The sequence below is a fragment of the Gracilinanus agilis genome, chromosome 4 (genome assembly GCF_016433145.1).
Source record: "Gracilinanus agilis isolate LMUSP501 chromosome 4, AgileGrace, whole genome shotgun sequence".
Classification (NCBI taxonomy): Eukaryota; Metazoa; Chordata; class Mammalia; order Didelphimorphia; family Didelphidae; genus Gracilinanus; species Gracilinanus agilis.
In genome coordinates, this window is record NC_058133.1 from 19,730,886 (window position 1) to 19,802,537 (window position 71,652).

General features: G+C 45.3%; 1 protein-coding gene across 1 annotated transcript; it reads left to right on the plus strand.

Annotated features, from left to right (window-relative positions):
• Positions 1-20,019: 20,019 nt before the first annotated feature.
• MYSM1 (Myb like, SWIRM and MPN domains 1) lies at positions 20,020-52,305 on the plus strand. Its single transcript, XM_044672163.1, has 20 exons — positions 20,020-20,099; positions 22,223-22,301; positions 22,582-22,652; positions 24,384-24,461; positions 24,561-24,584; positions 27,782-27,860; positions 29,482-29,580; positions 31,869-32,629; positions 33,936-34,066; positions 35,912-36,012; positions 36,465-36,542; positions 37,939-38,027; positions 39,543-39,597; positions 40,455-40,505; positions 41,074-41,148; positions 41,358-41,546; positions 42,523-42,655; positions 46,644-46,749; positions 46,903-46,960; positions 49,686-52,305. The coding sequence occupies exons 1-20, from the start codon at positions 20,020-20,022 to the stop codon at positions 49,851-49,853; spliced, it is 2,505 nt and encodes an 834-aa protein (XP_044528098.1). The 3' UTR covers positions 49,854-52,305.
• The last annotated feature ends 19,347 nt before the right edge of the window (positions 52,306-71,652 follow it).

Below are 71,652 nucleotides of genomic sequence, written 5' to 3' on the forward strand. Positions count from 1 at the left end.
CTTGGGGTAAGTGATGTCAGCAAGACAGTGTATGATAAACCCAAAGATCCCAACTTTTGGGACAAAAATCCACTGACAAAAACTGTTGGGAAAATTGGAAAACAATACGGGAGAGATTCGGTTTACATCAACATCCCACACCCTACACCAAGATAAATTCAGAATAGATCAATGACTTGAATATAAAGAAGGAAACTATAAGAAAATTAAGTGAACATAGAATAGTATACCTCTCAGATCTATGGGAAAGGGAAGATTTTAAAACCAAGCAAGAATTAGAAAAAATTACAAAATGTAAAATAAGTAATTTTGATTATATTAAATTAAAAAGGTTTTGTACAAACAAAAACAATGCAACCAAATTCAGAAGGGAAACAACAAACTGGGAAAAAAAATCTTTATAACAAAAAACTCTGACAGGGGTCTAATTACTCAAATATAAAAGGAGCTAAAACAATTGCATGAAAAAATCAAGCCATTTCCCAATTGATAAATGGGCAAGGGACATGAATAGACAATTTTCAGATAAAGAAATCAAAACTATCAATAAGCACATGAGAAAGTGTTCTAAATCTCTAATAATTAGAGAAATGCAAATCAAAACAACTCTGAGGTATCACCTCACACCTAGAAGATTGGCTAAAATGATATCAGGGGAGAGTAATGAATGTTGGAGGAGATGTGGCAAAATTGGGACATTAATGCATTGCTGGTGGAGTTGTGAACTGATCCAACCATTCTGGATGGCAATTTGGAACTATGCCCAAAGAGCAATAAAAGACTGCCTGCCCTTCGATCTAGCTATATAGCATTGCTGGGTTCATACCTCCAAAAAATCATAGATAAACATACTTGTATGAAAATATTTATAGCTGCACTTTTTGCGGTAGCAAAAAACTGGAAAATGAAGGGATGCCCTTCAGTTGGGGAATGGCTAAACAAATTGTGGTATATGCTTGTGATGGAATACTATTGCACTCAAAGGAATAATAAACTGGAGGAATTCCATGTGAACTGGAACAACCTCCAGGAACTGATGCAGAGTGAAAGGAGCAGAACAGAAGAACATTGTACACAGAGACGGATACATTGTGATAAAATTGAATGTAATGGACTTCTGTACTAGCAGCAATGCAATGACTCAGGACAATTCTGAGGGATTTATGGTAAAGATGCTACCCACATTCAGAGGAAGAACTGTAGGAGCGGAAACACAGAAGAAAAACAACTACTTGAACACATGGGTTGATGCAGGCATGGTTGGGGATGTAGACACTAAACGACCACACCAATGCAACTATCAATAATATGTAAATAAGTCTTGATTGATCACACATGTTAAAACCCATGGAAATGTGCGTTGGATATTGGGGGTGGTGAAGGGGGGTGAAGGGGAAAGTAAAAACAAAAATCATGTAACCATGGAAAATGTTTCTAAAAAATAAAATATAAAAAAAGAAAAAAGAAAAGGCGATATAAAGTCTTTACGTATAATATTGCTTAGCAAAGTGTCTAGTATACAGTAGGTGCTTATGATTGATAACTGCTCAGATCTGTTTCCAGTTTTGCTATCATATCACATAGATATATAATTTTTTAAACCCTTATCTTTCATCTTAGAACCAATAATATGTATTGGTTCCAAGGCAGAAGAGCAATAAGGACTAGGAAGTAGGGGTTAAGTGACTTGCCCAGGGTCACACAGCTAGGAAGTGTGAGGCCAGATCTGAGGCCAAATTTGAACCCAGGGCCTCCTGACTCTATCCCTGGCACTCTATCCATGGTGAAGGCACTCTAGCCTTCATGTTCTCACAATTTAGCAGCTTTAAATGATAAGCACCATCTTCAATGAAACATTTCCAGCAGGTGGGGCCTTGGTACTTCTGATTTATCCTGCTGTATCTCACTTTCTTTTGGTACCAGAAGAAGAAAGAGAATTAACTTGGTTCATGGTGGTCTTATTAAGATGATCATCACAGGAGAACAATTTATACAGTAAAAGCATTGTAAAATTGAAGAGTTTTGAAAGATATAAGAACTTGGATCAATCTAATGATCCATCACAGTCCAGAAGACTGATGAAGGACGGTCCCCACCTCCTGACAGAGAAATGATGAACTAACCCCCAAAATGAGAGCCTGGTTTCGGGAGCTGGCCAATGTGGGAATTTGTTTTGCATGACCCGGCTTCCTTTTTATATGGGGTTTGTTTTTCTTTCCCTCAAGGGCTCGAAAAGGATAAAATAAATGCCCTAGTAATGGGGAAAAATAAATTTTAATTTGAAAAACAAAAGAGATTCCTGTGATTTGGCAACTCTCATTGATGCACTAGGCACTCACGGCTACCATCCTTGGCCCCTTGTGGGTACACAGAGACTCATATATGTCCCAGCACCTTGGTTGGCATTCCTTTACTTTGCTGTTGCCCCCTACTCGTTAAATAATGAATGAGGGGGGCAGCTGGGTAGCTCAGTGGAGTGAGAGTCAGGTCTAGAGACAGGAGGTCCTAGGTTCAAACCCGGCCTCAGCCACTTCCCAGCTGTGTGACCCTGGGCAAGTCACTTGACCCCCATTGCCCACCCTTACCAATCTTCCACCTATGAGACAATACACCGAAGTACAAGGGTTTAAAAAAAAATAATGAATGAGGGACTGGGACTTGAAGGAGATAATAAAAATAATAACAGTAATAATGATAATAAATGGCTTTCTTTAGCACTTTAAATTTTGTAGAGCTCTTTATTTAAATTATTTCATTTGTTCCTCACATCTGCTCTGAAGTAGGTGCTATTATTCTCCCCATTTGCTAGCTGTGTGACCTAGAACAAATCAGTTAACCTTTCTGGGCCTCAGCTCCCTCAGATGAAGGAGTCAGGCTTTTTATTAAACTGTCTTCTAGCTCTTGGCTCATCCCAGAGAACATTTCACCACTCTGAGTCATGGATAAAAGGCCAAAGGGATGCCTTTACCTAAAGAGGAAAAGGAGGTTTGGAAGGTTTAGAAAGCTGTCATTCCCCATTGTGGTTAAAGCTTAAAAGTATGGGGGCTTAACTAGCGGATTGGAAAATTCTACATCAAACCCCTTATTGTCCAGTGATTTGTGATAAAAAAAAAGGGGTTCTAAGGAGGCTTCATGATGTCATAGAACAAGGGCAGGGCTAGAAGTTAGGATGGAGCTGCATTCAAATCCTGCTTTTAACAGTAAATACCTGTGCAACCAGAGGCAAGTCAATTCACCTCATTTTCATGTTTCATTTTTTTTTCTAATCTGGGAAATGGGGCTAATAATAATACTGAGTGGCCTGCTGTGAGGTTCAAAAGAGAGAATGGGGGTAAAATGTTTTGTAAACCAGAAATGCTGGCTATTATCGTCATTAAGATAAGATTGTTGGCAGAATTTCCTTTAACATAATGTAGGCAACTTTCTAGAAGGGGGAGTCTTGTGGTTTCGGGGAAGAGAAATACAAACCCCACACACACCACACCCCACATCCTATCTTGCCTCTTCTGGAAAAATCCAAGCCATTTCAATCACCCTGCCAGGCTACGGCTTTCTCTCTTACTTCTCCTCTATACATCCCATCCCTGTCCTCTCCTCTTCTCAAAAATGAACTATTTTATTCTTCAAATGTAAAATAGTGGGGGCAACTGGATAGCTCAGTGGATTGAGAGCCAGGCCTAGACGGGAGGTCCTGGGTTCAAATCTGGCCTCAGACACTTCCCAGCCGTGTGACCCTGGGCAAGTCACTTGACCCCCATTGCCCACCCTTACCACTCTTCTGCCTTGGAGCCAATACACAGTATTGACTCTAAGACAGAAGGAAAGGGTTAAAAAAAATGTAAAATAGTTAGCATCCAAAACAATAATTTTACTGACAGTTAGGAGCCATAATGTAATAAAAACAAGCCTGAAGATGCAGAGTTCCAACTTCTGGGCTCCAAAGTACTTCCAAATACCACCCAATTAGCATGGACATTAACGTGCCAACTTTCGCAGCACTGATACTCTAATTATGTTTTCCTGCTCTCACCAAAAAAGCCTAGAGATCTGGTTGGCATGAAGCAGGAAAGAAGATGGGGGTGAAGAAAGGACCCCCGGAATGAATTGAAGTCTAACACTAAAGACAGACTTAGCATCTTTCCAACTTTCCTCCAGCCAGGTTAGTACAGGCAGAGCACTCCAGAGAGAAGGACGGCTAAAGAACTCATGACTTCCAGTCAATAAGAACTCACAGTTATGGAATGCTCTAAAGTTGACAAAGTGAATGACAGACTTTATCCTATTTGAGCCCCAGACAGCCCTGTGAGATAGGTCCTCTGATCATCCCCATTTCACGGATAAGAAAGAGTATCATGGAGAGCAGCCAGGTGGCTCAAAGGATAAAGCACGGGGCTGGGAATCAGGAAGATTCATCTTCCTGAATTCAAATCTGGCCTCAGATACCAACTCTGTGACCCCACTTTCCTCATCTGTAAAATGAGCTAGAGATGGTCATGGTAAATCACTCCAGTGTCTCAGCTGTGCAACTCTAGGCAAATCACTGTACCCTTTTGGCCTCAGTTTCCTCATCTGTAAAATGAGCTAGAGACGGTAATGGGAAATCATTCCAGTATCTTAGCTGGGCAAGTTACTTAACATTGTTTGCCTCAGTTTCCTCATCTGTTAAATGAGCAAGGGAAGGAAAGGGCAAACCACCCCAGGATCTCTGCCAAGAAAACCCCAAATGGGGTCAGAGAGAATCAGACCCAACTGAACAACAAAAAAAAAAAACATGGAGTCGTTTAGAAAACTCATTGGACTACAAGTTGGTGAGGAAAATGCTGACCTCGATTAGTTGGGGTAGTTTCCTAACTTGAGAAGTACCCATAGGAATAAGAAGAGATGCAGTCCCTGTCCACAGAGGACCGAGATACAGAGAGGGCCCATAGCTGGTAAATGTGCAAAGTGGAATTCTTCATGGCACAGTGAGAAAGACTTTCCTGTAAAGTCAGAAGACACAGGTGTGAATCCCCTCCTTATTGTTTATTGCCTGTGTGACCTTGGACAAGTCATCTCATCTGGGTGGACTCCAGTTTTTATATCTGTGAAATGGGAATATTAATAGTCTTAACCTCATGGAGCAGTTTTGAGGTTTAAATAAGATAATATCTTTAAAGCACTTCATAAACCTTAAAGAACTGTATAAAGGTGAACGACCCTTAAACCAAGGTCATCAATTCTTTTTTCTATTATTCTATAGAGTGTCTTTAGTGAATCAAAATTAGTAATAGATTCTAACCTGCAAATCCCTCTACGTGGTACCAGGAGAATGCTAAGTCAATAAAGCTCCCGCCTCATTTTTGATGTTTGAAATGAGAAATTGGTATTAGATGGCCTCTAAGGCCCCTCCTACCTCTAAATCTATGTAACCTCAAATTCAGTGTTCTGGCTACTTTGGTACTGAGAGGGGGTGAGGGGAACTACAGTTCTAATCTGTACCAATCAGTCAATAATTATTAAGCACTTTCTACGTCCCAGGCACTGTGCTAAGTACTGGGGATGCAAAAAGAGGTAAAAAACAGTCCCTGTCTTCTTTTGTCCTTTTTACGTGTGTGTGTGTGTGTGTGTGTGTATAAATTTATTTTTAACCTTTTAAATTTTTGAGTTCCAGATTCTCTCCCTCCCTCCCTCCTCTCTCTACCCACCCCACCGAGAAGGCAAGCAATATGATACCAATTATACATGTAAAATGATGCATAACATATTTCCAAATTAGCCATATTGCAAAAAAAAAAAAAGGCGAAACAAAAACAAAGTGAGAAAATGATACTCTAGTTTGCACTCAGAATTGATGAGTTTTTCTCTGGAGGTGAACAGCATCTTTGGTCATGAGACATTTAGGATTATCTTGGATCACTGTATTGATCGGAATAGCTAAATCTTTCACAGCTGGACACCATTAGAGTATTGCTGTTATTGTGCACAATGATCTTTGGGTGTTTCTCGCCTCATTTTACATCAGTTCATAAAGGTCTTACCATGTTTTTTTCTGAAATTGCACCCCCTCAACATTTCTTATAGCATAATAGTGTTCTGTCACAATCAACCACCATAACTTGTTCGGCCATTCCCCAATTGATGGACATCCCCTCAATTTCTAGTTCTTAAATATTGTTCTACACATAGGTCCCTTTCCTTTTACTTTGGTCTCTTTAGGGTCTAGACCTAGTAATGGTATCTCAAACAGTTTACAATGAAATATAATACATATAGAGAGAAGATACAGAAAGGATCATATCCCAACCTTCCTATTTCTGTAGAGGACACTACCAGCCTCCCAGGTGCCCAGGGAAAAACCCTCAACTCTTTCCTCTCTCTAAAATGCCAGGTCTTTTGTACAAAAATATTTATAGCTGAGCTCTTTGTGGTGGCAAAAAATTGGAAAATGAGGGTATGCCCTTCGCTTGGGAAATGGCTAAACAAATTGTGGTATATGTTGGTGATGGAATACTATTGTGCTGAAAGGAATAAAGAACTGGAGGAATTCCATGTGAACTGGAAAGACCTCCAGGAATTGATGCAGAGTGAAAGGAGCAGAACCAGGAGAACATTGTACACAGAGACTGAAACATTGTGACAAAATCGAATGTTATGGACTTCTGTACTAGCAGCAATGCAATGACCCAGGACAATCCAGAGAAATTTAGGAGAAAGAAAACTATCCACATTCAGAGAAAGAACTGTGGGAGCAGAAACACAGAAGAAAAACAACTGCTTGAACACATGGGTTGAGGCGGACATGATTGGGGATGTAGACTCCAAACGACCACACCAATGCAACTATCAACAATTTGGAAATAGGATCTTGATCAATGACACATGTAAAACCCAGTGGAATTGTGTGTCAGCTATGGGCGAGGCAGGGGAAGGAGAGGGAAAGAACACAAATCATATTCTAAATTAATTACTTAATCATATTCTAAATTAATTAATTTAATTAAATTTCCCAAAAAATAAAAAAATAAAAATAAAACCCAAAAAATAAATAAAATAAAATAAAATAAAATGCCAAGTCTTAGAGACAGCTGGGTGGCTTAGTGGATTGTGAGCCAGACCTAGAGATGGGAGGTCCTCAGTTCAAATCCGTCCTCAGACACTTCCTCACTGTGTGACCCTGGGCAAGTCACTTGACCCCCATTGCCTAGCTCTTACCACTCTTCTGCCTTGGAATCAATTCACAGTATTAATTCTAAAGCAGAAGGTAAGGGTTTAAAAAAATAGAATGCCAAGTCTTGTTGATTCAACCTCCACAACGCCTTCAGCATCTTTTCTCCTTTCACTGCTAATGTAATCCTGTAACTCAATCCCTCATTGCCCAAGACTCTCCACCAGCCATTCAACAACAAACAAAACTCAACCAATATCTATCTAGTAAGTACCTGTGTTATTCTGGGCACTGGGACAACAAGCCACAAAGTCACAAAAGAAAGAACTCCCTCATAATTATAGCCCTTCCCAAAGAGGAAAAAGCAGGAGCTTTGAATCAGGGAAGATCCCAATTCACCCTCCTGTTCTTATTAGCTGGGTGACTACAGGCAATCCTTTTGACCTCTTGAGTCTTTATCTTCCTCTTCTGTAAAATGAGAGCTGTAATCTATATTCCACCTGCCTTTTGAGGCTTGGTGAGGCAAGTGCTTTGGAAACCTCAGAGTGCCATAAAAATAGGAGTTATTATTTCGTAATCTGTTGCCTTCTCAGTAAGTTTTCTATTTTTCAGTCATCTCTGACTCTTCATGACCCCATTTAGGGTTTTCTTGGCAGAGATACTAGAGTGGTTTGCCATTTCCTTCTCTGCATTTGACAGATGAGGAAATTGAGGTAAAAAGGGTAAAGTGACTTGCCCACTGCCACCCAGCTAGTACATTATCTGAGGCCAGATTTGAACTCAGGCCTTCCTGACTCCAAGCCCAGAGATCCATCTAGCTGCCTTGACCTAACACTGCAGGGTTTTAAGAAGGGGCTAGAAGCCTTGTTAGAGATCCTTGATGCTTTGGGAAAGGCTTGGTTTAGCTGGCCTCTGAGTTCCTTTTTTTTTTTTTTAATTTTTTTCTTAAACCCTTAATTTCTGTGTATTGGCTCCTAGGTGGAAGAGTGGTAAGGGTGGGCAAAGGGGGTCAAGTGACTTGCCCAGGGTCACCCAGCTGGGAAGTGTCTGAGGCCGGATTTGAACCTAAGACCTCCCGTCTCTAGCCTGCCTCTCAATCCACTGAGCTACCCAGCTGCCCCACCTCTAAGTTCCTTTTAAACTTCATGAATCCACAATTCCACAATTCTGTTTTTGCAGGAAATGGGTGAGGTGTATGTTTTCTTTAAAATAACAACAACGACAATAATAACAAACCCATTTTTCTACACCAAGGATTGGGCTTGTTTTTTTAAAGGGTACCTGGGAAGTCGGGCAAATTGCATCTCTATTAGCCCTTGGACTGAACTGATGTAACAAGGCCTAGGAGGAAGAAAAGTTCATTTCTGTGGAGAAAGTCTAAACAGGCTGTTGTTAGCAGTTTACGTAGTTGGGAAAATTCACAAGTCTCAAGCTCAAGGTCATTTCTTTTGCACAAGGTAGTTTCTATTTCACGAATGCCAAAGCTGGGCTGGCAAATGTGTGTTTGGCCTTCTTTATATTCATTTCATTGTAATTGTACCTTTTGAAAATAAAAAAAAAAACCAAGAATGCAAAAAAAAAAGGTTTTACAAGGCTGGAAAGAGCTAATATTTTTGTAGGTGTGTTTGCACATGGAGCGTGATTATAGAAGCCAGAGTTCTCCCTCCCCACCACCTTCATTTTTCCTCTCTCTTGGACTGGGGAACTTGACTGACATCATAATGAAAAACCCCCTCGGTGAAACTGATGAATTTCCAAAAAACTCACAGCTTGTTAGTACTAAGTTTTTGTAAAAGAAATTTTCAGCTGACCCACTTTTGTGGGTTTAGGAACACTCCCCCCATCTTCTGGCAGTCAAGACTAGGCTTTGGGAATCCCACACTCCTTTTGCCTGGGGCCCGCTGCTTTCAGGCTGTTATGATGGGAGGGAAGGCAAGGGGGCACAGTGGACAGAGTGCTAAACTTAGAGTTGGGAGGAACTGGGTTCAAATCTGACCTCAGACACTTTCTGGTTGTGTGTGACCCTAAGCAAGTCTCATAACCCCAACTGCCTAATCCTTACTGTTCTTCTGCCTTGGAACTGATAGTAAGACAGAAGGTAAGGGTTTAAAAACAAAAATCTGTTATCATGGGGGTTTTTCAATTCTACGAGCTCTTAAAAGGGAAAAAAAAATTTTAAACCCTTAACTTCTGTGTATTGACTCCTAGGTGGAAGAATGGTAAGGGTGGGCAATGGGGTTCAAGTGACTTGCCCAGGGTCACACAGCTGGGAAGTGGCTGAGGCCAGGTTTGATTAAAAGGGAATTTTAGAAGAGGGACGATTAAAAAATGTTCCAATTACTCCCAAGTGACTCTGATCATCCGAGACCTCTTTACATTCCCCAGAAATTGTTTAGGAGACCAAGGGTCAAGGTCCTTTCCTGCCATCTCCTAATTGTGTGATTCTGAGAAAGTTATATTATAGCAGTGAGTCTCAATTTCCTCATCTGTCAAACTGGGAAAAACTATATAGTAAAATTACATTTAAATTACACAAATTAGATTCATAGAATATTTATAGTTGTCATTTATAGGATGCTTTAAGCAGTTTGCAGGTTGTCTGGTTTGATCCTCACAGTAATCCCATGAAGTGTGTACTAGTATTTTCCTCATTTTACAGATGAGGAAACTGAGGCAGCAACAAATGGTCAGATGATTTGCCAAGGGTCACATCAATAAGTAAGGATGGGAGGCAAGAGAGAGGATGACACTATTTATCTGCTGTAGCAGTTAGCTATGTGCAGTGGGCATTGACTTTGAGCGGTGAAAAACCAAACCAAACCTGGTAGTTGGGAATTTTGACCTCAGGGAAAAATTCAGCTGGAGGTGGGGGGGGGGTCTAAGGTTGGACCACTTCTGTGGGGGGTCGAAGATCAAAGGAATCGAAGAGACTGAGGAACTAGACCCAAGTGGCTGAAAGAGAGAAGCCTGTGAGCCCCAGAAGGACCAGAGCTTCAGAGGTGACCGTCACAAGGGGCTGGATAGGATGGAGGGAACTTGAGAGAAGGAGAGACTGAGGCTGAGTTACGGGGATAGAAACAGAGTCTGAAAGTGCAAAGGGAGAAGGGACGGGCTCCCATCCCCGATTAGCGGGCGCTGGAGGAAGCAGCCAGCCTTGGAGGAGGTGCCAAGAGACCTGCCTTCTACTAGGAGAAAACAAAAGCTAACGGGGAGCTATGGCTGTGGGCACGAGGCTTGTGGGGAGGTAGACCGGCCTGGAGGACAGGCTAAGGGGAGGTGGAAGATAAAGGGGAGGAGAAGGTGGAGTCTGGGAAGTTGAGGCTCCCACAGAGGCCACCAAGAAAAGTTATGCCATGTCGAAGATGGTCTTTGGGTCTGTACTGACTCACCACCAAAGCGTATGAGCCCCCCCTCGATAGGTTTGCTTTAATGACTTGGCCAGAGGACATAATTAGGTCAAAACAAAGAGTTTTTAATGGAATAGCATAATAAGAAAAATACTTATCGAATAGCCCCCCCCCCTAAATCTGGGGCACCGACTCCCACAAATATGCCCACCATGAGTGGGAAGAAAGGACACATATTGGACTCACATGTGAGAACTGCACATGTTTGACCAGGAGACACATGTGGAGGTGACTCACACAGGGAGAACATGTGGCCAAATCATGCATGTCGAGGTTCAATTCACACTTCCCACACTGTGGGCTTTGAACGTCTTCAGATGATGTCTTTATACCACTCAAGCTGTGCCCATTCTTGGCTGGTTCTGTTCCGCATGGATCCAGAGGCCCTGGGGCCATCCCGGCCCGTTCCCTTCAGACCTAGAGTTGTGACCCTGGACACATCTAAGCTCAGCCTCTCTGGGCCTCAGTTTCCTTACCTATAAAAACAGGGGGCTCAAATAAATGGCTCCTAAAGTCCCAGCAACTTAAAATCTAGAACCCGATGATTCTACCTAATGCCATCGACTCTGCCCATCTTTATCAAAGGAAATGAGGTTCTAAAGGTACTCGGCTTTGGCTGCAGTTCTCCCCTGAGATGCTCAGGTGGCTGATCAGAGGATCAGTGGCTCTGCCATCTTTTTTTCACCTGGATCCCAGAGGCTAATGCCCCCCTCCTTTCGAACAACAGGCCCCCATCTGTCCAGTCGTAGGACCAAGCAGATGCGAGTCTATCTGCTCTTGGAATCCAGGTTCTCAGCGGCAAAGTACTTCTGAAATCCAGAACAGTGAGTCACGTTCTTCGAACGCATCTGTCCTTTGAACACACTTGCTCTTTCTAGGTAGGATCAACACCTTTGTCCCAAGCCTTTTTATTCCTATTTAAGCGTTTAGGTGGCTCTTATTCCCCATAAAATTTATTACAGAGATTCTGTCATTAAGACAACAAGAAAGGGGGCAGCTGGGTAGCTCAGTGGAGTGAGAGTCAGGCCTAGAGACGGGAGGTCCTGGGTTCAAATCTGGCCTCAGACACTTCCTAGCTGTGTGACCCTGGGCAAGTCACTTGACCCCCATTGCCCACCCTTACCACTCTTCTACCTATGAGACAATACACCAAAGTACAAGGGTTAAAAAAAAAAAAAAAAGACAACAAGAAACCTCCGGGAGCTGTGTGGCTGGGAGATGCCTCCGTCTCCCTTCACCCCACAAGATGCTTTGGATTGAGCAAATGAACACAAAAGGGGAAAGGCAAAAAATGTAAAAGCCTTTAAGTGTAGCTTCGGTGAACCATAGGTCTAAGGCTTCCAATTCCTGCCTTTCACTTACAAATTCTGCCAGCCCCAAAGTACCCAAGCTCTGAGCCGCCCAACATAAGAAAGGAGAAAATAAATTTGTGGGCCGTCAATAAGGAAGCCTTCCAACTTCATTCAATCTAAGCAACCTTTTGAAAGCACCTGGTGGATGAAGCAAAAGTCAATCCACCACCACCACCATCCTGACAGCCACCGAGCCTCGGGCCAGGTGCGGCCAGCCCAGGGCCTGGCATCCGGGAGCCCTGGGTAAAGCCCCCAGCCAAGCCCCTTGTTGAAATGATTCAATATCAGAAATGGATATAATTTTTTCAAAGAAAAATAACATACATTATGGGATTGAGAGTCGGGCCTAGAGGCAGAAGGTCCTGGGTTCAAGTGGGTAACCCTGGGCAAGTCATTTGACCCCCACTGCCTAGACCTTACTGCTCTCCTGCCTTGGACTCAATCTGCAATGCTGATTCTAAGACAGAAGATAAGGGTTTGAACTTTTTTTTTTTAAGTTGCATTATGATCTGTTTTATCCCTGGCCCCAGAGGATGGGGAAGGGGGCGGCTTCCCCCCCACCTGCAGATGAAGCCCCCTCATCTGTGTGAACTCCCTCTTTTAGAATGTGAGAACCTGGAGAGAAAGGACTGGCTTGCTTTTCTATTCATGCTCCCAGGCTTAGCAGAGCTTGGCACACAGCGAGCTTAGAAAGCTCGTTTATTCGTTCATTCAATCACTCCTTGATCCCTTGTGTCAGGCAGCAGCTCCCGTAGAGCCCCGCTTCCAGCCCCTGCCCTCCAAATCCTGTCCTGTTTCACTGTTCCTCATGGCAGAGAGGGTTCTTGCATTTTGGACAAGGGAATACAAGGTAACTGGGGAAGGGGAGGTGGGAGGGAGAGGAGATAGAGGCAGAGCCAGGATTCACACCCATATTTTCTGGCTCCACTAGAATTCCAAAACTGTACATCATAGGGCAGTCAGGTGGCACAGTAGAGAGAGTGTCTGCAGTCAGGAAGACTTGAGTTCAAATTTGGCCTCAGACACCAGTTGGGTGACCCTGGGCAAGTCACTTTACTCTGTTTGCCTCCATTTCTTCATCTGTAAAATGAATGGGAAAAGGAAATGGCAAACCACTCCAGTATTTTTGCCCCAGAAACTCCAAATAAGGTCAGGAAGAGTCAGTCCCTTTCACTAACTAAGCTTATCTATTATTCATTATCATTAGATCCTCTGCCCCAGAGGATTCGGTTCCTAGAATTTCCTTTTCCCAGCCTCATGGTCAACGGAAACACGATTCTCGTCAAGACCCGCGTCCTCCATGACATGACGTCTCTCAGCCCAAATTTGGCGACCCCTTCAAAGTACACATGTAGAATGCAGCTTCTACTGGCCCTGGATCTGCTTCATCGCTGTATGGCTCCTCCGCCCCTGGAGTCTAGAACCTTCCTGGTGGGGAGGGACAGACGTATTGGAAATGAGTGCCTAAACCGGAGTCAGGACACCTGGATGCAAAACCTGCCACAAGCACTTCCTCACTGGATGATAGCCTCTGGCTGTGCTTTCTGTATCTCCTGGAAGGGTGATGGCCGTCAGAGAGGGCTTTCCACTGGGGTCATGCCACTTCTCTCATTGGATCTTCATCATTATTATCACCATTTTACGTGTGTCAAAACTGAGGCTGCAAGAAGCGAAGCGGCTTCCTCGTGACCATAAAGTGCCAAAGGCAGGAAGACCTTCCGGACTCGGGTCCGGCACTCTCTCCACCTCACTCTCTTGGACCTGACCCTAAGCCTCTCTAGTCTAAGAGCTGGGAGGAATGACAGGCCGTCGAGGCTAACCCTGTCACTTTGCAAATGGCGGACCATAAATACCAGTCTGGGGAGTTTACATTTCATTTTTTTTAATTATTTTTTTTAAACCCTTAATTCCTGTGTATTGGCTCCTTGGCCGAAGAGTGGTAAGGGTGGGCCATGGGGGTCAAGTGACTTGCCCAGGGTCACCCAGCTGGGAAGTGTCTGAGGCTGGATTTGAACCCAGAACCTCCTACCTCTAGGCCTGACTCTCCATCCACTGAGCCACCCAGCTGCCCCTTAGATTTCATTTTAACAGCAAATGAGGAGCCACATGAGGTGGTTTGTTTGGAAGGACTACTGAAATGTGAGTTCCGAGGATACTGGGATTTGGAGCTTAAACCCTCTGATTTAGCAGATAAGGAAACTGAGGCCCAGAGGAGGTCAAAGTTAGAAGCAGCTGAGAGTCACAGATTACAGCTTGGAGTCAAACCCAACTCACGTGAATAACTAACTCAATCCTTCTCATTCCTGACTTGCTTATTGGAAAATGGGTGCTAGCTGGGCGTGTATTCCTTTGGGAACGTAACCCAAGACTGCCTCTGCCCTTAGGGCCAGGCTCATCTTCACACCATCGCTGAGCCCAGCTAAGCTCCTCCTCATCTCATTTTCCCAGGAGGCCTCACGTGCAATCCTTCCGTTTCTTGTAATATTTGAAAGCTTTCTTTTTCTTAAGGCCCATTTCAGAATTCATATCGTCCCAGCTGAAAGAGATGTCTCCTTCCTCCAGTTTTCTTGAGCTTTTCTCACTTTGGACTTTGACAGATCTGGCTTGGGACCTTCCTCCGAGGAGCGCCTGGAGGTAATCTATTGAAAGTCTGAGGGCCCCCACCCATAATTTCCTTTGAACACACAAAACCAGATTATACATTAATCAAAGCAAAAGGCATTTAAATAGGACAGAAGAGCTAAGCAAATAATAAGAAATGCCCCCCATATACAGATCTATGACCAAGTTAAAAGACTTCTTTGCCTCTGAAACTGCTGCTGGCTGCCTTCTCCTAGAGCTGCCGCTTTATCAAAAGCTTCCCAGATGCCTGAGCAAACTCTGATGTTTTCTGCTGAAATACTCCTGCCATCTACTGCATTATTACTGAATTGCAGGGGTTGAGGAATGGTCACAGCTTTTTAATAAAATAAAGCCAGTGCCTAAGAGAAGGGGCTCTTCACTGGGTGGGGCATACAGACACTTCCCCAAAAAGTTCATGAGTAGATTTCAGGGGATCCATGAGCTTAGATGGGAAAATAATTACATGCTTATTTCAACCAACTTTTAGATTTATTTTGTAATATATGTTTTTATAGATGTATAATTTGCATGTTTTATGCATTCACAAACTTGATTCTAAGAAGGCTCCAAGGCAGATTTCACTGAATTGCCAAAAAAAAAGATGGAAATCCTTTGCCTCAAAGCTTTTGGGGTTTTGGTGGATTAGATCACTAAGTAGCAGAAAGAGGCAACCAAACAAAATTTCCCTCAAACAAAAATCTGTCTTTTTTTTTTTTTAAAACCCTTAATTTCGGTGTATTGTCTCATAGGTGGAAGAGTGGTAAGGGTGGGCAATGGGGGTCAAGTGACTTGCCCAGGGTCACACAGCTGGGAAGTGGCTGAGGCCGGGTTTGAACCTAGGACCTCCCGTCTCTAGGCCTGATTCTCACTCCACTGAGCTACCCAGCTGCCCCCTGTCTATTTTTTTAATGATTTTACTTGCCCCTTAGGAGCACCTCCCCAACCCCGCATGACATGTGCACACTGGGATGAAAGAATTCTTGCCAACTCTTGTCGTGCCCCTGACACAGTTGACACCTTGGAGTTTCACTTAATAAGACCGGGGGAAGATTTTTGGGGAGGAGCTGCCAAAAGTGGAATCTGAGCTCAACTAACCACAAGGGACTCTTATCCCGCCCAACCCTTCTCAAGGCTTTAGATTTCTTACCAACTAGATCAGAATTTAAAGGATTGTATTCTAAAGCAATTCCAGATATGCAAAAAACTCTAAACTTTACTATTTACCTCCAAGCTTTCAGTGAAAAGATTAGCTTTTCAGTCACAAGCTTCCTGGCATTCCCTCACCGTGTGGTATCAAGAATTGGTCCTTTAAGAAACATTTATGAAGCACCTACTATTTGCCGAAGCTGATTTTTTTCCAGTAGCAATGTATGGCTGTGAGAGTTGAACTCTAAGGACAGCTGAAGACAGCAGAATCAGTACTTTTGAATTGTGGTGCTGCAGAAGACTTGAGAGTTCCTTGGACAGCAGGATATTAAATCAGTTAATACTTAAAGAGATTAATTCAGACTGTTCATTTTAAGGTCAAATACTAAAGCTGAAGCTCAAATACTTTGGCTATATAATAATAAGACAGGACTCATTGGAAAAGACCCTGATGTTGGGAAAGATTGAAGGCAAAAGGAGAAGGGGACAGAGGGTGAGATGGCTAGATGATGTCTTAGAAACAATAAACATGAGCTTGGACAGATTTGGGGAGACAGTAAAAGACAGAAAGGCCTGGTGTGTGATGGTCCTTGGAGTGTTTAAGAGTCAGGCATGACTGAACAACAATACTCTGTGCCAAGGGTTGAGCCAAACTCTGGGGATCTGAAGAAAGGAAAAGAAAGTCCTTACCCTCAAGGAGCTCTCAGTCTAATGGGGGAGAAAACTTGTAAACGACTATGTTTGAACAAGATCCATCTATCTATCTATCTATCTATCTATCTATCTATCTATCTATCTATCTATCTATCTATCCATCCATCCATCTATCTATCCATCTATCTATCCGTCTGTCTATCTATCTATCTATCTATCTACTTATCCATCTCTATTATCTACTAATCTATCTATCTATCTGTCTTTCTATCTATCTATTACAAATCAGAGATAATTACAGAGGGAAGGCACTAGCATTGAGGGGAATGAGGAAAGACTTCCTAAAAAAATCTAGAGTCAAAAGACCTGGTTTTGAATGTTAATTCTGCTGTTAACTACTTGTGTGACATTGGAGAAGTCCATTCCCTCCATAAGCTTTGGTTTCCTTCTTTGGAAAATGAAGGAGTGAGACAGATGAAGTATAAGGTTCTTCCTGTTCTAAGATCACAGATTTTATGGCCTTATGCCCCAAACATAAACAAAAATAATTCAAAATAATTCAGATAGACTCTGTTCATGAGAAAAGTATCAATTGTCATCTGAGATTGGAGGAATAAAAAATAATTTCTACGTAGGGGTGGGGGGAGATCAGGGAAGGGTACATAGAGGAGATAGCATTTGAGTCGGGGCTTGAAAGATATGTCAGAAAGTGAAGATGACTTTAAAGGGCCTCAGTTTCCTCCTCTATAAAAAGTAGAGATTGGGGGGCAGCTGGGTGGCTTGGTGGATTGAGAGTTAGGCCTAGAGATGGGAGGTCCTGGGATCAAATCTGGACTCAGATACTTCCTCACTGTGTGACCCTGGACAAGTCAGCTGACCCCTCTTGCCTAGCCCTTACCAGTCTTCTGCCTTGGAACCAATACATAATATTGATTCTAAGAGAGAAGGTAAGGGTTTTTTTTGTTTGTTTGTTTTTAAAGTGGAGATTGCACTAGTTGCCTTCTATATTCAGTCCAATCCTGAATCTTATTAAAAAGTTAGGAGTGGATACAGAATCAGACTTGAAGATAGAAGGTTCAAATCTTGCCATGGGCACTTGGTTGGTGGCTGCTTGGTTGTCCTTACTCAAAGAGGACCAAAATGGCATCCCTGGTGATGTCTTCCGACTCGAGCATAAATCAGATTGAAGTGATTTGCACAAAGTCCTCAGCCTCCCTCTCTCTTCTAGGGTCGTCCAAGTCCAATGGCAGGACAAAAGTCAAGATGGCCTGTGATGGCCCAGGATGCAATGGGTGACCTTGGCTTCTTCCATGTCTAATCTCTCAGGGCTCCACAGTGCCTGCTTCAGTCTGCTTTATGGCCTCTCTGGCCAAGGGAAGTCTTCGCATGCCTGGGACAGATATCCCACTAATTCACTGACAAGTTTGAGGCCTGTCAATTATCCTCAACCTGGTTTAAGCAGCCTGATGGGGCAGGTAACAAAGTGTGCCCGCTGGACATGCTACAGCTTCTTAGAGCCAAAAACGAGAGCTGGGTGGCAGGCGGACATCAAAGGGGGATGAGCAGCCCTGAAAAGGACTCAGCAAGCCCTCCCACCAGAGCTGCTAGTGTATCCCGAACACTTCTCTCATCCTACGGATACCAGCTATATGATTATGGGCAACTCTTATTTTCCTCCTCTTTAAAAAGAGTACAACGAGGTGGCACAGTAGACCTGACTTCAAATCCAGCTTCAGAAATTTACTAGCTACATGACCATGGACAAGTCACTTAAGCCTGTTGGCCTCAGTTTCCTCATCTGTCAAATGAGCCAAAGAAGGAAATGGCAAACCACTGCAGTATCTTTGCCAAGAAAACCCCAAACGGGGTCATAAAGGCATCTAGTGCAATCTCCACTTTAAATAGCTGTGTGACCCTGGGCTACTTATTCAGCCTCTATCTGCCTCAGTTTCCCCATCTGTAAAGTGAGATTGATAATAATAGTACCTGCCTCCTCCAGCTGTTCTACGAATCAGAAGAATTAATATATGTAAAATGCTTTGCCAATCTTAAAATGATATCTAAATGTGAACTATTATTTTTGTGACCATTATGATCATCATTACCTAAGGTCACATGGGTGATCTAAAGCCCATTTATAATCATAGGTTCATAGGTGTTGAGCCAGCAGGCTCATAAGGTTCATCAAGGGAAATCCCCTCAAATGGGGAAACAGAGGCCCAAAGAAATTAGGAGACTGATGTACTCAAGGTCACACAAGGAGTATTTGAGGGAGCATTTAGACCCAGACATCTTGGCCCCTCAAGGACACCATTCTGTTTCTTCTAGGGGCAGGATCAGAAGACCTCCAGAGTTCCTGCAGCTCTCAATCCAGCATTTCTCTGCATTGGAAAAAGCACTGAGTTTGGAGAGCATCATGAAGCTGAACTCCAACTCATTATTCTATATTATCATAGTATGCATTATATAATGATATGATATCCAGTATTGTTGATATTTATTGACTGATGGAATGACTGATTACCTCTCTGTTTCTGTGAAATAAAGGGGTTGTCATGATTTCCAAGTCTCCTTCCAGGTCCAGATGCAAAAAGCAGTAATTTTGGAGTCTGTGACTCCACGTCTGTGCAACACAGAAAACCTTTCTGGGTCACTGTCTCCTCACAGGGAAAAGAATGGGATTTGATTAGCTGGGCTCCCTTCTAGCTCCAGATTCATGACTGTGATGATCTAAAAGCACTTTATAAATCTCAGGTATAATTACTATTGCCCCTGTGACCTCAATCAAGTCAGTCCTTGTCTCTTTAGGGCTCAGTTTCCCCATCTGTAACAGGACCAGATGACCTGAGATCCTCTCCAAGTCTGTGCCCCAATTCACTTTAAACACTTTAAGCATTATTCTTTCATCTGTAAAAGGACTAGTTCAGGTTAAGATGGCCTTCTTCCCACTGATTTGATCAATTTAAACTTTCTAGACTCAGTTTCTCCATCTGTAAAATGAGGAAGCTGGATTAAATCACCTTGTACACCTCTTCCAGTTCTACCTCCCTTCCCTGGGGCTCAGCTCTTTCAGCTGTAAAAATGCGGAGGTGGTACAGCACAGACAGAAACTTATTAGGGGGGAACATGGGCGATTGGAGCAGTGTGTTTGTTTGGTTATAGGAGACTGGTCGCATTTTCTTTTTCTTTTTTCAATAGTGATGAGTGGGAATAAGAAAAAATCTTTTTTTTTTTTTGGTTAGTTGAAAAAATAAAACAAATTATTAGGACTCAAAAATAAAGCTAATGGCAAAATAAATAAAATTGTGAGCTCTTAAATCCATGTCCTCTCAAGGCAGGCGGCTCCGCAGAGTTCACAGATGAACAGAATTAGAAAGGGGGGACGGTCAGACACGTCCTGTCCACTTTCCTCGGGGACCCCTGGCATCCCCGCAGCCATCAGTCTCTCCCTACTTCCGGTCGGACCCTCCCTTCTAAATCCGTCAGTCCGGCCTCAGGGCCAGTCCCCGAGCTGTAGACCCGCCCTCTCGCGGATAGCCGCCCCCTGGATGAAGCCACGCCTCCAAGCCATAGTCCCGCCTACTCCGGCCTTCCTCTCGGGTGATGCTCCCTCCCTTCCCCATCTGTTTTCCCAAGTCTCGCGGGATCTTGTGCAGGGTCGCGCGGGGCCGCGGCGAGGTCGAGAGTCGCGATCATGGCGGCCGAGGAAGCGGATGTGGATATCGAGGGAGACCCGGGGGTGGTTATGGCGGCGGCGCCTCCTCTTCCGCACGGGTGAGGCCGGGGCCGAGGTTAGGGCCAAGAGGAGCGGGTGGGAAGTCGAGGCCGCCTCGGGTAAAGCTTGCCCCTCGGAGCGGGCCGGGGTCTTGAGGTCCCTGACTCGGAGCGGGCCTCACCTTCTTTGGTTGTCAAATGGAATGGCCGCACCACGTGACCTAGGGCGCCCCTCCCCCATCGAACGGAGGAGGAAACTGAGACCAAGGTCACTGTATGGGATAGCCCGGTCCTTGCACGGACGGGGAAACTGAGACACGGGAGGCAGAAAGGGCTCCAGGCCTCCCCAAACCCTGACTCTCCCTCCCGGGCAGGTGCCCATTTTACAAGTAAAGCTGGTTCCGCCTTCTTGTCCCACGTGACCCCGCGCTCCGCCCGCCCTAAAGGAGTTTCCACTCTGCCGAGGCGGGCAGGGGACCCTTAGTTCTACTGGAGCTTTAGGGGGAAGGAAGGGCCTATCCATTTCTGCCCGAGGCCTCCCCTGGAGCATGGCCTGTGGGTCCTGTCCGTTCTTGGTCCAGAAAGGCCTGGCTGGACTGGACTGGTGCGTGCTGAACCCCAAGTAACTAAAGCGACCGCTACCTGCCTTAGAATCAGTGCTGTGGATCTGCTCTGAGGCAGAAGAATGTTAAGTGACTTGGCCAGGGTCACCCAGCCAAGGAGTGTCTGAGGCCAGATTGGACCCCAGGACCTCTCTCCAGGCCTGGCTCTAACCACTGAGACCCCCAGCGGGCATTTCTCAAACACTTACCCCGGTTCAGGCCTCTTCTCTTGGGGCGGTGATACAAAGGCCGGAATGGAACACAGACCTGGCTCAGAAAGCCGGAGGCCTAGGAAGGCCCATAGCTGCAGGGCCATCCTGTGTTATCCCAGAGCACATGGAATGTGGGAGGGGGAGGGGACCCCTCGGGCTATCTGTGACATAATAAACCCGGATCAGTCTCTAGAATCAGAGATGCTTGTTACATCCTGCTCTAACCTCAGTCTGGAACCCCAGATCCCATGTCAGACTGCCCTGACAGTACACAGCCCCCTCACTGGGCAAAGTTCACCCATAATGGGGTGTTTGGGGTCCCCCCTTGGGGAGATGCAGGGTCCCAACATAGACTGGGAGGAAGGCAGAGCCCAATTTCCTTTTACACAAGTTTGTCCAAAGGCTCCTGTAGGTGGTCCAGAACTGACCTTTTCATTCCACACCACAGGTGGTGCCAGTGAAAGTAAGTGATTGGCCCAGGACAGCATATAGCACCTGTTAGGAAGCTTGTTTTGACATCCAAACTCAGTGGGCCTCGTGGTCACTCCTCCCCTTGCTCTTGGTTCTGCCCCTGGGCAAAAGAACAGTCTAGTACTTCATTCTCAGGGCAGCCTTCTGATGCTTCAGGGCAATTCAAATGGCTTCCTCAAGCCTTTGCTTTTCCATCTCCAGTAACTTCATCCAGGCCAGTCTCTCTCTGAGTAGGATCTTTGTGCCCTTTGGACAACTCTCTTACTTTAACTGTGTTTACCAGACCCAAACATTGTACTCCAGAGCTTGTTCAACTATGGCTAAGGATGATGGGACTCTGTGGGTGCCAGATCACAGGAGCCTTTTGGCTGGCACATCACACTTGGGACATATTCTTGTTTTTCATCCTGCTTTAAGATGACCCTATTGGAGGTGGGCCCATTTTCTTGATGCCTTAAAAAAAATTCCACTTATCAGCAGCCTCTGCTGTGCACTCATCTTCTAATGTCATCGTAAAAGATAAGGTTTCTCTAGCCAGAGAAACCCTAGAAGCTTTCTGGCCTTGAACCTTGTCTCTGGCACTTACTTGCTGGATGTTCATTGGCACACAACTCTTAGGAATCAGTCTCTGAAATGGCATGGTTGGGCTTGTGATAATCACCTCCTGTGATTATCATTGTAAGAGAAGCCATAAGTAAGTGTGAAGAGAATTCTCTTAAGGAGGCACCAACTAGTGTGGAAAGTTGGCTGATGGTTATGGAAGCTGGTCCTAAAGTCAACAGACTGAATTGCTACATCAGTGAGAGAAGGCCAGTAGGCATCTCAAGGCCCAGGAGGAAGTCCTAAAGTAGGCTCACTGTTTTAAGCATCTTTGTACCCATTTTCTTATCTATTACAGAGGCCATGAAAATACAGCAGGTGATTTCCAGCAAGATCACTACCTTGATTCAACCTGGAGAACTGATAATGGCCTCATTGTAAGTGCTTTATGAGAAGATCATGTCATTTCACTTTTTAAAATATGCAAATGAGAGAGGCTTCCTATCTTGGACTCCCCCTTTTTCTGCTTCTGTCCTTGTTCTCAATCCTTGCAGATTTTCCTTGGTTTAAAAAAAAGATAAATCTGAATTCTTTTGATCTTCAAGAAGGTCATGGTGGGCTGTCTCAGTTAAACATCACACATTTTTATCTGATATATCAAAGCAGATATTCTCAAAAATCAATTAGTTAAAAAAAATTACCTTTCTCTTTTAATAGCCTTGGACTCTGGATAATACCATCAGTGCTGAGAACAGGGCTGTCATCGAGAAAATGTTACTGGAAGAAGAGTATCCTTTATTGCTTATGAAGAAAAAAACCCATCAAGTTAGATTTTTAAAGCTACAAATAGTTTGGACCAGAAATCACTGATAGTCATTTTGTGGGGTTTTTCACCTGAGTGTCCAGGGTCTCTGATTTTTTGAATATCATTGGGGTACTCCATGTACCCTTCTTAGGAAAAAGCAGGCTTTCTCTTCCAGAAGACCTGCATTATTTTAAAGCCCATGATAGCTCTCAGAAATTTGGGTACCTCTACAGGATTTAAGCATTCCCCCCCTAATGTTCATTAATGCTTTCGAAACATTAGGTAAAAATCATGGTTATCTATGGGACAGGTTGGCCCTATAGGCATGATGTTCTCATGTGCAATTGTCCAAATACTCTTCCAGTGGAATTTTCTGACTCCAGTTATTGATGTATTTGTGATGTTAGAGTGAAAACATTGATAGAGGCAACTACACATGGCAGGTGCTGGAACTGATGTAGCCATTCATGCCAGCAGGCTAGACCATCTCAGTCTTAACTAAGCACCTGGAGAAGGTTGTCATTTGGGACAAGCCTCTTGCTTCCTAGTCACCTATAAGAACACATCTATTCCTTTTGATTTTTGACTATTCCTCCTTTAGGTAATCGGCAAAGATCAAACTAAAACACTCATACTACAGAGGAAAGAATTCAGGTCTTTTTATTTCAAAAAAGAACAAAGAAACAGCTGACAAGTGATGGAAAAGTTGGTGTGGTTCAGTGGGAAGAGCACTTGATTGAAAGCTTCAGTCTAGGAGATCTTAACTAGTTTTTATCTCTGCAGCTAGCTGACTTATGTGGCCTCATTCAAATCACATAAGCGCTCTGGGTCTTTGGGGCTTCATCTTTAAAATGACAGTGTTGGACTCCCCCAACTACAGTCCATTTCAACCATAGCATTCCCCTCAGTGTACCCATAGCCACTGCTGCAATGACATCAGAGCATCTGTCAGCTACCCACCACCTCATGCTTAGAAGGGATTTAGAAATTCATAGCCTTCATTTTACTTAGGAAAAGCTTACACGTTTTAATTAGGTTCTCTTACTCCCTGTCTTTCCTGCCATCTGAAGAGTTACAGGACTCTCAAATTTGGGGGGAGGGGGGTCAGAATAAGAGAATGAAGTGCTATTTTGTTATTTCACCTGCAGAAGCTGTGGTCAGCTAGTTTTACAGATGGAGGATCCTTTGTCCAAACCTCTCTATTCCTTGGAGAGCAGGAATGGGTCCAGAAAGCAAAGATTTCAGATCAGTCAACTAAAATGGGGGGGAGAGGGAAAGTAGTGCCATCTTTTATTTTCACTAACCTTTGGTTTCCTTTGCAAGTCTATCCATTCTAATATTCATTTAAAAACATTCTGAGAAAGGATCCTAGACTTTACCAGAATGTCAACAGTATCTGTGACATACAATGACAGCTTACTGCCCCCTGTTATTGAAGAAGGTTGAAATGGCTTTGGTTGATGTGAGAGAAATATATTCCAGGCCTCAACCTCATGCCCTAACTGGCCCGTCTTATACACCCAGTACTTTTCTTCTATCTCCATGCCCTATAAACCCAAATGGGATGCAGGGAGAATAAGGCTACTTTGTTCTTTTCTCATTCCTTCCTCCACACTTAAATCTAGGTCATCCCTTGCTAATAGCATCCACTGTGTATGGAAAGACTTCAATTTTTTATTTAATGTTTTCAAAAATTTCCTTAGTAACTTCACAGATATTATATGTCTAACAAATCAATTCCAGACAAATTCTGGCTTGATCATAAGGAAAGTAATAAAAAGTACATGAAAAGGTAAAAAAAAATTAGTTGGGCAATCCATTAGGAGATTGCGGAGAATTTGAAAAAGTTAACTACAGAAACCAGAATTTTTCTTCTTTTTCTCTTTTACAGTCCACCAAAATCAGGAAAACTCACGTATGTACTTTCTGTATTTTCAAAGTTTTTTTGACTGGGTTATTTTACATTTAAATACCTCAAAAGCAGTATATAAATGTTTGTATGACAAAATTCTCTTGACCTTGAATTATGTAAAAATACAAGTTGGGTTTCTTTTGGAAATGTAAGAATTTGAGTGCCATTATTTAGTTGACTAGAAATGCAGTTATTTTCAGCCAGCCAACATTCTTGTCCCTTCTCATGGTAGGTCAATCAGAAACTTGGACTCAGAATGACATTTGCAACTCTTAAGTGATTTTAGCCTATTATGGGTGAGATACTTTGCTAAATCTTAGAAATCTTAATAGAATAACTTGAAGGCCTGCTCATTTGATACTCTGGCATGTTCCATTGCAATGAATTTCCAAGATATTTTAAAACAAAAATAGTATTTAAGTGAGCAAAAGGAATTAAGTACAGAATCATAGAATTTGAGGATTGGAAGGAATCTTGAAGCCATTTGGCCAGACCCCAAACAAAAGGAATTTATTCTTATGTACCTGATAGGTAGTCATCCAGCCTCTCCCCAAAGACCTCCAAGAAAGGGGAGCTCTAGGCCTCTTCTTCCAATTTTGGTCAATTCTGTGTTAGGAAGTTTTCCTGACATTGAGCCTCCATTTTTTCCCCCTTTATAACTTCCATTTCTTGTTCCTTGTTCTAAAATTTGAGGCCACACAGAATGAGTTAGGTCCCTCCAAAGGTCAACCTTTTAAAAACCTTTGGAAATAGCTCTCAGGTCCATTTGAGTCTTCTCCAAGTTAAACATGCCCAATTTCATCAGTTATCAGAAGATACAGAGTTCAGGCATGTGACCATCCTGGTTCTTCTCTAGACACTACAACTTAACAATGTCTTTTTTTTTTTAATGCTTGTTTTCTTTCGTAGACTCAATACTGAATATCAGTTTCAAGGGAGAAAGGTGGTAAGGGCTAGGCATTTGGGGTTAAGTGACTTGCCCAGTGTCCCACAGCTAAGAATGAGGTCAGATTTGAACCCAGGATCTCCCAATTCCAGGCCTAGAGCTCTGTCCACTAGCTGGCTACCTGACTGCCTAAACAGTGGTGTCCAGAATTGGACACAGTGCTCCAAATGAGGGCAGAATACAGTAGGTCTGTCATTTATTTCTCTATTCCTGGAAGCCGTGCCCCTCTTATAGTATTCTGGATGCCATATCCCACTGTTGACTCATCCCCATCTTTTTCCAGCAGTGCTTTCTATCTATTAATTCTCCTTATTATACTTGTGAAATTGATTTGATGTTTTTACACAAGCACAAGGGAAAGGAGAAAAGAGAATAAACATTTGTATGACTCCTACTATGTGCCAGGTGTTATGCCAAGTAGTTTATAATTATCTCATTTGATAAGACTTTATATTTATCTCTATTGAATTTCATGTTACTAGATTCAACGCCTGTCAAGAGTCTATTTACATCCTGATTCTCATCCACTGTGAGCTCCCCCTCTCAGCTTGTTGCAGTCAGCAAAATTGGGCTAGCAAAGTATCCCTTTATCCAGGTCATTGATAAAAAGACTAAACTCCACAGGCCCAAGCATGGATCCCTAGCACGCCACTGGAAACCTGAGAGGTTGATGTTAAACCATTTGCAACTAATAGATTCTAAGTCTGGCAATCCAATTAGTTATACATCTCTGGTCGTATGATTGTCTTACCCATGTCAGTCTCTACAAGAGATATTTTCTCTATGAGAAAATCGCTCTACGAGGATGTTTAGCTTTGCCAAGATATAGCTAAATTATCTCCATGTCACTTTCCTCGTCTCGTTTAGTTAAAGTGAGGTTAGTCTTGCATGCCTCGTGTTGATAATGTTGGCCCTTGATAATCCCTGCTTCTTCTCCAGATGTTCCCCAACCATCTCTGTAATCAGCCATTCTAGAATTTTCCCAGGAACCAGTGTCAGACTCATTGGCCTATAGTTTGTGGGCTCTATTCGCCAATGTCTAACTTCTCCCTGATCTTTCACTGACAATGCCTTAGAAAGCCTGTCTGCCACTTCTTTCTGGACCATGGCATGCCACTTCTCTGGGCCCAGTGACTTGGATTCATCAAAGACATTCTTCTCTTCTCTCAAGAATCACCTCCCTGTTGACTGTTTTTGTTTTTGTCATTTCCAGTCTATTGGCCATTGAAAACAGAAACAAAAGAATTGAGCACACTCTTACTGAAGATTTTCTGCTTTCTCAATATATCTCATAGTGCAGTAGCATTCCTTAATATAGAGCTGATGGGACCACACATGTCTTTCATTTAGGCATAGACTAGTAAAGGTATCTTGAAATTGCCAGGTATTTGAGCACTAAACTAGCTTTATGAGTTTTTTTAATTTTTTTAAAGTTAATTGAAGGGGCAGCTGGGTGGCTTAGTGAATTGTGACAGACCTAGAAACAAAAGGTCCTGGGTTCAAATGTGGTTAGGTACTTCCTAGCTGGATGACCTGGGACAAGTCACTTAACCCCCCCATTACCTAGCTCTTCTCTTCTGCTTGGAACCTATACTTAGTACCAATTCTAAGACAAAAGGTGAGGGTTTAAGAAAAATAAAGGTAATTGAGATGGATAGATTGGGTTATTTCCCTATGAACCTTGTTAACTAGCCCACTGACTGTATACATTTATCTAGATAGACATTTAAAGACATAGATATTACTAAGTTCTAAAGGAATAAAAGCAATACCATAGATAACGTAGATCTACTTGATGTCATTTGCTTTTTTCTGGCCATTAATTACATGGAGTACTTAAAAAGTAGAGCTTCTAAAAAGTCTTGGGAGACAAAGGGAGGCAGAATTCTAGAAGAGAGGAGGAAGGAAAGAGAATTTGGAATTCTCTTAGAATACATGAAATTTGGAATATATGTCCCAAGACTTCCAGTTTATTTAATTTTTATGATCTGAAGATTTAAGAAATATTAGCCAGTACTGCTTTCTTCCTAAAGACCTCTGTCACTCGTTGGTCCCTTTCTGTTTCTTCTTAGCATTAGTCCCAGTCCTCCTAAAAGAATGTGCCCCCAAATGCCCCTGAACTAGTACCTTACTGGATTTAGGACTCGAAATTTGAGCCGAGCCCATAAACATCTGAGTTCTGGTTGTACTAAAAATGGGTTGTTTCTTTGAGATCCTTTTTTGTACATAATTCCTTTTCTCCTCTCTTCGTTAGGACTCTGTCACCTCCAAAACCAGCCAGTCACTCAGTCAAGTGGACTGTGGGAGAAAAAGAACTATTCGAACAAGGCCTGGTAAATAAAAGTCTTTTTATCATTTCAGATAAAATGATCCTAGAAGCTCTGGCATAGGGGTGCCAGCTGGCACTAAAGAGATCAAGCATTAGGCATTGCCAACTCAAAATGTTTTTTTAATTGCAACTTTCACTTTTTTTTCTAGAGATGAATGAAATAATAAACTAGAATTAAACTACCATAGGAAGCCACTGAGATTGTGATTGATTGTAAGCAGCTTTAACCCACAAAAGGTTTTTTCTAGCCTGCAGAAATTAGACTGGTGCCAAATGTCAAGACAAAAAGTGAAAAAACCTTCTTGTTCTTACTTGTTCCTTTGCCTAATGCCAGCCCGTCTGAATCTGTCTCAATATCTTGGCAATTGCTTGAAATTTCATTTAATTCAAGTATTTGGAATTCTGTAAGCAATTGAAATGGCATTAATTTGGTTGGAAACCAGAAACAACCTATTTGCATAAACATTTCATAAAGATCAATTTAAATGTTTCTAGGTAAACAGTGTAGAAAGATTGCATGAAATAACTTTCCTAAACTTGGGGCCCTTTGTAAAAAATACAGAATATATTTACTTTAAATACTGTTTAATGTCCAAAGTGGAGTTTTTCATGTCTTTACAAATTTGCATATGCATTTTCAAGATTATTAAATGACATTAATATGATTGAATCTTAAATATGAGCATTTTTAGTATTCTCTTCACTATGACGCCATGATAATATTTGAATGCAGACATAACAGTATCTTCCTGGAATTTTTTCTAAGTGGTGCAGGAGCAAAGGCAGCTATTTGTTGATATTTTAGTTGGTCAAAGACTAATTTAGTTAGTCATTGTAGACTAATCTAAAGTGAGAAGGTCTGACATAGGAGGTGTGGGACTAGATCCCAGAGTTAACTGTCACTGCCATAGTTTGGTTTTTTTAACCCTTACTTTTTTATTTAGTAACAACTCAAGACAGTAAGGGCCAGGCAAATGAAGTTAAGTGACCCAGGATCACAGGATCACATGACTAAGAATTATCTGAATCCAGATCCTTCCAACTCCAGGTCTTAAAGATGAGAATAGAAACTTGTTATTATTCCATTTAATAATCTTTGCCTTCACCTTTGTCCTTGGACTCTGAAAGAGCTTTGTCCTGTAACTGTAAGCTCTTCATTACTATGGATGTGTATAGAATTGGTGGACTATTTTCTTAAAAGAAACATAACTGGAAACATCATGCACTATTTAGGGTGGAAAGATTGTGACTTGGCATTTTTATTTTTAAGGTTTGCAGAGCACTTTACCTATGTTATTTCATCTTATCCTCACAACAGCCCTAAGCAGTAGGTGCTATTATTATCCCCATTTGACAAATGAGGGGACTGCTGAAGGAAGTCAGGTAACTGCCCCAAAAGTGTTTGGTGAGCGCAGTGTCCCAGACAGGATTTGGACTTGGATCTTCCTAATTCAAAAGCCATGCCAGTTATCATTGATTTTCACAGCCCAGTAATAATTAAGACTTGATTATCTACAGGCTCACTCATTAACTTTAGAAAGAAAATGAAAATGGCTTCTTGAAAGGTGTTGCCTATATTTCCAAACTAATAAAAATATTTTTAACATTTCTGTTTAATATGGCAGGCCAAGTTTGGGCGGAGGTGGACAAAAATTGCAAAATTAATAGGAAGTCGCACTGTTTTGCAAGTAAGGAGTTACGCCAGACAGTACTTTAAGAACAAGGTAAGTGAGACTTCAATTGTCATGACATTTAGAAAAATAGAAGAAACCATCACCTATGTGAATATTGTAAATAGAAAACACAAGTACTTGCAATTCAGTCCTTAAAGTCTTACTATAAAATTTCATGTTTCAAATCATTCAGAATATACTGATGCATATTGTTTGACCATCAGTTTTGCATATCCTCAAAGTATATTAAGCCAGACAGTCTTGATGTCATTTCCCAAGTTGCAACATCAGCCCTTCTATCAGGCCCAAGCTTTAGCTGAAACACCAGGAATCATAAGTCAACATTTCCTCTGAAATTCTGGTAAAATGTGAGTTCTCTGTTTGTCTTTGTATACCCAATACTAGCCTGGCACACCAGGGGTATTAGTGAATGACTACTGAATTCTTGGTTGAATTGAAAGATTTCCTTAACTTTAAAATGTCACTTAGAATATAGCCTTGAATTAGCAAAACAACAAAAACAAGCCACAAGTTTAATTATTAAAAAGTGAAGATTATTTATCTTTGTTACGAAATCTCGTACATTAAATGTACCCGAATTTGAAATTTTTGCTTTCTTCACCCAAACTACTGAGACTGTAGTTTGTGCATTTATTAAAAATCATCTTTAAAAGTGATCTTCCAGCTAATTGACTCAGTGGATTGAGAGTCAGTCCTAGAGACAGGAGATCTTGGGTTCAAATCTATTCTCAGTTATTTCCTAGCTATGTGACCTTGAGCAAATAACTTAGCCCCCATTGCCTAACCCTTACTGCTCTTCTATACTGGAACAATACAAAGTATTGATTCTAAGATGGAAGGTAAAAGTTTAAAAAAAAATGACCTGCCTTCTATGTACCCTGTTATGCCCTTGGTAGTGGTTGCTTCCCTGCCCACTCCTCATTATCCGTCTCACCTGCCTGGTAGAATCTAACAAAGACTTTCTTCAGAGGTCATCTTTCAAGCTCTTAGAGGATACTGAGTCCACTCTTTGCTTGAATGGGTTTTGCATTTACAATGTCCCCAGTAAAGGGAAACATTTGTTGATTGGAGCCTTCCAAGAAAGAGTCTCATGTGGCAATCTTTTCTATTTTTGGACAGCTCAAGTTGTTAGGGCCCTTCTTCATCTATCCAAGTTGCCTTTTGTAGATTCCACTTATAACTCCTAGGTCATAGAATCATAGATTTAGAGCTTCAGGGACTCATTTTACTGAAGATTGAAACTGGGGCCTGGAGGTGAGGTGACTAGCTCAGGATCCAACTAGTAGAGTAGTTCATACAGCAGGTGGGGTTGGGTTCAGGGCCTCTGACTCCAGAGGCATGCACATGGCATCTGGTTCCTCCTTTATATGCCAGACCTTTAAATACTTAGAGTTTCCTCTTAGTTTTCCTGTTTCCCCCTCCCTTCTCTTCTCCATCATAAATATCTTGGTTGCTTCATCCATGCCTTACATGGCATGATCTCCAGCCTCTCTTGCCATTCCCATTGCCTTCTGGATTTGTCCGGTTCCCTAGACAGCTCTAGAGCTGATTTCCAGATGCTCAACATGAGTTTATCCAACACCTCCATTTTGTCAGTAAATCAGTGACGCCCTCATTCTTGGTGATGGCAACATTCACATTATATGAGAGATGACCTAGCCTAAAGGAATGAGCCAAATGAGCAAGTTTGAAACTTGAATTAATCAGTGTGTTATAATTAAAATTATTTGAGAGATTGATTTTAGTTTATTGATTAGGCCAGCATCATAACCAATGAAGTGGCAGGTCATTGCCCTTCATGACAACCAGTGACCCCCTCTCCCCCTCCTGGGTCAGGTCCTCTGTGCCCTTTGGGGCGCTTATTCAGCTCTCCCTTGAACATCCCAAAACATTGCTAATTGTTAAATACCTAATTAGGAAGTGATCTCTCACCTCTCAGCCCTTCCCTATACCAATAGGTGATGGTTGTCACTCAGGCAGAAAGAGAACATTGTCTCCTGTGTCAGTCAGCCAGATTTTGTTAAAAGGAAGACATTCCTTGGCGTTTCTAAAGATTTTTTAAAAGTGCAGAAAACGGTAGACTGGATAAAGTCTCTGACCCAGAACCCAAACATAGGAATACACAGAAATTCTCGCTGACCCTTACATGGCGATTAAAATATCAATAATAAATGCTTACAAAGATTTATGTTTGCAGCGTGTGTAAAACTTAATGAACTTTCAAGCATCCTCATGAACCTGAGATTAATCGAGTTCTTTTTGTGTTATTAAGTTGTAACGTCTTCTTGTTCTCTTTTTCTCTTTCTTAAATTGCTAAGACAAAATTAGATGGTCTGGAAAAAGGCGCGCCCAAGCAGAAGAGTAGCAGTCATCTTCAGGTGCCTGACAAGCGTTCAGGGGAGAAGTCCTGGCTTTCGTTAGGCTTACGAGGGCATGCTGACCCTAACCTGAATGCTGTAAAAATTGAGACACTATCTGATGATGAAGATGTGAACATCACTGATGAATCAGATGAATTTTTTCAGATCCCCTTAAGGAATCCTAACAGTGTTCTCTTATTTGATGTTCCCAATAATACTGATCATAAAATGGAACCTCGAGAGCTCATTCCTCCTGAGGGACAAGACTGGCCCATTTCTGCAACACCAAGGAAGGACCTTCCCAGCCCTTCACAAGATCAGAGGAAGGCACTCTCCCTCTCAGGAACTGCTTCCTGTCTGCCAAAGTCCAGTAGCAACGGGGGTAGATCTGACCAGGCACTCAATGATCAGTCATCTAGTCCCAGCATAGAAGGAAGCCCCAAGCAGGATGGAAGAGGAGAGGAGGTAGCCAACCCAGAACTTGGCCAAGAGCCAAAGGATATCCTTGAGAGCGAGATACATTTTCACCCTTCCTGCCAAGTAGAGGAAGAGAGCCCAGAGGACGGGGAAGAGCTAAAAGCACCAGAACAGGAGGTGGAAGTCGACAGAACCACCATTCAGGAGGAGGAGAAGCAGGCTATCCCCGAGTTTTTTGAGGGCCGCCAGGCCAAGACACCAGAACGATATTTGAAGATTAGGAATTATATTTTAGATCAGTGGTAAGCAAAATCCCTTTTATGTGTTCTTGGAAACCTTTTAATTCATCTCATAACTAGATAGAACTCCTGTATTGTGAGTTTACAATTTCTGTTGTGGTTTTTTTTTTTCTGAAACTCCATCCATCATGCCTTCTCTCTTCCCAATGTCAACATCTTTTCATTAGAGTGGGTAGAATGGCAGTGTGGCAGCTGGATAGAGCACCCAGTCTGGAGGCAGGAAGACCTGAGTTCAGATCTGATCTCAGACACTAAGCTGCATGATCCTGGGCATATCACATAACCCTATTTGCTTCAGTTTCTTCATCTTTAAAAGGAGCTGGAGAAGGAAATGGCAAACCAGTTAAAAACCCAAATAGGGTCCTGAAAAGTTAGACACTGCTGAACAACAACAATAAATTATAGTGTGGGGGGGAAATGGGGAGAAAACTTGACCAGGAAGCTGTTTCAAAGAACAGTGAATACTTTTTTCTTCTCTTTCCAAAGACTCAACAGAAAGATAGTCACCCTCAGGGAAGGCATCTAGAGCTACCCTCCTCTTTTTACAGAGAAGGAAATGTGATTGACCCCAGATCTCATAGGTAGTAAACAGCCTCGATAGGATTTGAACTTGTATCCTGTGACTCCAGTACTGTATAACTTTACCTCCTTCACAGGGATTATACAATTTTCCAATTTGAAATTCATTCTGTATCAGAACAAGAGCAGATATTCCATATCTATGCTTGTGTTAAAACTAATAAGAGGGGCAGCTGGGTAGCTTAGTGGATTGAGAGTCAGGCCTAGAGACGGAAGGTCCTAGGTTCAAATCCGGCCTCAGTCACTTCCCAGCTGTGTGACAATGGGCAAGTCACTTGACCCCCATGGCCCACCCTTACCACTCTTCCACCTATGAGCCAATACACAGAAGTTAAGGGTTTAAAAAAAAAAAAAAAAGAAAACTAATAAGAAACACATTTAAAATTCAATTATCTGAGCTTATTTCTGAAAAACACCAGGTCTAATTGGCATACATATGTGTGGCTTCCAGCTACTTTGTAACTAAAATTCGATGAATTTAACACTGGAGGAAAAAAATCCAATGCAAAGGCAAATGTTTTTATACCTTGTCAGTTACTATGCAATTTTTTACGTGCATGGATGTATTTTCACTATCAGAGAAATCATTTCCTCTAGACTCTTTCTTACTTTGCAAGGAGCAGTGGAAAGTTTTGCCAAACATGAGAGGGAAAATGTTCAGAAATGACAGGTATTAAAATGTTTTTGTAGAAATACAATCATGATTTTTTTTTATTTTCCAAAATAATAGGGAAAGATGCAAACCGAAATATCTTAATAAGACTTCTGTGCGTCCAGGCCTGAAGAATTGCGGTGACGTTAACTGCATTGGACGGATACACACATACCTGGAGTTAATAGGAGCCATCAATTTTGGATGTGGTAAAATAATTAAGCTTATCAACATTTTTATTTTTTCATCACATGCTAATGCCTTTAATCTTTTCAAAGAAGAGACATTATCTTGAAAAGTTAGCTGTGAAAGTTTTCTTTTGATTGGCTTATTAACATTTCTTTTTTACTTGCCTTTGAGAATTTCATATAGAAGACTATCTGGACCCCACACGAAATAAAAAACAGGTTTAATCGTGTTTTTCTTTAAAAATCAAATAAACGGGGCAGCTGGGTGGCTCAGTGGATTGAGAGTCAGGCCTAGAGATGGGAGGTCGGTCCTAGGTTCAAATCTGACCTCAGACACTTCTCAGCTGTGTGACCCTGGGCAAGTCACTTGATCCCCATTGCCTACCCTTACCACTCTTCCACCTATGAGCCAATACACAGAAGTTAAGGGTATAAAAAAAATCAAATAAAGGAAAACCCCTTGTTATAGCAAAATATAGCAAAGTTACAATTGTACGCAGAATAACAAAGTGTGGGCATTATGCTTAATAACCCAAATCACTTCCTAGAAATCAGTCTCCTTTTAAAAATTGTTTGAATATTAAAAACAAAATTAATATCCCATGAAGCAGTCATCACTCAGCTTTTACTTAGAAGAAAAATGCCCCAACATTTTTCCCAAGAAGCTTCTGCCCTACCCCATTGCATCTTAAAAGATAAAGCTGCTATGTGTTTCTTTTAAAACTGCCTGTGTTGGGGGTAGCTGGGTAGCTCAGTGGATTGAGAGCCAGGCCTAGAGACGGGAGGTCCTAGGTTCAAATCTAGCCTTAGACACTTCTCAGCTGTGTGACCCTGGGCAAGTCACTTAACCCTCATTGCCTACCCTTACTACTCTTCTGCCTTGGAGCCAATACACAGTAATGATTCCAAAATGGAAGGTAAGGGTTTTAATGAAAAACAAAATGAATGAATGAATGAATGAATGAATGAATGATGAATGAATAAAAATTGAAGCTGCATGTATTTATTTTAGTAAGTAAGCATCACGTTATCTAGTTGGAGGTTAGGAAATAATTAGATAAAACCTCCCCAAAACAGAACCCTCTACAAAGGGGCTATCTTTTTGTACTACAAGGACACTTGTATCTAATTCTGAAACTGGGCCCCACAAAGGAATAGATTCTCAGGTTTGTTTTCTGGCAGAGACACCTGCCAGCCATACTCTCCCTTCACATGGACAAAACCACACCCTGAGGATGGAGCTGGGCCTGGTGACTGGTTTCAAACACTCATGAATTATGTTCACTGTGTTCTTAGGCTTCAAGGCAGCAAATTCCTCCAGTTCAAAGTTGTAGAAAAGTTTCTTACCCATTTTGAAATATTGGGAGTGCATACTTCTTGGATAGATTGAAAATAAAGTGAAAATAAAGAAAATTAAAAATAAATAAAATAAATAAAAAAGCTAACCTAAACCACTGAGCATTCCAGTTTTGCTGATATTTCAGTGGTTTAGATTAGCTTTTCCTGCTGCTGTATAAGAACCACCAAGCTGCATGTGTGCCCTCTGTCTGAAGTGAGCCTCACTGCCAAATGACATCCCCAACACTGATGACTCAGGGAGCTTGCAGGGCCAGGGAAGGAGGATTATAGGGGTGGGAGCTCAGTGTTCTTGGTGGCCCCTCAGGAATGGCTTGGAATAAGTCCTAGATCTCAAGACACTCATAGGCAGGCCACTTAGCCTGTCTTGTTAAATGGGTGCCTGTACACTTGGGGTTTCCCCACTTCTAGCGCCCCTGTTCTTTCTCATATCTCATAAGGATTATCAGTATTCTCTAAAATCATTTCAATAAACTGATAAAAGTCGATTCTGTCTCTGGGTTCCAATAGAACAGGCTGTGTACAACAGACCCCAGCCCGCTGATAAGACACGAGTCAGGGGAAGAGATGCAGAGGAAGCCTACCAGCTAGCCCAGCGTCTACAGTCAATGGTGAGCTGCCCATGAGAAACTGCCTTGCTCAGGACCATCTCCTCCCTCTTCTCCTTTCCTTTTCTTGTCTTCCCTCCTCTGTCTCCATTGTAGCAGGATTTGATTCAAAGTTGATCACACAGTGCTTCAGCAGGTGTAATGTCTATTTGTTTTGCCCGCCATCCCATTCCCCAGCCTTTCATTTGCCTGGCTTCCACTCACTGCTTCATTCTGTCTAATTTGGTTAAAACCAGTATTTCTGTGTAAGCTTACTCCCAGAACAGCACGTTCTGCCAGGGTGGTGTTAAACCAATTCTTTTCCATTTCTAGATTCAATGCTAGTATTCAGTTTGAATTGAATAGCTGCATTGACCAGGGGAAAGGGGGTCCATCATGTTCAGTTCCACAGCGGTTCTGTGATTTGATTTTAATAGATTAATAACATTTGATTTGTTTCATCCTCCTTATCACAGCGCACTCGCAGACGCCGGGTACGAGACCCATGGGGGAACTGGTGTGATGCAAGAGACTTGGAAGGACAGACATTTGAGGTAGCAGCCACATTCCTGGTGTATTCTAAGGAAATATATGGGCCATTGGAACGAAAACCCTTCCCTCCTTCCCCACTTCCACTGGCACTTGCCCTTAGAGAGATGTGAGCTCAAACTAGAAATGTGATCAAAGAGAGGTCAGCAGTGAGGAAACATGGAGGTTCAAAAGTTTAAAAGTTACAGAATTTGGGAAGACCCTCGGAAACCTTATAATACAAGCCCTGGCGGTTCCCTAGCAGAGAGAAGGCTGTTTCTTCTTCAGCAGTAGCCTTGAGCCCCCGAACCTAGTGTTGACTCTGGCTGTCATCATTGTCTCATTGGCCTCTAGACAGAGCTCAGCTCTCCTGCCACCACCAGACCAAGGCCTGGGCAGGGAGGTGTCTCCTACCTGTAGGAAGCCCCACTTCTCCAGAGCTCCTGTGGGGTCCAGTCCCTTTTCTGTCACTGCCATGAGGGGTTGGGAAAGATCCTGGCCTTGGTCCTGGCCTCTTCTAAACCATCTTGTGTATTCTGAGGAGTTCCTCATCCCCCAAGGCTCAGACAGGAAGGGCCCCCCTGCCTGAGTCTGGTCAGGTCCCATTGGGATGGTCCTAGCACAGCTGGGCTGAGTCAATAGCTTGTCTTTCCATTAAGCTCTGCTTGGATGGTGTGGTTTGCTGCTCTGTGGGCTGAGGGGTCCCCACTGTCTGAAAGGGTCTGGCGTAGCATCCTCCAGTGCCTGGCTCTGACATAGCTCTCCTCAGCCCTCTGCTTCCATCTCCCACCTTTGTGTCTTTGTTGCCACCCTCCCCAGACTTGGAATGCCCTCCCCAAGCATGAGTGCCCACCCATCCAGCCCCCAGTCAGTTTCCTGTCTTGTCTGTGTTGTCGGTCTGTCTAGACCTGTCTCTCAAGGGTGTGTCTGTTTATATCCTTAGCACCAGGGCTTGGGGTCATTTCAGTGAGCTGCCCTTTGCCCTGGCCACTGAATCCCTGAAGCAGGAGCCTTCAGGTCTTTCTGGAGGTGGTCATTGCCCTATCTTGCGCAGGCAGCGAGTGTTGTACTCTGGTCCTTGGCTTCAGTAATACCATGGTGGTACCCCACCAGAATGAGCCCATGTGCTATGCCAGGCTTTTCTTTCATTAGCCTGAGAAGACGAATCAGTGAGTGACAAGGATGTGACTCCCAGGTCCCCAGACCTCTTACTCAGCATCTGGCCCAGGCCTCTGGGAGGAGCGGCCAGTTCTTGACCATTCAAGCTAGTGCCTGTTGTCTAGTAGCAGCAAATGCAGAAGCTGGCCAAGCAGGGGTCAGTGTGGGGAGCCATCCTGGGAGAGACCATCTACCCAACCAGTTTGAATAGCTTTGCCTTCCCCTTGCTAGGGGGCGTTTGCTCCAGTGGTTTTTCTGTTTCAGCACCTCTCAGCTGAGGAGTTGGCCAGAAGAAGGGAAGATGAGGGAAACAAGCCTGCGAAATATCCCAAAGCTCCCAGGCACCCCAAAAGGTAAGTCTCTTGCTCTTTTCACAGAGTAATTTAGGAGGAGTCAGGAAATAATGCCCTCAAGAGTGACCAGGTCCTAGAAGCTCCTTTAGCATTTAGTGTCTGCCATGTCTTTAATGAGGGCTCATCCCCTGTGTAGTGAGGAAATTAGGATATTGATTAAGATATTTAATAAAATATTTGATAAAGAGATAGCTACGGGTACAAGCAAGGTAGAGAGCAGGGCATGAGACCAGAATTTGGAAGGAAAAACACAGGAACAGATTCAGGTCCTCTCACTGGGCTTCTTTGGGTGAGTTTGCTTTCTCTGGCTGTGACGTCTGCGACTTTACTCTTGGCTGGTGAAAGGGAAGAGAATCCTCTGAATCCCATCTGAATAGGGTTTCTACTTTCCTGATTGAGAGAAGTCATCTTTAAGAAGAAGCTGATAGATCCGCTTTGCTGGATGACAGTTTTGGAGAAGGAGAAAGATTGAAGCTGTTTGGTCTCTGGGCAATACCAGGGTGACTAGATTGTCAGTTAGCAGCTGCCATCTTAGCTGACTGAATTTATATGTGCTTGGAGACTCTCTTTATCAAATTAAGTTAATTAAATAAGGATTTAGGTAGATTTCTAGTCAGATAGCAGTTTGGGGGTTTTTAGTACGTGCCAGGCAGTTTTAGTGTAGCCAGAAGAAGCGAAGGCTCTGTCGTGAGACAGACGTAGAAAGTGAGTGGAAAGTTAGTTTCCTGTTAGTTTAAGGCTTTCCTTGTTATTAATCCTTATTTCCATATTATCAAACATAAATATATAGCATGCGTGTGTGTATATACATATATATACACATACACATACACATACACATACACATACATAGTGTCTCCAAGAACCTTCCATATTGACCTGAGGAAGGGAAGCCAGGGAGAAGAGAGTTAAAAGATACTTTGAACACCAAACAAAGTATCTTATCACATCATCCTCCTCCCAACTCCAGTTTATCAACATTATTTCTTCACCTGCAGCCACCCCGCGGCCCCTTTGCTATGTGGTATCCATGCCTGCTTGGTCAGCCCTGGGGTGGCCCTCCACTGGTCTGGACTCTTGGACCATGCATGGTCTTCCCACCACTTTCACTTCAGCATCTTTTGACTTTGGCCGTAAGGGTCCGTCTCAACAGAGCACGCACAGACCTCCCATCGGCGGCCCCAGGAGAGCAGACTCTGAGCCACCAGCCCTTCCCCAGCTCTGCCCACAGCCCTTCCACACTCTCATCCAGGCTTATCATGTCCGGTCCACACTGCCAGCGGTAGGGGCCCAACCCTCGGCCTTCCACACGGTCAGGTTGCTCCAGACTGTGGAGCTGCCTCTTGTTTCTGCCTATTTGGGCCTTGGCATCCGCAGCCAGAATTTCTGTGGATTTATTCTCCTCCCACAATACTTTCTGTCAGCGTTGGCACTTTAAAAAATACTTCATGGCATCCCCTTCTGGCTCTCTTTTCCCATTCATTGTAATAAAATGGAAAATGTTTCCTTCTGCAGCTCCTTTGACCCCTTCCAGCTGATTCCTTGCAGCATCTTCAGTGAAGCAAAACAGGTACTCACCCTCCTCTCCCTCCCAATAATGTGCCTGGAGCCGGGCCCTGAGGGTGTGCTCCATTGGCTCCATGTGCTCAACCCCTCATCAGGCTTTACAAGGAATGGAGACATTAGAGTTTTGTTTCCTCTCCTCCCAGACTAGCCATGGGCCAGGGGTCCCTTTGGGCAGGCAGTCTGGCAGAGCCCACGGGCCCCCTCTCTGCTTTGGGGTTTTTGGTGCAGGTGTAGAAGTTAGTGACAGAGAAGTTGTCTTTATTTCCCATTCCAGTCCATGGCCCTCTCAGAGCTCCATGAATTGTAGACTAAGACCACAACCCTGCCTGCCTCAGACACTTAGAAAGCCAAGGGACAGCCCTTGGACAATCCACAGGCCTCCCGGCCTCATCCTTGGGGGACTCCCCCTGTGCCATCACTCCAGGGCCTTTGTGGCCCCCATCCTTCTGGTCTCTGGTCCCAGCTCCCGGGCACCTCAATCAGTACATCGATCCCACACTTTCCCCATCACCTGTGTCCATAGTGGCGTTTGTGTAACGTATCTGCTGTCACTCTCAGTGCACTGCAGCCCCCTCCCACCTCCCCAGCCCACATCATTCCCTGCCTTTGCTCTTGGACATCTTCTGAAGACTCCAGGGGGCCAGGCTTGTATAGCAGCAGGCAGACCCTTAGTGCTGTCAGTGCAATAAGTGAATTGGGGGAGGTCCCAGGCTCACAGAGGGGCTGACAGGCCATCAGCGCAGTCCTTTAGGGGCCCAAGGGGATGTGTGGCCCACTAGAAGGGATGGAGCTGGGGAAGAGCAGACCCACGCCCCTGGGGCCCTGCCTCTGTCTTCATGCTGTTTTTCCCTTATATTTCAGGAGCCATTTCAGGTGCAAGTGGCTTCCGAAGCGCTTTTAATAATGGATTTGGTAAGGATGTGATGCCGTCTAGGTAGTCTGATCTGTTCTCTTGTATATTTTTATTGCAGGCATAAGGGACAATTAGAAGATGAGTATTTTGGAATTTAACTGTCCTTTACAAAGAATCTAAAAATAAGATTTTTCTTTTGGAGCAAAGCCAAACAGTTGCATGTTCCCATATTTTAGAGAGAATAAATTAATGTGAGTTTTTGCAGACTGCTTATCATCCTTGTTATCCTATTAAGTTTCATTTATTTCCGAATATCCCTTGTCTGCTGCCTTGAGAATAACTGCCCCAAAGCCAGCCCCAGCAGTTTGGGAGTTCTTGTCCGTGGCTGCCATGGGGGGAGCTCTCTGACCTCTGGCACGGAAGGGCTTGCATTTGCCTCACACAGTCTGTGGCAGCGGCCCTGGTCTAGAGGGAAGGGCACAGGCCGGGGTGCTCAGCCAGTGTCTCCCCTCAGCCTCTTGGCCGGGCTCCCCCACCCCCCAGCTCTCCCTAAGACAATGCAGCTCCTCTCAGCCACTTGTTCCCCTTCCCCAGGAGTTTGTCTCACTGTGTCTGTGTCCCTCGCAGCACGCTCACGTTTCCATGGCGGAGGTGATCGGTCTCCTAGGAGGGCGCTACTCGGAGGCTGAGAAGGTCCTGGAGGTGAGTCGTCTTCGGGAGGCAGAGGGTGGCTGCCCTCCCTTGGGGAAGGCCGCAGGCCTGGGCTTCCTAAGCCAGGAAGGGGCAGATGCTCCCATGGACAGCCAATGAGCCCCTCCCTGCCTCGTTCCCTTGGAAATGTGCCCACCAGAGGGCGCCGCGGGAGCCTCCCCGTGCTTAGGGCCATAATCTCAGAGGATGGTCCTTGGTAGGTGTGTGCGGCCGAGCCCTGCAACAGTCTGAGCACCGGCCTGCAGTGCGAGATGGACCCCGTGTCGCAGACCCAGGCTTCGGAGACCCTGGCCGTCAGAGGGTACAGCGTGATCGGATGGTACCACTCTCACCCGGCCTTCGACCCCAACCCTTCCCTCCGGGACATCGACACCCAGGCCAAATACCAGGTGGGCTGAGGACAGAGGAGGAGAGTGGGTCAGCAGACGGGTATTCGATGTCCCCCGGGTGCCAGGCCCCCGGGATCAGTCTGGAGGGAGGCAGAAGACAGCCTGTGCCCTCGAGGACCTCACAGGCTAAGGGGGGAGAGAACCCCTAAAGAGAAGCTGAAAAGGGGGGGCAGGTGGGAGCATGGTGTGGTGAGATAAAGCCCAGAAGAAAGCAGCAGGACAGAAGACGATGAGGGTTGCTAACGGACACCCCTTCAATGGAGCGTCAGGGATAGGCTCTCCCAGGTCAGCAGGAAGGGCCTGGGGATTCCTTCTTTGTACAGGGGATGTCCCTGGTGGGCTCACGGAGAGGAAGTAAGTGTCCTCCGGGGACACCAGCCGGCCATAGCACTGCCTGCAGCTCTGTGAAGGCAGAATGACTGGTGCTGGTCACACAGTCAGTATAGAGCAAAAACCTAGCTTAAAGGCAGGCCAACCCTGACCCCTCCACCTTGTGGACCCTCCTGTGTACGTAAATAAGTTCCACAACTTATCGCCAGCCCAGTCCAGTGACTTCTTCCTTCCCTGCTAGTGGTGCCCGCAACAGTTTGCCACTTCCAGATTACCAGCCTCCTCTTCCCCCCCACCACGCAGTTTGTAAGACCGGCCTTTATTCGCCTTCAGCTAACCGAGGCGAAGGAGGGCAGAAGGCACCAGAGTCTCCCCACCTCATCGGGGAACACCAGCCCAGCCGCCCATATTATAAGCTGGACCCCTCAAGGCCAGGATTTCTTGTTATTTATAGTAATACCAAAAGGAAGGAGGTGCCTGTGTGTTTGGAAGCAAAGAGCAAATGAGCTAGGGCTCCCCTCCTCCCCCCCAGCTTTTCTGGGGATGCTAAATAGATTTCCTGGTGGGGAGAAACAGTTGCTTCTTAAATGATATAGTTGTAACTCAGCATTTTCCTAGTTTGGTTTTTTCTTTCTCTTTGTTTTAGAGTTATTTCTCCAGAGGTGGAGCAATGTTCATTGGGATGATCATTAGCCCATATAATCGAAACAATCCTTTACCATATTCCCAAATTACCTGCCTGGTTATAAGTGATGAAATTAGTTCCGATGGTTCCTACCGTAAGTATTAGATACAAATACCCTCCTATTTCCCATCCTCAGAACTTGGAATTCTAAAAGCAAAGGAATTGACTGATGGGGAATTTTCATCCCCAAGAGAGTTTTATGTTATCGACAGAGGTTCCCCAACTCCCAAACAACCCAGACTTAGAGATGGCTGCCCCCAACATCCACACAAGCCCTAGAAGAAATTTTAGAGCTTTTAGCCATCCCTGAATTCAGGAAGGAGGGAAAGGACACCAGTGGGGGCTCTTAGAGCAAGCAAGGCTGTGGCCCAAGATTTTCTGGCTTATTCCTTGATTTGACACTGCCTGAAGTTCTTCCTAGTCGTGTTTCTTAACCTGGTTTGCCAACATCCTCTTCCTTAAAATGCAGATACCTGTGAGAGGCTGTTTATCCCAGGAGGGAGGCCTGACAGAAAGTAAGCCCCTCAACATGTCTCCTAAATACTTCGTTGATTTGTGGTTTGGTTTTTTTAAACCTTTATCTTCCACCTTAGAATCAATACTATAATACAAATAGGTCCTAAGGCAGAAGAGTGGTAAGGGCTAGGTAATGGGGGTTAAGTGACTCACCCAGGGTCATATTGGTAGTGACTGAGGCCAAATTTGAACCCAGGACTTCCGTCTCCAGGCTTGATTCTCAATCCACTGAGCTACCTTGCTGTTCCTTCTGAATACTTAACTCCAGTAGCTGCTACCACCACCTGAGGAATTCAGAGCTTGATTGTGGGGAGGATGATGTTTGTCCCTGGAAAGCACAGAACACTTTAGGGGGAGGACATGCTGATCCAGGACTGCCTGTGGGTGGGTGTTCCTGTCCACCAGAAGAAAGAAAGGGCCATCAGCAGTGGGCAGGAATGGGGCAGCTGAGGCAGAACTCTTGGGAACAGATTCCAGCTCTGTTGTGGCTCCCAGGGCAAATCTGTTGATATCAGGCCTCACATCCTAATTCCTCATATGCCTTTGAGCTTTCAGGATGACTCTCCCATTGGGTGCAGGACTTAAGATGGCCATAAATAACTATTCTTATGACAAGAGGGAGGGAGGGAAAGGAAGAGACAAAGAGAGAGAATGAGAATTGGGCAGGCAGACCTGCCTCTTGACACTTGGGTGACATTTCACTAGAGAGTAATGCAGAATTTCTGGATGACCAATACATAAACTGAAGTTACTAACCCCAGCTGACTGCTGGGCTGGCCACCTTTAGTTACTGGCCCAAGAGTCTGTAAAAAGGCATAAAAATTATGATTGGACTGAATATACAAGAGAGTGGTCTCCAGAAGCCTATTAAATTCCAAAATATTTTTATGGTAATTTATTTACAAAATATAGAAAGAGGGAAAGTAAAAATCAGAGAGGATAGGGTAAGATATCTAACCCAGGGGTCGGCAACCTTTTTGGCCGGGAGAGCCATAAACGCCACATTTTTTAAAATGTCATTTCGCGAGAGCCGTGCAGTGCTCACAGTGCCGCTCCTGTAACAGCGCCTGAAAAAAATGGACTTTATGGCTCCTGCAGAAAGAGCCAGATCCGGCCCTCGAAAGAGCTATACGTTGCCGACCCCTGATCTAACCTAACACACTAAGTATTTTGCTCTGGCCCCTGGCTCAATCCAAGCAGGGCTAATTAGTCCTCAGCCAGAGGGGTCTCAGCCTTACCCAGAGATGAATAAAAGCAAAGGCTTCAGTCACGAAGTCTCTCCCAAGAGGAGAGTCCCTTCAGGAACCTCCAGGAAGGAGTCAGTCTTTCCACTCACCCACGTGGTAGTTCTAAGGAGAAATAGAAAACAGTCCAAGGTGCTCAGCCACAGCTCCTCCAGGGTCCAGTTCAAGGCAAAAGACCTCCAACTCGAGCTCAGAACTCAAGTCGTAACTCCTTTTAAAGACGCTTCTTTTGCATCACTTCCTGTGCATTCCTTCCATTTTACATGTACCAATTACAGGCTAAAGCTTTGCTTGGGACTACCCAGGGGGCCATCAGTCAATTCTGATTCATCACCCACTTTCACACACTTGGGTTACAGACCTCCCCTACTCAAGTGTAAGTGGGATGTGCAGGGTAGAGTTAATCCCGTCTTCACAAGTCCAAGGATAGGCTGAAATTTCAGCTCACCTGCGTGTCCAGAAATCGAGAAAGGAGATGATAACACTCATCCCGTCCCCCTAGTGAGATCGCAATAGATCACGGGGGCTGAGCCAAGGGCACCCCTATAATGGGCCTCGGATGAGGGAGCTCTGAGTTTTATTAACATTTGAGCATTTCTAAGAAATTAAATGCCTTGGAAAAATAACTTCCTCAGTCTTTTAACTTTTAATTGTCTTCATAACTTTTTTAGTCTCTTGTGGTTAAGCACTGCTTAGTATTAATGGAAAATGTGCCCAAGCATCTTGTTTTTTTCTAAATATTTTATTGGATGAAAACCTTCATCTGGAAGGCAGTTTTCATTGGCTTAAATGTACTTCAAATCCAAAAAATATTTCTAAATAATATGATTTGGCATTTTGGGGAGCTGTTGTTGTTTCCATAGTTAATATCTTGCTTGGCCCTGTGGGGACCACAAATAGAGTTTGCTGCTTCCTTTTCTTTCTCCTTTCTGTCTTAGTTAAGAATGAGATTCACTTGAGAGTCAGGCCTAGAGATGGGAGGTCCTGGGTTCAAATCTGCCTCCGACACTTCCCAGCTATGTGACCTGGGCAAGTCACTTGACCCCCATTACCTACCCTTACCACTCTTCTGCCTTGGAGCCAATACACAGTATTGACTCCCAAGATGGAAAGTAAGGGTTTAAAAAAAAAAATGAGATTCACTCTGGAGGTAGTGCCTAAGATGCTTAACAAATGAATTTTCCATCATCTGAATGAGTTTCTCAGAGTGTGCTGGGCATTAGAGACCTCTTTCTTCCTGGCTTCCCCCCCATTCCCTTGATGGGCAGTTGAGTAATGAACCAATTGTTCTTGGTCCTGCAGAGTGGGGCCTCATTTTGTTTCTAAAATTTTCAAGATGTAATTCCCTGTTTGGGACCTCACCTGTTGTACCACAAAGCAGGCAGAGATTGCCCTGGCACTGTTCTGGGTAGATGGGCGGATGACTTGGAGGGGCCTTCCTTGGTTCTCCTGAGAAGATCCCTTCCCTTCTTTCTTTCTCCCCACTCCCACCCCCAGGCTGTTGTGTCTGTTTTGTATATATCCTGCATTGATGTATCTGATCTAGAAGAGAATGTGAACTCCTTGGGGACATGACCTGTCTCACTCTGCTTCTCCCTCTATCTTTACCACTGAATAAATGCTTGCTAATTGGTTAGCTAAAAAGGCAGAATTTTTTAAATAATCAGATTTTGATACATTTGGGGTTTTATGTGTATGTGCGTAGATACATGGATTACACACACGCATATATATATATACACTCTATCTATACACACACATGTATGTGCAGGTGTGTTTTATGTATAGACATATAATTTGTCTTGTGTCTGTACATACATACATGCATTTATGCTGACCACAGAGGAGGGGCAGAGAAGGGGTTGTGAGCAGTATGAGCCTTCCCTAGACTGGAATCATTCATTTGTACATCCTCCTTCCCCATTCCTGACCCACACACTCCAGGGCAGTGCATGGTAGCCCCACCTCAAGCCCATCTTTCTCCCTCCTGAGCCTCTGAAAGGCTTTGTGGAAGGAGCTTGGGGTTCAGATGCCAGGACAGATGCTAGCTGTGTTCCCCCAGGAAATCCCTTTGTTTCTCCAAGACTGACTTTCCTCCTTGGTAAACTGAGATTTTGGTAGGAAATACACTTGGAAAATGATGCCAAATTATGACCTATTGTTAGTTTGTGTTTTCATGAAGTCAGATTTTTCGATCGTGGCCTAGTTGCAGAGTGCCTGCTGGGGACGGGACCTGTCTAAGTTAGGGTAACAAGAATCCTTTTCTCCTTCATTATAAGAAGTAAAGAACAATGGTTGATGGAAATTATGGCTTTTTCCTAGGTGTACCTTACAAATTTGAAGTACAACAGATGTTAGGAGAACCTCAGTGGGAATTAGTGTTTGAAAAAACAAGATGGATGATTGAAAAATACCGGCTCTCCCCTAGGTATGTTCTCTGCCTGTCGAACTATGTGTCTCCTCATTAACTCATGCTTTAAAGAAAACCCAAGTTAAATGTCAAGTTGGACTGCATCCTGCCCCAGAGCTAATTAGCTCATATTACTTGTTTCCTTACTCTCTTTTCCTATTCTTCCTACAGCGGTGTCCCTATGGATAAAATCTTTCACCGGGATTCTGACCTGACTTGTTTGCAGAAAGTAAGCTGCCTTTTAAAAATTGGTTTCATTGTTCACAGTATCTGAAGCTATTCATCTCCGTGTGTTATCCCATGGTACAAAATGATAGATGAATTTTCTGTATATTTCCTTTTATTACTTTTCCCTTTCTAAAATTAATTTTCAGTAGATAATTAGAAATGTGTTTTGGTGCCCAGGCTTCCATAGGAAATGATGATGCCTTGGTATACACTCTTGTTAGTGTTGAGGGATAAATCTTCTAATAGATTATCATCACCAACAGTGGGTAATTTTTTTTCTATTTGCTTAAGTATTGAAAAGCATTGTGGTGAAATCTCAGCTTTGCGTTTGATACTTTAGGACAGGCAGCCTAAATCTCACTGTTGAATTGTAAACTGGCTCTTTTTTTGGCCAGCATTTTTATTAATGACTTCCATAAAATCCATGAGTTTTCACAGAGCTGGAAGGGATGACTAATACAATGAAATGCCAGAATCAGGATCCAGAATCTTAATGAGATGGAATGATGGCCCAGGCTCCTTGGATGACATTCAGTAGATAAAAGCATAAGATCCTGTACGTATGTTTAAAAGGTCAGCTCTCTGGGGGCAGCTATGTAGCTTAGCCAGTCCTAGAGGTGGGAAGTCCTGAGTTCAAATATGGACTCGGACACTTTTTTTTTTTTTTTTAAAGCCAGCTCTCTAAACCAGAGCAAAATGATGGCTAGAAGCTAATTTAGATGAGGATAAGAATGATGATGGTGACGATGTAGTAAGCATTTCTGTGCTCTATCAGGTACAGATAGCTTGATACCTGGGGTGTCTCATTTGGAAAGACCATCTTTTATTGGCCTAGATGGATCTGGGATCAATCGATCAACAGGGGCAGCCAGGAAAGCCTGTGGCAACAGAAAGGACAATGACAGGTCTGCCTGCCCTCTTTCACCATGTTTGGAACCCATCTGGGGTAAAAATTGGCCAAAATTGGGCACCAGAATGTAGGAAGGACCTTGACCAGCTAAAACAGCCCTAAGGAAGGGTGAATAGTGTTAAGACACATGACAATGAACTGGGAGTGTTTGAGCCTAATGAAGTATCTTTGAGGTAGAGAGAAAAGATGGACCTAATGAGCCTCAGAAGACACAATTTGGCTCCCGGACTGAAAGCAGGACAACGAAGAGAAGAACTGCTCAGAAATGGAAGGGCATTCCTCAGAAGCAAAAGCAGGATGCTTGAAGTCAGGCACATTGTCCAGGAGCTTGATGCTTCTGATGGTGGATGAACCAGGCGACCTGTTGGAGCCCTTCCAAGTCCAACGTCCTGTGAACGTGTAATTCCTGGCCTATGTGCTAGATTTAATGAAGAGCCAGGAAATAAAAGAGTTTGGGAGTTTTTCTGTTATCTCAATGACTTTTGTTTCTTGTCTAAGAAGTTTAGACCTAACAAGGAACGTGAACATCTTTTAAAGCTTCATTTGAGATGGGATATTTGAAATGTATTCTGAACATTTATATGAGCTCAGTGTTCTTGGTGATATATCACAGGAAGTTGTACAGCCATTAGGTCACAGAAAGGGACTGAGGATCGCTTCCCTAAGGTTTGATTGGGACCCCCGATGCCATCTTGTCTAACCTGCACCTCACCAAGCATCCTGTCTGCAACATCACCTGAGTGCTCCTCTGGCGGCACAGCTCCAGGGAGGATGAGAGCCCGTGCCTACACTGCTTCATTTTGGCTCGGCCAGTCCCCCCCCTCCCCGGCATGGCTTCTAATTCTACCTTCTGTAGATCCTTCCTCCCTCCTCATGGGAACCTTTCAGATACTTGAAAATGACTTTTATTTCACTTCTTCAATGCCTGGTTGTAGTAGAACTCACAAAGACTCAAATTAAACAGAAACACCCACCTTACATTTTAATTTGTTATATACCAAGAGTCAATGGATCAGAGTAAGTATAATCAAAAAAGCCCACACGGGGGCAGCTGGGTGGCAGAGTGGATGGAGAACCATGCCTAGAGACAGGAGGTCCTAGGTTCAAATTTGGATTCAGATACTTCCCAGCTGTGTGACCCTGGGCAAGTCACTTAACCTCCCCCATTGCCTAGCTCTTACCACTCTTCTGCCTTAGAACAAACACACAGTATTAATTCTAAGACAGAAGGAAAATGTTTAAAAAAAAACACCACATAACTTACTCCTGACACACCAGGAGTGATATCCAAGTGTTCCAGTCATTAAGTGCGTTTACTACTGCATCCAAGGAGAATGGTTTTCATTCAGTGTGTCTTGGCAAGGGCTTTGGGATACAGGGCATTTGGTTAAGGGTATCAAGGGGACCAAAGTGGAAGCAAGGTTTTTGTCATTTCCCAGATTACCTTTAATTGGCAGTGATAGAACATTGTACAGAAAACTCGGACTGGCCGCATGACATTTGACAAACCACTTGAAGTTAGATCAGTTTCCTCAATAGACTGCGGATAATGTTGCTTGTTCCATCTCATGTAATGGTTGTTCATGGAAGGCTTAAAAATCAGTGATGTTCTCTTCAAATGATCTTATTTGTCCTGTCAGCCCTTCCCTTCACTCTGGATCCCGTGAGCGTTCTTGCCTTTTCAGTGAGAAGGATTACATTCACTTCCATCCCCTCCCCTGAAAACCTGTCCGGTGTTGACTTCTGCAGTTTATTTAATGCTTTCATTCTGTGATGGAGTACATTGCACTAAAGATGACATTTTCTTTTAAACCAGCTATTGGAGTGTCTAAGGAAGACCCTGGGCAAAGCAACCAACTGCCACATTGCTGAGGAATTCTTGACGCAAGTAGAGAATTTGTTCCTTTCCCATTATAGAAGCAAACCAGAGAAGGGCACCGCTGGAGAGGGCTGCCTCGTGTGTCCACCACAGCTGTCACTGTGATAGTTTTATAACTGGACATTTTCATTTTTAAAGGGAAAATGGCATCTATAAAAAGCCCACCTGCAAAGTTTTTCCAATTCTCCAATGTACCGTTCAGGCAGCGATGGTACCAGTGTCTTATCTAGTTAAAGAAATCCAGGCTGAAGCCTACAAATCGATCATGTAAAACCACTTGCAGTCACAGAACTTTTGGACTCTGACCTCGAAGGTGCTCACCAAAGGGTGGGCCACAGCAGCTGTCCAAGTGGTTAAAAGGTATGTCTGTTAGCATCACCCCATGTCCATGGTGTGGTCAGGCTGACGTTTTTGTTTCTGTCCCTTTTCATTTGCCTGTGAGTTTCCTCGATGATTTTTTCCCCAGACCACCATTGTTCTTCCCATTCAGCCTCATGAAGTCTTTTTGTTTTGTTTCCAGTAAAAAAGGACGCATGTCAGTGGTAGGATCTACATTAGATGGGCAACAGATCAAAGCCCTTCTGCATAAGGACATTCATATATGTATGTATATGTATCTATTTACATATATACACATAAGGGCTTTTTGCCTTATAAAATGGTTCCCTCAGGGATTGGGAAAATAGGAGAGCCACGTGTGGCAACTTACTGTTAGGAAGAAGGGAAAAGTTAAGGCCCATCAAGGCAAGTTGGTTGATTGTTAAAGAAGAGTGATTTCTCCATAAACTTGCCCCAGGTTCTCTTAGGGACAAAGATCATTTCCCCCCACCACCACCCTCAACTCCTTACATAAAGACCAATGTCAGTCTCCCCATTGCTCCTACGAGCCAGGATGCTGTTATTTTTGTTTGGGTTTTATTGGATTCCTAGGACCACCTTCAGGTCAATCTAGGCTGAGGACAATTTCTTGGACTTTCCTCATCTAGAGCCGGGATTTGATCATTCATCCAAAGGAAAATCCCTGCAAGGCACTCGATCATACAAACTAATTATGTTCCCTCCATAATATTTGCTAAGGCATAAATTCTGATTAGTCAATTGATTGAAATTAAGCATTCTGTTTAATCCACAGTTACTAAGAAAATTTGATTAATTCCTTTCCTCCCTGCCTTCCCTCACCCCAGCATCCTAATTACTAACCAATCAGCAAGTATTTACCAGGAACCCACTATTTACCCAGAGCCGTGCTAGCTACCAGGGCTTCACATACAAAGTAAGACAGTAACTGCCCTGTGTTTGCTGGGGGACCTCGGCATGTGTGAGGATCATGTTTGAGAAGTAAGCAGGTGGGCCCGTGAGACTGGAGGGAGCGCAGTGAAGTGCCATCCACCGTGGAAGGCAGACTGGACCAGATTGTGAAGCTTCTTGAGCAGCAAAGTCACATCCCTGCTTAAGGAATATCACTTTGGCAGCAAATTGGAGAGATGAGCTACATAGAGGGAGACCACACAGAAGCAGATGATACTCTCCATGTCGGAAGGTGGTTCTCTCTAAGCCAGAGTTTGGTACATGAAACTAAGCTTATTCTTAGACAAGGCTAAATGTGCCAGCCTGGCCTAGAGCAGCTAGAGAATGAGGCAAGACCCCTCAGGAGCGGTGCATTTTGGGGCAAATCACAACCTCCCTGGCCTTCTGTTCCTTCCCTGGTACAATGAAAAGATTTGAATTAGACGATCTCTAAGGGCCTAAGAAATAGCCTCCCCTTCTCTGATTTACCAGTGTCCTCTGAATTAATGCCAGGACAGTTTTTAAAAGGAATGTGTTCTGTTCCTTGCACTCCCACCCCTCAATCACTGCAGGAAAATGGGGCATTCTACCCATTGGATCAGTGTGAGCCAGTGAGACTTGTTGACCACAGAGGTCCCAAAGTCCTGGGACTGACCCAGCCCATTTCCTATGTCTGAGAAAGGTACAATGGGCTTGTGAGGGCTCTCAGCAGGCTGGGCTCTTCATCTTCTCATGGACAGAACCTGGCCCACTTCTGTTTCAAAGTGCCTGACCCGGTATTCTTGGACAGCTGCTTTCTAAGATGTCCTCCCCTGCCTGTTAAATGTCTCATTTCATAATCATGTTTACTGGCCCAGTCCATGCAGGTAACTCGAAAGAATTGACATCCTGTGATAGGTATTGTTGGCCATCTGCTAGTCCGCGGCATTCCATCACCCCAAGTTGTGTCTGACTTATGTATTGCATGGTTGTTGATTTCTCCTGCCGGGCCTTCCCCAAGGGCTCTCAGCATCTGCAGAAGAGGGAAATTCAGTTTAGAACTTCCCCTTTGGGGCAGGAGGCCATTTTGCACAGAAAGAGCAAAGCTGTCCTGTACAGACTCGTACTGTCTGTAGATAGTGTTTATTTGCAGAGGTCTGCAGGCTCCCCATCAGGATGATCAAACTTCCTATCCATTGAGACTGGAAAGTGTGCCAGAAGACCCAGCATCTCTCTGGGGAAATGAAAGGAAAAGATCCCAAAAGATGGAGGATGAATAAAAAGATGTAAAACCCAACTTGGCTTTTTTTTTTAATTCAACAAACATTTTTTTTTAGCCCTCATCTTCCGTCTTGGAGTCAATACTATGTATTGGCTCCTAGGTGGAAGAGTGGTAAGGGTGGGCAATGGGGGTCAAGTGACTTGCCCAGGATCACACAGCTGGGAAGTGTCTGAGGCCAGATTTGAGCCTAGGACCTCCCGTCTCTAGGCCTGGCTCTCTATCCACTGAGCTACCCAGCTGCCCCTATTCAACAAACATTTATCATGCACCCGCTGCGTGCCAGACAGTTGTTCCCAGAGCTAGGAGTAGAGTTCTGAACCCCAAGGAAAAAGCACTGATCAACAATACAAGGGAATTTTGTGGGCAGAAGAGGTCACTAATAAAGGTATCAGAAAGGTGCTCCCTGTTAGGTGGCAGCACAGACTGACCCTGTGTAGAAGCTGGAAATGGAATGTCATGCTCAGGGCAGAGCAAGTAGGCCCAAATGCCTAGGCCAGAGTATTCAGGAATGCTGGGGCCTATGAAATCAGCCTGAGAGATTAGGAAGACCTTCAGCACCAAACAGGGTCAAGTCTGCCAGGGGGAGGGCAGATTGGAGGAGAGAGATTAGGGCAGGAAAACTAACCAGAAACCAAGAATTTGGGAAATCTCCGTGTGGAGAGGGACTGGGAAATCCAGGTTGGCTATACTTGAGCACAGACCCATTCCAGAGGAGCACTCATCCAGCCCGTGTGCCCCATTCCTCCTAGACCTGCCATCATTGTGAGCCCCCCCTCCCCCAACAGGGATGGTACCTGCAGAAGGGAGCAACTGAACCAGTTCACTGCTTACTGTCTCTGGCACCAAATTGAGCTGCTTGGGAGTTTGTATCCGTTTCCCTACTGAAGGAAGGAAGAGAAAAGGAGCTCAGGTGGCCTGAAAGTAAAAAAGGGCCCCGAGCCATTGCTTCTCCAGGTCCGAGCTGGGCTGGGTCAGGCAGTGTTTGCATCCCCAGAAATCTCTGCTGCTTGGGAGGCCTGGTGGCTGGCCTCTGGGGATGAGAATCTCCAGAGCTAACTGACTGGGCTGCAGCCCTTACTGGACCTCTATTGAGGGAGGCTGCCAGGGCTCCCCAGGTCAGATAGGGGGGTCCGGAGCCATGCTAATTCCATGAAGGATCATTACTAGTTCATCCAACTTGGCTGTGAACCATTAAGTGGTTCCTGACCATTCCTGCCCAAGCTGGTTCATTCAGATTTCCCAGTCAATAAGACTCTTCTGAACTTTGGCCATTCTCTACTGGAACCTCATTTCCCAGGATTCTACATCTCGGCATGTTTTACCCTTCCAAATTAATGTTTCTATCCTTGGGACTGGAAGGCTTAATACAGACCCCAAGAGATCTCCCTGGAAAGCCCCTCTGCAGAGTCGCCTCTGAACTCATCCCAATCCTACCTTCCTTGCCTCTCTGTCTTTACTCTTCCTGGTGTCTAGGCTTGTTTGTCCCTTCTGTCCACCTGAAATTCTACCTTTGCTTGGAAGTTTTCTCTTCCAAGTGTTAAGCCAGAGAACTCGGCCTGTCCAGGAGCTTCTCTGACCGCTGGGATCCTGAGCTCAGAGGAGAGGGTGGGTTAGAAATGGGAGCCGCGGCTTCCCACCAGACCCTTCTTTTTCCTTCTTTCATTTCTGATGGCCAAGCACTTCTGGTTTCCATTCAACAAGAACAATTTACCAAGGAGCTGACGTTTGCCAGGGACCCTGCTGGACTGGTATGGAGGCAGGAGATAGAGCATTAGGGAGAATGTATACAGGAGAGAAATACCAACGGCAAGGGAGAAACATTGTGTAGGACTTTCTTTTAGTTTAGGCTCTTACCCTCTGACTTGGAATTAATAATATGTATTGGTTCCAAGGGAGAAGAGTGGTAGGTGCCAGAGGTTAAGTGACTCTCCCAGGGTCACCCCGCTGGGAAGTGTCTGAGGTCACATTTGAACCCAGGACCTACTGTTTCTGGGCTTGATTCTATTCACTACATAGCTCCTGCCTCCTGTAGGATTTTGAAGGCCAGGTTGAGGATTCCGTATTTTTATCCTCAAGACACAGAAGTTTCCCATTTGTTTCGTGTTGGCGACATTCCGATTTAGAAAGGATGAAGAGAGAAGAGAGCATGGCCTGGGTCACTTGCTAGCTCTGGAACCCTGGCAAGTTCTCTGCCAGTGCGATCCCGAGCTCTTCCCCAAGGACTTGGCGCCTCGTCCTCGCCCACTTGCCTCTATTTGCAAGTGCCTTCTCTGGACGTCGGTTTTCTCTTCTGTCCCATGTCCGCGTTGGCCGCGATCCTCTTAAAGAGCCGGGATGCTGGATGCTCGGCTCGTCCTGCCTTTCCGCCTGAAACACGACGTCGTTCTCGTCCAGCGCGGTCTTGTCTGGAAACACGGAGCCGCCTGGGAATTGGCAGCAAAGGCGGAAACTGCCTTCCCTCACCGGGAAAGGGCAGCTGAGGAAGGAGGCGGCCCCCTCCAGAGGCCCTCCCGCGCTCGGAGCCCACGTGACAGGCCTCGGCCACCTGGCCGGAGGCCCCTTCCGGCTCTGACTGCGGGATTCGAAAGAAGAGCCGAGGCCGAGGAGCCCCGGATGGGCCACCAGAGGGCGCTCTGCAACAGTGAGTGACGGACGAGGGCAGCCTGGGCTGCGGAGGCGCTCCCCGGGGCGGCACGGCGGGCCCTGAGGAGGGCCCGAGCCCGGGAAGGTGGGCAGGAGCCAGTGGCGGGAGCAGCCCCGGGTTCAGTTCGGTGTAACGAGCCGCTGGCCCGTAACTCGGGGAGATGCTCGGGGGGCAGCAGGAGGGGAGGGAGGGGCGGGGCAGGAAGTGCCCCCGGCTGCTTCCTTTTCTTTTTCTTGAACCCCGTCTTCTTCCTGTCTGAGAACCGAGTTCAACTCTTGGTTCCACCGCTGAATAGCGGGAAGGGCTGGGCTAGGCGGATGAAGTGACTCGCGCAGGGTCACACCGCTCCGCAAGGTCTGTGTTCAAATTTGAACCCAGAACCTCCCGTCTCCGGGCCTGACTCTCCACCCCCTGAGCCACCCTGCTTGCTGCCCCTTGTTCAGCTGAATCTTAGTCACTCTGTAAATCGGGACTGAATGACTCCGAAAGGCCCCGTTGGCGCAGCGCGCCCAGGTTTCCCGTGAGATGGTGGACATAACGTGCTTCCGCAGCCCCAGCAATGATTCACAGCCCCGCATTGTCTCGGAATCGCTGCTTCTGGGGAAAAAAAAGAAAACCACCAGCTCTGGGGCCCCAGCGAGTGCCCTGAACGGCCTCGGGGCAAGTCGCCAACTCCCAGAAACCATTTCCTCAGCTTTTTCTTTTTCAGTTAGCATTTACTGCCTCGGAGGCCCCTGAGTTTTTGCCATTAAGATTTCATTTCTGGGGGCAGCTGGGTAGCTCAGTGGAGTGAGAGTCAGGCCTAGAGACAGGAGGTCCTGGGTTCAAACCCGGCCTCAGCCACTTCCCAGCTGTGTGACCCTGGGCAAGTCACTTGACCCCCATTGCCCACCCTTACCACTCTTCCACCTATGAGACAATACACCGAAGTACAAGGGTTTAAAAAAATTTTTTTTTAAAAAGTAAAAAAAAAAAAGATTTCTTTTCATCCTGGACCACCCAGGGTGGGGAGATGCTGGTATTATCCACATTTACGGGACCTGGCATACAGCAGGCGCTTAATAAATGTTTGTTCCTTGATTACCAATAGATGATAAAAGGGAGGAAAATGGAAGATAAGTGACTTGCCCAGGTTCACTTAGCTAGTAAGTGTATGAGCTCAAACTTGAACTCAGGACTTTCGGACTCTAAATACTGGACTTTATTGGCTTGACCCACGAGACTCTTCTGTGAAATGGTGGCTTGGGGGAGGCAGGGAGGGACAGAGCGCCCCGTCTAGCTCCCATCATCCCGTCGTCCTCCTACGATGCTTACAACCATCCCTCTAGACCAGCATGTTGTCCTGAGAAGACTGAATCCCCAGTGAGTTCCATGTCTTTCCCACCGTCACACCAGCCAGTGGTGGCCAGAGCCAGTAGTCCGGCCCCGCTCTAGGCCTCGGAGCTCGTCAGGGAGGACCGTGGAAGGAGCTGGACCCTGGACGGCTTTGCCCAGTGCGGACGCCTCTGAGGCTCAGAGCATCCTCCCGTCCCCCGAGCAGGCGCTCCGAACGGGCCGCCTCCTCTTCTCAGGGCTCGGGTCCCGCCGAAGGGCTAACGCTCTTGACGTAGGTCTCTGCCAGCGGCTTCCCCGTCAGCCAAGGCTCCTAGAGCCGGCCATCTTGAGTAACCGGGTGGTTCCTTTGAAAAGTGGCCATCGCCCAGGTGACGGTCACGTCTCTGCGCCTGCTCTGGGCCCCGGGGACCAGCCTGCTGTCCTGGGCTCTGCGCTCCCCACCGAGTCAGACGGCCGGCCGGGCCTCTCGTATGGCTTTATGGAATTTGATCATTCCAAGTTTCCTCCTAGCGGAAGCTCAGAAGGTCACGGAAACGCCCGGGGCCTGGCCGAGTGGCCCGGAAGAGCAGTGGGTGGCGGCGCCCTCCCCAGGAAATGCTCTTCTAAAGGGGGATGGCATTGCGCTCGGCCGGATTTCATCTCATCTTCCAATCAGAAGGGTGACGTCGCTTGGAATCCTGCAGGGCTCCTCGGCCGGTGACGGCCGCTGGTTTCCAGCCCTCACCATTCCGAAGCGTTCCCATCCCTTGGAAGCCGGCCGAGGCCCGTTTTCCGCCATGACCCCGAGTTCCCGTCAGAGATGGCAGCACTTAGAGAAAAGGGATCAGGATCGTAAAGGCCACGTTTGGTACCCAGTCCTGACCCGAGGTCCGGCAGCCTCCTAAGTCTGGCTGCATCTTGGCACCTTCTGTTCATCTCGTGAGGAAATTAGACTCATAAACGGATCCACTTTCCCAATTGTATTCCCTCTTGATTATACCTCGAATAACTGGAGAGGCTTCCATGGAGGGCTAAAAGGGGACCTCAGGGGGCAGCCGGTTCAGTCACCTCATCTTACAGGTGAAGAAACTGAGGTCCAGAGCGATGGCATCTTGCCTGTGTCCCAACCAGAGGTGCAAATGCCTAGTGATGGAGGTAAATAAGGACAACAACCGCTTCTGTCCTTGCTTGGAAGCAGTTAGTGGTGCTGGGCCTGGAGTTAGAAAGACCTGAATTCAAATCCTGCCTCAGACCCTGATTAGCTGTGTGATTCTGAGTAAGTCACTTAACTTTTATCTGCCTCAATTTCCTCATTAGTCAAATGCGGATAATACTAGCACCTGCCTGCCAGGGTTGCTCTGAGGATCAAATGAGATAATATTTGTAAAGTGCTTAGCTTAGTGCCTGGCATATAGTAGGTGCTTAATAAATACCTCCCTCCCTCCCTCCCTCCCTTGAGAAACTTACAATCTGAAGCAGCACAGTATAATGCAAAGAGTCCTGAATTTGGAGTTGAGAGCCCTGGGTTCAAATCCAGACTCTGATATATGCTGAATGCATAACTTTGAGTGAGTCGATTCACATCTTGAAATCCAGACTTACTTTTTACCGAAGGGGATGGGGATGGTGACACTAGATTTCTCCAGAGTCCCCTTCAGCATTAGAATCCTACAGTCAAGGGGCAGCTGGGTAGCTCAGTGGATTGAGAGTCAGGCCTAGAGACGGGAGGTCCTGGGTTCAAATCCCACCTCAGACACTTCCTGGCTGTGTGACCCTGGGCAAGTCACTTCACCCCCATTGCCCACCCTGACCACTCTTCCACCAAGATGCCAATACACAGAAGTTAAGGGTTAAAAAAAAAAAAAAAAGGAATCCTACAGTCAAAGAAGAAATAAGCATTACACCCCCCCCCACCACCCTTTTGTTGACCAGGTGAGGGACTATGGATATGGAATGGGGCAAACGCTGTCAGATGCGATCAAAGTATACATTGGTTTTGCTGAACTATTTTTTCCTTTGTTGCAAGAAAAGCTGACAAAGGGCGAGGAATGTCTGAAAATCACTGTGAGGTCAAAGGAAGAGAAATTCCTGAAACTTTTACAGTCCTGTCCTTTGGGGTCTGGACTTGTGGTTTCATCAATGTAGAATGTTCCCTTCCTTGGTACAGATCATCAATGTGGCAAGAACTTAGACACCCGGATAGTAGCCTAGAACTCAGAGAGGTCATCAGGGGTTCGTCCATGGCCACCCAGCGACGGTGGACTTGAACGCAGGTCTTCTGACTCCAAAGGCAGCCTTCTCTCTATCATGCCACTTCCTATGCTAGAGATCCTTTAATGTGATGAGGTATAAAATCAAGTGTGATGTGAGGTAGGAAGTCGGGAGGGTTAAAGAGAAAATCCAGACAAAATGCTCTAGAAAAACGGGAGGAACGAGAGAAATCGTCATGCAGCTGACACGGGAGAAGGGAGAGATGCTGTCCGCTCTGTTGTTCCAAACCGAAGGCCTTTCTCTGCTTGGAAAATCCCCAGGTGATGACAGAAGCTTTCCTCTCACGGGCTAAACACAGCCCACGTTTCTATCTGGAGGGGAGGATGGGAAAATAAGCCACACCCTGGCCAGACCTGTTCCTCCAGCAAGAAGTTCCATTGTCAACATGCTCCTCCCTGCAGCCTGGTGGGAGGAGATCAGACCTGGGAAGGGTGCCTTCTGGGCCTCGGGAAAGGGCAGTCTGGGAAGGAAGGGGCACCAATGCCCAGAGCCCATGGGCATCCTAATAGGTCACTTTTCTGTCAGGCGACAAGGTTCGCAAAGTCCTTTCCTCACAGCAGCCTGTCAAACCAGACAGTATGGGTCTTCTCTCCATTTTACAGATGAGGAAACGGAGATCTTGGTTCCTCACAGTGGCCCAGTGCGATGGGCAGAGCAGGTGTTCGGGAGGTGGGGGACCACTTGTGCGCTTGTGGCACATCATTCATGGGGGAAATTCTGGGGACTCTCTCGAGTTGGGCGTGAGCTCCACCCCATGGTCATGTTATGAAGGCCAGAGTCTCTGATGGATACTTTCCATCTGCCAAGAGGAAGGGAGTGACGAGATGCAAGATTGTGGTCACCGAGGAGCAGAGGAAGAGATGAGAAATGTGGCAAAATGGCAGCCAAGTGCTGAGCTCTTGGAGTCTGTTCATGATGGCAAGATTCTTGGTTCCAGGTTTTACTGTTCCTTCTGTAACTACACTGAGAAAACCGTACTCGGAGACGAGCTTTCCCAGGATGCAGGGAAATGATTAAGCAGAGGCTGCTTTGAACCCTTCTTTGTAAAACCCTCACCTAAATGACTTGCTGTGTCCCTCCCCTGTTGCCTCTCGAAACCAAGGGGCTAACTGGGGGTTAAAAAGTTTTCGGAGGTCAGTTACCATTTAGGTTTTGGTGCCGCGAATGTTTCCTACGTTATTTCCTTCACTTTAACTGATTTCATAAATGTCTTATTTCTCAGATTTCATGAACCATGAGATTCAAGTCCAGGGCTCTCTCCACCTTGTCACCAAGCTGTCTTCGTGATGGGGGGAGAGATAAAAGAGTGGCATAGGCCAGGGTCACCATCAAACCTGGACCTGGACTCCTGGCTCCAAGATTTGAGTGCTGTAATAGCCCCCGCCTGATTTGGGGTGCATAGCTGCCCCCGTTTCATGATCAGAGAACTGGATTCTATACCTTGATGGAACTCTACTGTTGGAAAGTGCTGTAGAGGTCACGAAATTCAATTCCTGGATCTGATGACTCTTAACATCTTCCTAAAGATGGATTTAATGTCATTTGCCCTTGGGGTTGTACAGCTCATTGGGGCAAGAATAGGACCCGAAGCTAAGTTTTCCCTGTACTCGTACCTTGGCCACGCTACTTCACTTTTTAATGATAGTAAAATTTCTTGGGCACCCTTTTATGAGACGATCTTCAAATCGGGAGCTGTTCATTTGGTGACATGGTAGCCCAAAAGGCTTGATTTGGGGCATCGGTAAGCTAGAGCTTCCAAGGATTGTGCCCCTCCTATAGTCTGGCCTGATCAGAGCTCATCTAAGGGGTTGTATGTAGAAGGAGTGGACTTTCCTTCATTGGAGACTGATGGCAGATGGAGACCAGGATGATCGCCTAGCAGTGATGGCAAACCTTTTAAAGTCCAAGTTCCTAAGAGGCACCCTCCAGACATATTTGAGTCTCCCCCTTACCACAGACAGGGGATGGAGGAAGCGCTCTCATTGGGCTGCTGGGCAGAGGGAGGGGTGTGTGAAGCGAAAAATGTCCTCAGGCATGGTGTGGAGGGGGAACAGAGCAGTCCCCTCCGGCACGCGTGCCATAGGTTCGACAACATAGACCTAGCAGACAGTATATTACAGGTATAAGTTGGAGCAGAGATCTAGTGCAATCTCTTCTAGCTTTACAATTCTCTGACTGTGTTCACTTCTGGGTGCCAGCATTTAGGACAGGCATTGATGAGCTGAAGATTTTCCCAAGGAGAGCAGCTGAGATGGTGAAGGGTCTTGAGTCCATGTCACTAGAAATCATTTGAAGGATCTGGGGATGATTAGCCAGGAGAACAGAAGACCCCCATAGACTATGATAGTGATCTTCATTGAATGAGTGAATGAAAGAAAAAACATTTATTGAACTCTATGTGCCAAGGGGATACAGTGGACAGAGCACTGGACCTGGCAGGAAGACCCGAGTTCAAATTCAGCTTTAGACATTTACTAGCTATGTGACCCTGGGCAGATTACTTCACCCCGTTTGCCTCAGTCTCTTCATTTGTAAAATGAACTAGAGAAGGAAATGACCAACCACTCCAGTTTCTTTGCTAAGAAAACCCCAAATAAGGCCATGAAGAGTCAAACAAACATGACTGAGACAACTGAACAACAACAACAGTAATAATGTGCCAAAAGGGAGAAAATCCATGCTAGGCAGGATCTCAGACTCTTGTTGTATAATGATTAAAAATGATAAAGGCTGATATTATGAGGAAAACTTATATTTTATTTAGGCCCATGTTGGTAGAATAAAATCGATCACCCGCCTGTAAAAATTTCAAATTGCTGCCTCAGCCATTACGTTCCCTACCTTCCCTCATCTTGTCTGCATAGCAAAAGAGACCGTCAAGCCCAACTTCCCAATATTTAAAGCCGGGCTTTACCTTGAAGACGTCATCCAAAACAGGAAACCCGTTGGACCATGGAAAATGTAGTTTCAAAGTGTCCACAGGAAGTTTGTCATTTAAAAGCTCAAATGAGCCCCAAATAGCTCTATATAGAACCCCAGAAATTTTAAATGACACAGTTGGGGGAGAACAACCCACAATAGAGAGCTCAGCATCAGGGCACATAGAAAGACCCAGATATCCATGGTGGTGAGCAGCCATGGTGAGGACAGCAAGGCTTAGGGTTCTCCGATTATCTAAGCGAGTGAGATGACGGTGCGGGGAACCGTGTAGAAGAAGGGCAGATGGAAAGGCCTGGTTGTCCTCCATGGTTCAAAGCCTCCCTGCCCTGGGAGCAATCCGACAGCCCTAGTGAAGGGCAGAGAAAAGAGAATCTGTGACATGGAAGAATTTCTCTGCTTGACCCTGCTGGGAAGACCTCCTGTGGAAACTGGAGAGGCAAATGAAGGCCGGATTTGAAGAAAATCTTCCTCACAATCAAAGCTGTCCAACGATGAACTGGGGTGCCTTGGGACAAAGTGGCTTCCACTCCCGAGATCCTTAGGGGGACGTGGGTAGCCTGCGTGTGCAGTGGCCAAGGGACAGGGTCCCTTCTGACTCTGAAATTCTGACCCCAGTGTGGGTGAATTAGTCAGCAGGGACCAAGTACTCATTTATTAGGGCTTCCCCTCTACCCGGGAGCCTGGGGACTCTTACTGGGCCAGCCCAGGGAATGGTATTTGGCGAGCCTCGCCTGAGTCTAGCCCGTTGAGGAGCCAACTCCCTACTTTGGCAGACACTTCAAAGAGAAGGGACAAGCTCTGGTCCATCCACACTCTGGCCCACCGAGTTCACCGTGTTGCACCTCTTAATAACAACTAACTGAACCGGGTCCGCCTCGGCCAAATCACAAGGTTCCAGAACGTCACATGAGCTGAGGGAGTCCTGCCCTGACTCGGACCTAGAGATCTAATCCTCTGCCTGCTTGGACTTTGGCCAGATCACCCAGCTCTGTGCTTTGGTTTCTGCCTGGTAAATAGTGTTTATAGCCCTAAAGACCCTCTGGAATGCCAGTGCTTGGAGAAGAGCCATCAGAGCACGAGGCATCACCAACATGGGTAGGGCAGGTCAGAATTCTTGAGCCCACTTTCCAGATGAGAAGCTGTTGACAACTTGCCTCTATGTCACACGTAGACAAAATGAGAATTAAAAATAAATATGTCAGAGGCAGCTAAGTAGCACAGTGGATAGAGTCCCAGGCCTGGAGTCTGAGGACTTGGATTCAAATCTGGCCTCAGACCCTTCCTGGCTGTGTGACCCTGGGCAAGTCACTTAAGCCCCTTTGCCTAGCCCTTGCCCTTCTGTCTTAAAGTTGTTACTAAACTGGAAAGTAAAGATTTGAAAAATAAATATGTCCAGGTGACACAACTAGCCATACCTTTTGAGGCTGAGACTCAGGTGCTAAAAAATACTCCAAGGTGGTCAACAGCAAAAGCAAAGGACCCCAAATATACTGAAAATCTTTTTTTTCTTTTCTTTTTTAAACCCTCACCTTCCATCTTAGAGTCAATACTGTGTATTGGCTCCAAGGCAAAAGAGTGGTAAGGGCTAGGCAATGGGGGTCAAGTGACTTGCCCAGGGTCACACAGCTGGGAAGTGTCTGCGGCCAGATTTGAACCTAGGACCTCCCATCTCTAGGCCTGGCTCTCAATCCACTGTGCTACCCAATGGCCCCCTATACTGAAAATCTTAACAGTTTTTTAAACTGGGGGGCATAGTGGGGTCTAAGTAGAGCAGGGACATGCAGAAGGCCTCTCTAGCACCCCCAGGGGTCATCCCACCTTAGCTAAGCCAATTGCAACCTTGACCTGAGACCTATTTCCTTCTTTTTTATTTTTAAACCCTGACTTTACATCTTAGAATCAATAGAGTACAAGTTCTAAGAAGAGCAGTAAGAGCTCGGCAATGGGAGTTAAGTGACTTGCCCAGGGTCACACAGCTGGGAAGTGTCTGAGGCCAGATTTGAACCCAGGACCTCCTATTTTCAGGCCTGACTATCCACTGCCCAGCTGCCTCCTACTTCCTTTTTTTAAAGCTGGGAAATGATAAGTCATGGATTTCCACAAGCGGAAAGCTGTTTTGGAGACCCTCTGACCGGTCAGTCCTTCATTTTACAGAGAAGGAAATGGATACCCAGAGGGGGGAAGTCGCTTTCCTAAGATGAAAGGTTGGTTCCAATCCCTGAGGAGTTTGGCCATTGAATTGGGAATGAAAGTTAGGACTTGGGTCGGGGTTGGGGAGAAGATGGGAGAGACGTTGGATGGATAGTAGAGAGAGTGCTGAGTGTGGACTCAAAAGCCTAGCCAGTGAGCAGAAGAGGCAGGATCTGAAACCAGGTCTTTGGACTGTGGATCCAGCTCTCCGCCTCTTCCTGGCTCTATCCCCTTGGATAAGCCGTTATCCCTTTGTGGGCTTCAGTTTCCTGTCTCAAGGTGAATCACTTCAGCTGAGCACGGGCTGCTCCTTAGCAGGCACCATACTAGCTGCGGGAAATAAAGCCAGAAAGGCCCATCTCTGCCCTCAGGGAGCCGCCATTTGGCTGGAATGTCCAAGATCCCTTCCAATTCGAATCTAAATCCCTCTAATAACGTGTAAGTTTGGGGCGCTGCTGATAACGATAAGATAAATGACTTAGGAGGCACACAATGGAGGTTACACACACACATTTTAAACCCTTCAGCTTAGAACTGATACTAAGATTGGAACCCAGGACCCCTGTCTCTAGGTCTGGCTCCCTACCCACTAAGCCACCTGGCTGCCCCTGTAAGATATTTATTCATTCGCACAAGCTCATGTTCATGCAAGAATTTATAAAGCATTCAAAGAGGCGACAGGAGTCAGGAGACCTGGGTTCAAATGTTGGCTGATTCTTGTAAGGTAGAGTCATCATTAGGGCAGCGAGGTGCTGCAGCAAATAGAGCAGAGACTCATCTTCCTGAATTCAAATCCGGCCTCAGACACTTACCAACCAGATGATCCTGCTCAAGTCACTTAACCTTGTTTACCTCCACTTCCTCATCAGTAAAATGAGCTGGAGAAGAAAATGGCAAACCAGTGCAGAATCTCCACCAAGAAAACTCCCTGAAGAGATGCTGAACAACAACATTAATATAAAATAGTAGAACAGAAAGGGATCTGGAAATCACCAGCTTCGATCCCCCCATTTTACAGAGGAGGAAAATGAGGCCCACAAAGATAAAGGGACTTCCCCAGGGTCACACAGCCAGTGAGTATCAGAGCTGAGATCAGACTCAGGATCCAGCAGTGCTTCTCCAAGGGCAAAAGTCATTGCCTGGAGAATCTGGGGAGGCTCTCTGGAAGAGGAAGCATTTTAATCAGGCAGGTGCTTCCTAGTATATGCACCATAAAGCTCGGGCCTCTCACACACTACTGGACAGAACACCAACTGACCCTGAACTCCCTGGGACTGACTTACGTCTTTCTCCCCCTGATTACTTTATTCAAAATAATCATTGGAGTTCACATTTCTATCGTGCTCACCCACAGGTAACCTCAGAGGCAGGTGATGCAAGCATCATTGTGCCCATCTTCCTGATGAGGACCCTGAGGCTCAGGAAGGTGACTTGTCCAAGGTCTCTATTACCATCCCCCAGGTTTCCATCTGAGGCATCATCCTCAGTCTCTCCCTCACGTCCAAGCTGTTGCCAAGATCCGTCGAGCTCTCCTTGGAAGCCTCTCCTAAATACACCCCCTTCTCTGACGCTGCAGCCCCCACTGGTACAGACCTTCATCCCCGAATGCTGGGACTATTGCAGTAGCCCCTTGGTGCGTCTGCCCGCTTCAAGGCTCCCCTCACCTAGTCCCTCCTCCATTCAGCCACTAAATGCCGAACTGACCGTGTCGCCCCCTCCCTATCAAGCTCCAGGGACTCCCTATGGTGTCCAGGATCAAATACAGAACTTTCTGTTTGGCATTCAGAGCCCTTCCTGGGCAGCCTCCCCAGCTCCAACCCAGGGGCAGCGAGCCTCCGCTCTGTCCCCGACACTTTCCGTCTTAGCTCCTGGAGCTTTGGCTGGCTGGCCCAGATCATCGTCCTCCATTCTAGCTACGGATCTCCCCGGTTGCCTTTAGATCCCCACTAAAATCTCAAGGCTCCCCAACTCCTCTCAGTTCCCTGTTGATTGTATCCTGTTGTCGAGGTGTTCAGTCACGTCGTCCTTTCATAACCACATTTGGGGCTTTCTTGGCAGATCCTGCAATGATTTGCCATTTCCTTCTCCAGCTCCTTTGACGGATGAGGAAACTGAGGCAGACGGGGTTAAGTGACTTGCCCAGGGTCACTCGAATAAGATCCTGGGGCAGCTTCCCATTTCCTTCTCCAGCTCCTTTGACAGATGAGGAAACTGAGGCCAGTGGTTGCCCAGGGTCACTCAGCTAGGAAGAGTCTTCCCATGAAGGCAGGCTGAGCTTTCTCTCCTGGCAGGTCCTTTGGACCGCAGACCAAGGGCCTCCATGGTGGACAGACAAATGGCTCTACAGCCCAGCCGTCATTTATGGAGAGAAGCCGTTAGAATTCGAAGCTGTCTCTGCCCCAAAATAGATCCATGACTTCATGCGGCACCACTCCTGGCGGGCACTGGGCGCAGACTGGCTTGATTTGCTTCCAGCTGTAGTACTGATGAGTCCCATTTCATCCTCCTTCCTTCCTCCTCAGATGGGTGACATCCTCTGGAATGATGCAAAGCATTCAGATGCGCATGTCTCACCCTCCAGAGGAGAAAAGGGGCGCCCTGGGGTGGGCTCCCCAGGGTACAAACTATTCATTCCTCCCTGTCCATTTCCTTACCACTTACCTGGATCATACCAACAGCCTCCAAATCTTCCTCCCTCCGGGAGCCTGGGTGCCAGCCCCATTCCAAGGACCCATCAGGTGCCCGTTTCTTCTTGCCTCTTCCCAGGGTCACGGATTCCAATCCCCCTGCGCACAGCTTTCCCAAACAGGGCATACCCTAGCACGCTACTCCACTGTTAAATTCTTTTTGTCCTTCAGTTGCTTTCAGTCTCATCTGATTCTTCATGACCCCATTGAGGGTTTTCTTGGCAGAGATACTGGAGTGGTTTGCCATTTCCTTCTTCGGCTCCGAATCACAGCCCCTGGGAGGTGGAAGGGGGCTCAGAGGACACCCACTCATTCCCCTCCCTGAGCAGGAAGCCCTTCGTCATCACCACTGGCAAGGGATCATCCAGCTTTCTCCTGGAGGCCCCTAGAGAGAGCTGGGGCAGATCCGGCCACTTTGGGAGAGCTCTCATTAGGGAGTAATTCCTGATGTCAAGCCTAAATTTACCTCTTTGTCACTTCTACCCATCATTCTCAGCCTTGTCCTATGAGGCCAAGAAGACTAATCCCTCTCCCCATGAGAGTCAGCTCTTCCAGCCCCCACGTCCTCCTTTGTCTCCAAGTTGTCATCTTCACTGAGGGAAGTCTGAAGGCCCTTCACTATCTTTACTGCCCTCTTACTCTCTTCCTGTGGATCTCTCTGAATGTGTCTCCTCACCAGAAAAAGAGACCCAGAAGAGGAAGGAGATGAGTGCTCGAATTGGAGTCAGGAAGATCTGGATTCAAATCCTGCTTTGGTCACTTACTAGCCATGTGAGCCGAGGAAAGTGACAACCTCTGTGTGCCTCAGTTTCCTCATCTGTAAAATGGAGATAAGAGTTTTTGATGTGAGGATCAAATGAAATAAGAAATGTAAAGCAGCTGAGAAACCTTCAAATGCCACACAAACATGAGTTATTGTTCAAAACTAAATTCATATTAGCATCCCAAGATGATTTCTTATGTCCCAACCAGCTCTACACCAAGAATTCCATGGACTCTCCAGCGATCTAAGGATGCAAGGACCCCACTTACCTATTTTGTTGTTGTTCAATTTTTTCTGCCTCTTCACAATCTCATTTAGGGTTTTCTTAGTAGAGATACTGGAGTGGTTTGCCATTTCCTTCTCCAACTCATTTTGCAGATGAGGAAACTGAGGCAAACAGGTTGAAGTGACTTGCCCAAAGTCACTCATCTAGAAGTGTCTGAGGCCAGATTTGAATTCCCAAAGATGAGTTTTCCTGACTCCAGGCCCAGTGCTCTATCCAATGTGCCACCAAGCTACCCCGTTATCTTCCTGAGGCCTAGATACACCTCACGGGAATTCATGAGTAGAAAAACACTTCCTTCCACTGAGGGCCTGGGCGTTCCCCCTTTGCCATACATGCTCTCTTAGCTCGAGCTCATTTCCCCCATAGTCTGTCAGTCCTTGTGGAAGAGGCTGTCTTGGACTTTGGGGAGGATGTTTTTTGTGTCAAATACACTGAACTAAACCATCTCAGTAAACACATCTTTTAAGAAACTATTTAGCTCTGGTTTGTAAAGAAGGAAAATTTAGGTATTTATAGATATATATTAAAATATGTGGCCGCCAGGAATCAACAATTCAGGTTGATTCCGTAATTAAATCAGACCTAAGTCAGCATCGGGTTGAGGAGTTTATTTATAATCTGGTAGGTAAAAAGTAGGAATAAAGAGAAAGGGAGAGGCTAGTCCAGGCCAAAGGCCTGGATGGAGAGAGAAGGTTAAAAGGCTAAATAAATGAAGCTGTAAGCTGCAAGGCCTAACAGCCAGATAGGCAGAGTTTGGAAGCGGCCCAGCCAGGCCAAGGAAGTCAGCCTAACTTAGCCACATGACAATACAGAGTGGAAGCGTTCTGCGGTCTCAGGAGATGCTTCTGCTCCCAGTTCAGCAACTCCTCCACAGGAAGTGAGTCACATACTTAAAGAGATAGTGTCTTTCATCACTTCCTGTGGTCCACCTCTAATTCAAATGGACAAATGGCAGTTTCTACATTGATTTGGACTGCCCAAAGGGCCGTCCCTTGTTCTTGATTTGTTACTTATTGTCACGTGTGGGTCACTCGTCTCCCCTCCCCACTAAGGGACGTTAGGGTGACATCATTAGCACGCCTGGGTTGAGTGGATTTTTGACTATTAATGGGCTCGAGCTAATTCCATTTGCACAGGTTGATTGATTGATAGTCACTGGAGACCACACCGAATGGGGGCTTGCGAACATCACACCTAGAGAACCCTGCAGCCCTCTGAGGGCCCAACAGTCCGCTGCAAGTAGGAGTTGGGGAGTAGTCCAAGAGGGAGCAGCTACACACAGAGGAGGATAACGAGACTCTCAGAGAGGCCAAGTGACTTGACCAAAGTCACGCAGCAGCAGCAGCAGCTTTAGGAAGGTTCTTCCCCCAGGGCTGCGGTACTTCTGACTTGTTTGCTCCACAGCCATTATTTATTTGCAATCAGATCTTCCTTCAATCCAGTTTACCCAACTGTGGAAGGTGTGGCCCAGTTACCAGGTGGAGAAACACAGGGCTAGACACCCCGGAATTTGCTGAGGGGAAAGCGAGGGTGGATTATAGAAACTGAAATAAAATACAATTTACTGCTTCAGGGTCTTTGATCCACTGTAGGAGGCAAAGCACCAGCTTTTGAATGGAGAGATAGAAGAAACTGGCCTCCTGGTCGCATGGAAGTCCTTCAGGATGAGGCTCCAGCCAGCTTCGACTTGTGACTTCACGGCGTTCCCCTGAGGAGCTCCGGGCCCGACTTGCATCATCTCCTTCCACCCTCCCATGTCAGAATGTGAGGTTTTGAGGAGCAGAACCCGTCTCCATTTTCTGTTCCTGTCTGGTGCCCAGCACAGGCCTTGGCACATGGGAAGCGTTCAGTAATTGCTCATTCCTTCATGGCATTCCAGGAGTACCCAAGTCAGCCTGCTTAGTCCGTGCCGTGCCAGCCAAAGTACCAAGAATCAGAGCTTCAGTACATTACTAGAAACAACATTCATCTGCAGGAGCAGAAGGAAATCTCCAGGAAATATTGGGGCAGGAAAGTGGGAGGAATGAAGACCAGCAGGCCCATTCCAGAGCAGCAGCAAACAAAAGAACTGGAGACCAGGTTAGACACAGAGCAGCCAATCAGTGGAACAGATTAGGCGGCCGATGTAGGGTGGAGCCTAATGTTTGATAAACCCAAGATGGCAGCCACTGAGGTGAGAGAACTCGCTATTAGACAGCTGAAAAGTCTAGCAGGAACTAGGTCTAGCCAGGGGTTCCCAGACTTTTCTGGCCTGCCACCCCCTTTCCAGAAAAAATATTACTTAGCCCCCTGGAAATTAATTTTTTAATAGCAATTAATAGGAAAGATAAATGCACCTGCAGCCATCACCACCTCCTGGATCGCTGCAGCACCCACCAGGGGGCGATGGCGCCCACTTTGGGAATCGCTGATCTACACCAACATCTCACCATGAATACCCAGATAAGGGCCCAAATATGTGCAGGACTTAACAAAAGGTGACATTATAAACAAATGAAAGCAGCAGGGAAGAAATGACCTGTCAAATCTATGGAAGGGAAGGGGTCTATGTTTGGTTCATGACCAAACAAGAGAGGGAAAGACAGAAAACAAATTGGGGGGAAGGGGATCGAGGAGGAAAAATGGACAATTTTGATTATATAAAAATAAACAGGTTTTACAGAAACAAATCAATGCTGCTAAAATTAAAAGAGAAACAAGTAAATAGTGAAAAAAATTTGTTTCAAAGTTATTTTATTTTCCAAATTACATATAATAATTGTTTTCAATGTAGGTTTTCTGAAACTATAAGATATGCACTGTCACCCTGCCTCCCTTCTCTCCCTCTTAAGATCCTAAGCAGTTTGAGCTGGGCCATACACGTATTATCATACAAAACATACTTTTATATTGGTCATTGTTGTGAGAGCGCATTCATACAAAACCCCAAACTGGAAATAAAACCTTAAATATTCTTTTTTTTTTTTAATCCTTACCTTCCTTCTTAGAATTAATACTGTGCATTGGTTCCAAGGCAGAAGAGTGGTAAGGGTGGGCCATGGGGGTCAAGTGACTTGCCCAGGGTCACACAGCTGGGAAGTGTCTGAGGCCAGATTTGAACCCAGGATCTCCCATCTCTAGGCCTGACTCTCAATCCACTGAGCTACCCAGCTGCCCCCAAACCTTAAATATTTCTGATGAAAAAATTTTTGTTGCAGGTTTCTCTGATAAAAGTCTCATTTCTAAGTTATGTAGGGAACTGATTCAAATTTATAAAAATAAGAACCATTCTCCAATCGATAAATGATCAAAGGATATAAATAGGCCATTTTTAGAGGGGAAAAAAACCAAGCTATCAACAGCCATATAAAAAAGGCTCCAAATGGCTAATAATTAGAGAAATGCAAATTAAAACTACTCTCAGGTTCCATCTCACACCCCTCAGTTTGGCAAAATTGACAAAAAAGGAAAATGACAAATGCCGAAGGGGCCATGGAGGAAAAAAAACATTAATGCACTGTTGGTGGAGCTGGGAACTGGTCCAGTCATTCTGGAAAGTAATTTGGAACTGTGCCCAAAAAGCTTTTAAACTGTGTGTACTCTTCGATAGCAATAGTAAGTCTATGCCCCAAAGAGATCAAAGAAAGAGGAAAAGAACCTCTAAGTCCAAAATATTTAACAGCTGTTTGTGATGGCAAATAATTGGAAAATGAAGGGATGCCATCAATTGGGGAACGACCAAACAAGTTAGGTTATAGTAATGTGATTCAATATTATTGGAAGAAAGTGAATATTTTCGGGGAAAAAACAACTGGGGAAGAGTCGTAGGAATTAATGCAGAGAGAAGCGAGCGGATCCAGAAGAGTTTTTAAAATAACGACAATATCACAAAGGCTTAGAGACTTGGAAAGACTTAGGAGCTTGGATCAACACAATGACCAAAACAACTCCAGAAGATCCATGATGAAATATCCCACCCACTTCCTGAGAGGTAAGAGATGGACTCAAGGTACAGACTGAGCAGAATTATTTTGGACATGGCCAATGAGGGAGTTTGTTTTCCTTGACTAGATTTGTCCGTAACAGGGATTTTGTTTTTCTTGCTTTCTCAGTTAGGGTGGGGTGGGTGGAGAATGTAAGGGAGAGAAAATGGATCTTTGTTTAAAAAACAATATAATAAAAAAAAAATCTATTGACAAAACACATTTTATCCTCCCAAGTGGAATGTAGGAGCAACTGGGTAGCTCAGGCCTAGAGATGGGAGGTCCTGGGTTCAAATCTG

Bases quoted from the DNA above. Each gene is read 5' to 3' on its own strand.
- MYSM1 (XM_044672163.1), top strand. From the start codon at position 20,020: ATGGCGGCCGAGGAAGCGGATGTGGATATCGAGGGAGACCCGGGGGTG. The intron at 27,861-29,481 runs GTAAATAAAAGT...TTAATATGGCAG, and splicing joins AACTATTCGAACAAGGCCTG to GCCAAGTTTGGGCGGAGGTG. The intron at 39,598-40,454 runs GTACTCACCCTC...CTTATATTTCAG, and splicing joins TCTTCAGTGAAGCAAAACAG to GAGCCATTTCAGGTGCAAGT.